This window comes from Taudactylus pleione, unplaced genomic scaffold, assembly GCF_031769625.1.
Source record: "Taudactylus pleione unplaced genomic scaffold, aTauple2 ptg000061l, whole genome shotgun sequence".
Lineage (NCBI taxonomy): Eukaryota > Metazoa > Chordata > Amphibia > Anura > Myobatrachidae > Taudactylus > Taudactylus pleione.
In genome coordinates this window covers 8847238-8919326 of record NW_028284463.1, presented here as the reverse complement: position 1 = coordinate 8919326, position 72089 = coordinate 8847238, and the positions used below count along the sequence as shown (strand labels likewise).

Sequence of the window (72089 nt, the reverse complement as noted above, 5' to 3'; positions counted from 1 at the left end):
CGAGATAGGGAGTTGTATCATATATCACTCCTCCCAGAGAATAATAGAAGGCTTATTGCATCTAATGAACAACTACACTGATGTTAAATTAAATGCTCCCAGCATTTTCTGCTACAGAAGGTTGTTATCTTTAAACCCTTCCTGTTTATGAATGATACATGTAAATAATTAATAGCACTAATAGCAAACAGAGCTCACATGTGAAGCTGCTGTCACTTGCTTTAATATTGAAGAAGAAATATAAATCAGCATTATAATTTTAAAAAGAAATCTCCCTTTTACAGCATAATGCACAAGCATGCAGCCTGGACTGAATAACAACGACCGAGTCTTAAATTAACTATATCTCTGGCTGACAGCCGCCTCTAATTGACACTTTTATATCTCTTAAACTACACAGTGAATGTTTCTAATTCTAAAAGAGATAAATCTTTAGAAAACACACACAGTGACTCAAATATAACAAATTCATAAATATAGACAGCACACAGCATTGGTTTTAATAACTTTTTATTCACTACAAAATGTATTTTCTTTAACACCCTATATCTTTATGATTTTAATATATTTCACTTGTTAACCTTATTTAAGGATTTACAATTTGTATGCAAATAAATAAATAATAATAAAAAAATTATTTCCATATAATAATAGAGTGGGATCTTGGCACTCTGAATATATCGAGACTACAGGATTTCGGTCCTTTTAAGGAATACCTAATAAAAATGTGTATTTTTAATTAATATATGTTATAAGAGGATGTGAGTGCACCAATTAAAACTGATTATCTTTCTTCTTGAAATTTTTTTTAAAATGTACAGTATGTAATATGCATAGAATATCAGAGGCATCTATGGATAGTATAAAAACAGGATGTGATGTCAACAAAACAAAAATCCAAGATGACAATAAAAAAAACAAGTAAATGATTATAATAGTTACATATACACTTTTGGAAATAGAGTACCACTTACAAATACACATGTTCCCCAAGTTTAGCATTGCTGGGGACCTTTGCCTTCCCTGAAGTTGAGAGACAGCTGCTGCTGAATCACCCCCGCAGTATCAGTTGATGTAAGATGGCACAGAGAAGGAGGCAATTTGTCTAAGAGAATACTACAGTAGATTATTCATTTGAAAAGGAAACATAGTGAGATGGGGCAATAGTGCTTGGTTGCACATAATGGAATATGATGCATATCAACATACTGTATATTGCAGTTAGTAAATAACCCTTACTGTACAAAAAACTCAAGAATATTTTTTTATAGCCTTAATATTTTTGCTTAATAATTCAAAGATATACTCTTTAAAAGTCCAAATTCTGAATTATCCCCCAAAAAATAAATCATGACACTTTGCTGACATAAAGTACATACACATTGTTAAAACTGTTCTATACAAAAGTATATCAAGACATTTTGGTGTCAACTAATTTTCTACCCACTGTACTTAGTACATGGTACTGTGCTGATACTGACAGTCAGCTACAAATGCCTTAAGTAATATTCCTCATGTCTTCAAGTCTATCTGTGAAATAAATATATAAAAGTTCTGTTGTGTAACATCACTGTGTAATAGATTACATACCATAGAACATGTCTTGTCCCAGTCCCTGTTTCATGTTAGAACCAGATTATATTTATATAAGATGTTATACTCTACCTATACAGTATGTTAATAAAAGACCTCCAGGGAAAATTAAAATATTATGTCATTACATTGCTGAAGAAAACTGCTCTGGGATAATGATTCACTCATTTGCCTTTAAAAAGTTTACTTTTTAATCAAATTAATTTTATGCTTTCAAAGTTCTAAGATTTATAATAATAAATATATTTAAAATTTGTGCACAAGAATTTGTATTCTAATTTTACTATTCCATTTTACATTTAATAAACAGAAAATAAATAAATATACAAATATGGATCATGTCTGTTTTGCTAAAATCCTACTACCAGTATGCAGTTATGAGTTCATGACACTCTACCATTTAAGTGCTCCTGACACTCTACCTTTTAAGTGCTCCTGACACTCTGCTATCCATGTGCTATGTCTAATCCGTGTCTCTCAGCTGTCAATGCCTAATCATGATTTCATGCGGTTACACATCTGTCTGTGATCTGTCTGTTTTTAGTGGGATGGTTGTACTGAGGTTGCTAGGCAACTGCTTTCCACTCTGACTCAGCATTAATTAAGCAGCATCTGCCCTGACTGACAGCTCTCAGAGCTGCTAGTTCACAGTAGAGATGGCCATTGACCATCCATGTTTCCAAAACATTGATGGTTGCTGGCCAATGTCAACTGCTTTTTCATCGATGGCAGAGAACCAATGGTTCTGTACCATCAATGGATGAGCAGGAGTCAATGTTTTTAGTGTCTTTAGTGACAGGACGAAGCTTAGCTCTGTGATTGCTAATCCCTGTCCACATTTTTCATTGTCCCGTAGCCTGGCATGCCCACAGCAGAGGTGACCATCGAGGGAGTGCAAACCTTTGATGGTTCACTATAAATGGTTTGTGTGCCATCAATGGTAATCACTGATGGACTCATTGATTGTACCAATCAATGGTCACCCCACCGATGGCCATCCCTAGTTCACAGCTTCTTTAATAAACTCTGTGTTCTTGCAGTTGTTCACATGATCTAATTCATTGAGCTGATTTGGTGTTACCCACATAAAGGCACTCAGTATATTCACTGACCTGTCTATGTTAGCTTTTACCTGGACTAGCTCCTGTCCTCTCTGTTCCTGAGGATTGTGATATTTTATGCATTTGATCCCAGCCAACTCTAAATTCTTAAATGCTTCTGTTCAGTGTCCATCACCTGCCTTCTGAACTGAAATGCCATGTATTCTGTTTATACAATTTGTCCTGCTTGAGTCACCATAGCTGTGATTCTCCCAATTCTCCCATACATCTCCTCACTTCTAGGCGATAACAACTATGCACTACTGAGATCAAGTTCAGGTGGTAACTACCATAAGTCCTAGTGTACAGTGTAATTTCGGGAAAGTCCTGTTATTGGTAAAACATCTCACACCATAGTTCTACATAGGGGTTATCAACCATAGAGAGTGAGGTACATAACACCTGCCACATTGCTACCAGAGAGCAATGATGATTTCCAGAGAGTCTGCTCTCCATGTACAATCATGAGTTCCAACCACCCTGCTACTTGAGTAAAATCCTAAGATTTTGACACTCTGCTGCCAGATTGCAAATATGAGTCCTTTCCACTCTGCTATCCTAGTGCATACCTGAGTTTCTGACTCTCTACTTTCCATATAATTCTGGCATTCTGCTACCAGCCACTATTTCAGTGGAATCCTGAATCCGATTATAATCTGATATCCCTGTGCTCCTTTAAATACCTGAAATATTACTATCCATGTGCAATTATGAGTTCCTTAAACTTTGCTTCCCAAGTACAAACTCGATTTCCTGCCACTCTCCTACCCCAAGTTCATTTCTAAGTTACATGACCCTTTGCTACCCAAGTGCAATCCTTTCACTGTAGTTTATGTGTTCCTCAAACTATGGTACTTGTTTTCCATCTGAAGTACCTAAATTTGGCTATATATGCACAATTATAGGTTCTTGCCACTCAGCTACCTGCATACAAACCTGAGCAATCAGAAGACACGTTACTACCAGAGTGCAAATATTAGTTTTTAACATTTTTCAATTACAATCTTCAGATCCTGTCACTATTCGAGTGCAAGCCTGAATTTCATGTTACTTGGCCACCCATGTGCAATCCTGAGTTTTTGACTCTTTATTCTATGTGCCCCTTGCACTCTACTATGCATGTACAGTCCTGAGTTCATAACACCATGCTACCTGAATGTAATCCTCAGTTTTTGCCACTTTGCTACCAAAGTACAATCCTAAATTTGAAAGACTCTAGTATCTATGTGGTTCTTGTACTCTGCTACCAAAATGTAAACCTGGGTTCCATAGAATTCTAATACCTGAATTCAATCCTGTATTCCTATAATACTGCTACCTGAGTACAAATATGAGTTTCTTATAGTCTAGCCCCAAGTACAATTCTCACTTCTTGTCACTCTTCTTTCAGAATACAAACCTGAGCTCCTCCCACTATTTAAATTAAATTCAAATTTAAATGAAAGTCTTATACCTATGTGCTATCTTGTGAATATCCATGTGCATTTATGAGTTCCCTAAATTCTGCTGCCCAAATGGAATCCTGAGTCATTTATTCATATGTATAACTATTAGGGTTAAATGTAATGTGACCCTTTTTACACATTCATGTGTTGTTCAAGTTTTGTGTGTGTCCTTGTACAGTAGTTAGAGCAACATATTTTGCTTTGAGATGTTGCTGAACAAATCTGTGCAGGGCATGTAGTGACATGTGCAAATACATTTTTATTGAGGGTAAATAGGTCAATAAGGTTGTTCTCAAGACACCAGCTGGTGACCTGGTCAGTTCACATAGCTAACCATATCAATAGGGGAATTCAATTAGCCCCATTAAGTTAACAGGCGCTAATTGATCACCAGCCCCTATTCAATTAGTCCCACTTATCAGGGATTTCTGTTAGAGTCTCCTGAGACCTGTACAGAATCTCAGATAAATGTAGGTTACCGAGTGATATCACGTAGAGAAAGCATAGGTCTGGGAAGTATTCATGGACTCTATGAGTTAATAACCATTAACTGCACTTAATGTCCATTTTTAACACTTGTTATTAAGGTGCTTGGCTGAAAAAGGGAGCATATTGGAATAATCTTAGGTGGAAAAGCCAGAGACTTCCTCTCCTTTTCACCCATGAAAAGTTTTCAATCCTTACTGAATTCCCCCTGTCACAGAACAAAGTCTTAGCTGCCCATACAGGGTTAAATATTAATTTGCTGCCATGTCTAAAACCTCAAACAGACTATCCCAGTGAATACCGCTCACCTACCTGTTCACCTGGTCAGCCTGACCAATTACCTGTTACCACTCCCAATATATTTCCAGGCCTAGGCAAGACTCATTGCCTAAACAACTGTGGGCCTGATTCAGAGCCGGATGCTCTGAATGAGCACCCACTCTGAATCAGGGTGTTTTTAATAGTGCAGCCTTTTGGCCGCTCGCATAGCTGTGAGTAACCACCCACAGCTTATGCGAGCGTCCATGATGATGGTCGCGATGGTCAAGACCATCGCAAACATCGGGCTTGCGATGAGACCCCTGCAATAGGGTCTCATGGCCACAAGCCCTGGAGTGCTTTTGGCTCTATCAGAGCCAAATGCACTCCCACTGACATCACTAGAGATGTCAGTGGGGCCGGCCCCAGATGGTAGGCGTTCCCATGGGAATGCCTCCATCTGGGCAGCCATGCCCCGGCACGCCCACCAAAGGGGGCGTGCTGTCACTCACCATCGATAGCATGCCCCCTTTGGTGCGAGACACATAACGACAGCTTGGCCATCGTTATTCGGGTCTTGCACATGCGCACGACGGAGCCGCCTCCATCATGCGCATGCGCACTTTGGCAACATCAGCTGGTGAGCGCTCAGCGCTCACCAGCGGGTCTGAATTAGGCCCTGTGTTCCTTCCTAAGGATCATTTTAGACTCAGTGTCTCCTTTGTTTCCAGAGATTTTTCCTTTGGATAATTTCCTTGCTGAGACTCAACCATTACACACTTCTATCATTGCTGTTTGCTTCTCATTGCTGCGGCTTACATGTCGCATACAAATAACCACCAGGACTGTTTACCATTTTGCAAACACAGGATGTGGTAAGTACTTAGGGAGTGGATGATGATATCCCTTTTCTTCCATATATCAACTTACCACAAGTTCTCAATGTGATTAAGGTCTGGGGAGTTTCCAGGCCATGGACTCAAAATTTTGATATTTTGTTCCCCGAGCCACTTAATTATCAGTTTTGCCTTTTGGCAAGGTGCTCCTTCATGCTGGAAAAGGCATTGTTCATCACCAAACTGCTCTTGGATGGTTGGAAGAATTTGGTCTTGGAGGATGTTTTGGTACCATTCTTTATTTATGGCTGTGCTCTTAGGCAAAATTGTGAGTGAGCCCACTACCTTGGCTGAGAAGCAACCCCACACATGAATGGTCTCATATAAATGAAAGAAGAATATCAAATGGTGGAATAATAAGAATGAAGACATGCAGTGAGAGTCTTGTGGAGGGAGGCAAGGCCATAGCAGATCATCTTCTAAATTATTATGTGTACTCAGTATTTATTACAGAAGGAGAGGGAAAGGGGCCACAGTTAAGTTGCAAGGATATGCATGAGGTAGATACAAGTATTCTGTACTTACAGAGGAAAATGTCCTAACAGGACTGAAAAATCTGAAAGTGGACAAATCTATGGGGCCAAATGGGATACATCCAAGGATACTAAAAGAGCTTAAAGGGGTGCTGGTAACACCATTAACCAAATTATTCAACCAGTCTCTAGCTACCAGAGTAATTCCAGAGGACTGGAAAAGAGCAAATGTAATCCAACTGCACAAAAGTGGAAGCAAGTAAAAGGCAAGTAACTACTGACCAGCGAGCCTTACATAATTAGTAGGGAAAGTAATTAAATCACTATTAAAAGAAAGACTTATGGAACATCTCAAATCCAATAATTTACAGGATCCTAAATAGCATGGGTTTAATTGGGGGAGATCATGCCAAACAAATCTTATTGATTTTCTTGATTGGGTGACTACAGTAATAGATCCAGGGGCAGCCATAGATGTAGCTTATCTAGACTTTAGTAAGGTTATTGACACAGTCCCACAGCAGACTGAGAAATATACTTGAAAACTTGGGACTTGATTCTAAGATGATTAAATGGATTAGAGCTTGGTTGCAGCATAGGAAACAGAGAGTTGTAGTAAATGGTGCAGTCTTAGGAGGGATTTGTGGCAAGTGGTGTACCCCAAGGTTCTGTTCTTGGACCAGTGCTTTTTAATATCTTTGTTGGTGACTTTGCAAATGGTATTAAAGAGAAAGTATGCCTTTTTGCAGATGACACAAAAAGATGCAACAGGGTAGACACACCTGGGTGGGTAAGACAAATGATGGAGGATCTAGGTAGACTAGAGGAATGGTCAAGAACATGGCAACTACAGTTTAATGCTAAAAAATGCTAAATTATGCACTTGGGTCTCAAGAAACCAAAAGCTAAATATAGTATTGAGGGTACTCTACTGGAAACTACAGAGGAGGAAAGGGATCTAGCAGTCACTACCTTATTTCAGGTGACTTAAAGGTAGGTAAGCATTGCAACAAAGCAATGAGAAAGGCAAGTCAGATGCTTGGTTGCATAGGGAGAGGAATCAGTAGCAGGTAGAAAGTATGGCCTCATCTAGAATACTGTGCTCAGTTCTGGAAGCCACATCTACAGAAAAGATATCAATATATTAGAGACTGTACAAAGAAGGACAACTAAAATGGTGCATGGCCTAGACCACAAAACTTACCAGGAAAGACTAAGAGATTTCAATATTTATAGTTTGGAGCAGAGAAGGGAAAGGGGGGACATGATAGAAACTTTCAAATATATCATGGGCTTTAACAAGGTGCAGGAGGGAGACATTCTTCAAAAGAAGAGAAGTACTAAAACATGAGGACATGCACTGACGCTGGAGGGAGGTAGATTCAAAGGAAATTTGATGAAAAATTACTTCACAGAAAGGGTATTCGATAAGTCTAATATCCTCCCATCAGAGGTGAAAGAGGCTAAGACAGTAGAACATTTTAAACATGTTTGGGATCGGCATAAGAATATCCTTACAAAAAATTGAGCATCACACAGGGTTGAGGTTCCAAAATGGTAAAAAAGGGCAGACTAGATAGGCCAAGTGGTTCTTATCTGCCGTCAAATTCTATGTTTCTATGTAACATAAGCAGCACCAACTGGTGATATATAAGGGTAACGGTGCAGGTACACACAAGATATATGTAGGATACACAGGATACAGTATATGCAGGATAACTTAGCAGGGTCTCTGGAGCTTAGTGAAACACCTCTGTTTCCCACTGTGGAGCTCATATACAGTAACAAAATGGTGCCGGATATGCAAAGAAGACCAAATGGTGGCCATCTTGGTAAAGGAGAATGCTTCATACATGGAGCATTCATGAAGCTATAGATATGTCTTCACACATTTTTGCTGAAGTCGCGCCAAACAGCTCTTTTTGGCACGCCAGGTCCTGTGAGACTCTGGTAGCTCCAGCAATATTTTTTTTTTCTACCCAAAATTGCATCTTAATTGCAATTCAATGTGACGAGGATGCACCAGGAGACTGTGCTGATTAATTCGATATGAGACACTTGTATATCTGTGTGTGAGCCCCTGAATCAGCATAAGAAGTGCCACGAATCAGCCGCCATGGCTTTTTCCACACCAAGACCCATTGTGCTTCATATACTGTCGCACACAGATATACAAGTGTTACATATCAAATTAATCAGCAGTCTCCTGGTGTGTCCTATAATATATGCTAGGCGTGAAAATGCAAAGCACATTGGGAAACATTGTGAGTGTATAATCACTATGGCAAAGTGGTAAGGTCTGCTGTAATCCTTCATAGTTAGATTACATGTTACATAGATTCAGGTTACACTGCATGTTTAAATGTGTACAAATTATTCAATGAAAGGGAGTAAGTGAGCAAGTCTTGTAAATAGCTATAAATGTAGCTGCTATGTAAAATTACAAAGACAGAAAGGTGACACCAAACATAGGGGCTAATTCAGCATTGTATGCTAGCGCAATGGTGAACACAGATTGACAGGCAGAGGAGTTTAAGGGGGGGTGCAGGGATGGTCGGTGTTCCCGGAAATGGGGGGGGGGATGTTGGCTCTGTTTTCTGGGAGTAGTAAGGCCAGGTGCTGCATCCAAGTATGCCGTTTCCTGGCCTCACAAATCAGCCAGCCTACATAAGCAGGATTACACAGCTGTTCGCCATCGCGACTCATGGTCAAGATGGTGATATCGCAAATACAGCATGGGGTGTCAGACACCTCCTGATGCATTTGCCTATTTTCAAAGATGGAATTGCAAAGCTGCTTGTGTGTAGATTTGCAATTCTGTGCTGGATCACCCCCATAATGCATTAAAGGGTATTGCATAATACAATGTATTTTCTTAAAGCAAATACATACAGTATGTGCATACCAGAAAGAGATAATGCAGGTACTCAAATGAATGATCTGGACTTTTCTGATGTTCCTATCTAGATGATATGTACCTCCAGGGAAATAGAAGTATATAGTGTCGTATATGAAATATATAAAGGTTGTTGTTCAAATCTTTAGAACTGTGCACTTTAGAAACATTTAAAAAAAGTCTCATCAGATAATCTGTCTGCAGCTCCAAAAGCCTTCCATCCATAAGTATCGCAAGTGACAGTGGTATCAAATCTTCCATGGTATATTGTGCACCGTAATGTAAGATGATCATCACAGTATAATACTGTGAAAAAATTTATTTAACTATCAACAGCAAGGTAATAAATTTCCCCATACATAAAGCTAAAACATATACAGCTAACCTCAGATTCTTAGGTTACATGACAGGGGAATATTTGTGGCCCAGATATGAATACAATAGGTATCAGTTTAGATTCAGAGTATCCCTGTACTGTATGTCTAAACTTTCTTCAGGGTGGAGAAAAATGTTGGTGTGGGAGCCCTTATTTATGAGGAGAGGGCTAATACAAGTGCCAGTTTGAATACATCCATTTCCGCCTAAGTCCTGACAAAACACGGAAGTGGATTCATTTCTGTCAGATATTTTGGAATGATTGGGCATCATTTTCACCCAATTTTAATGCTATGAGCAGTGTTCTGAGTGAGAATTTTAGACACAGATTATTACATGTAGTCCAACAGTTATTTATCAACAGGGATCAACAATGATGTCCATAATATGATATATAGAACAAGTAAATTATCTAGCACCAGTTTTTGAAGTTCTATTAGTAAACTGAAGGCCATCATATTGTAAGAGTCTGTAACATCATCTTAATGTGGAGTATATATTGCTATTGTGGGCGCCATTTGGTTGAAGTACAAAGATGACACCATCTTTGCTAAGGCCATATAAGGTGTTAGTAACATATGACCAGAGCCGTAACTAGGGTAGAGCGACCAGTGCCATGACACAGGGCATTGCAGGGCAGGGGGCGCTGTTTCGGCCTGTCAGTTTTCCTGTTTATCATCATTCTCACTTGCAACTTCCTCTTCTTTTAATCCCAGCATCTCCTGGCCTCCCCTATCTCTTCCCTGGCCCCTTTTCAGGTGCACTATTTTATGTCCCTATTTAAAAATTGGGAGTGTGTGGGGGGGCGCCCATGGTCTCTTTGGCACAGGGCACCAAAAAGTCTTGTTACAGCTCTACAAATGGCTTCAACATATAAAAAGCACATATAAAATATTTAATACTTTGAAAAAACATAAGACAAACAGGTATTATGGACCAAAGCGCCCTATTAAAACATATATAAAAGTCACAATAATTCTTATAATAGAGATGGAACCAGTTAATTATCCAATTTGATCTAAAAGTATATTTACAAAAGTGGATTCCATTTAAGAACTTATATATTTTCCCAACATCAGGGTAACATCTTTCATTCAACTTCAAAACAGCTTTATATGTAAGAGGCCAAAATAAATAATGAATAGAGGCAATAATATTCTTACCCTCTAGATATAAAACTATATCTAGAAGGTGATAACAGATTTAAATATATTTGTTTGATCATGCTACACTATAAACTTCTCATTCCCTGTAGGTACATTTCATCCAGATAAGACCATGGGGGAGATATATCAAACGTTAGAGAGATATGAACTGGAGGTGTTGCCCATAGCAACCAATTAGCTTATTATTGCCATTTTATAGACTATGTTAGATAAATGATAGCTTGAAGCGGATTGGGTGCTAGAGGCAAGTTCTCCACTTTTATATCTTTCTAATGCTGGGCATACACTCTACAATTATCTATCAGATATCTGTCCAATCTGGCTGGTTGGAATAAAAATCTGGTAATGTATGGGAGCCAATGACAATCGACCATTACACTGGCTGCCGTGGCTGGAGCAACAGGACGCCGAACTGAAAGCAAAAGGCTGCCAAAATGAATGTAAGTTGGAGGGTGCTGGGGAGTGGGTTGGTTGTCAAGGTTACTCAGGTGGCTGGTATGTAAGGGGGATGGAGGGGAGACAGAAGGCTGGAATGATGTGGGGCTGGAAGGGACACAGGGGGCTGTAATGACAGGTGGCTGGAGGGGACACAGGGGTCTGAAGGCTGGAATGTCAGGGGTCTGGATAGGACAGAGGGCTAGAAGGGATATAGAGGGCTGAAGGCTGGAATAACAGGGTCGGGAGCCTAGAATGGACACAGGGGGCTAAAGGTTGGAATGACAGGGCTGGAGGATAGAACAACAGGAGGATGGAATGGACAGAGGGGGCTGGAATGACAGGGGCTGGAATGGATAGAGGGGGCTGGAATGACAGGTGCTGGAATAAACAGAGGGCTGGAATGATGGGCTGGAGGGGACAGAGTGGAATGAAGGCTGGAATTCAGGTGGCTGGAGGGACACAGGGGCTGAAGGCTGGAATGATGGGGGGCTGATTGGTATAGGGGTCTGTAAGGGACATAAAGGGCTGAAAGCTGGAATAACAGCTAGAGCATGGAGTGGACACAGGGGGCTAGATGCTGGAATGATGGGGCTGAATGCTGGAATGACAGGGGGCTGGAGGCTGGAATGATGGGGTCTGGAGGGTACACAGAGGGCTGGAGTCTGGAATTACAGGGGGCTAGAGGGGACACAGAGGGCTGGAAGCAGGAATGATGGGCTGGAGTGGACACAGGAGGCTGGAATGACATGGGGCTGGAGGCTGCAATGATTGGGCTTGAAGGGACTCAGAGGGCTTAAGCTGGAATAAGAGGGGGCTGGAGCCTGGAGGGGACACATGGGTCTGGAAGCTGGGATGATGGGGATGGAGAATAGAATGACAGGGGACAGAAGGCTGGAATTGGAGGGGGCAGGGGGGCTGAAATGACAGAGGGGCTGGAGGAGAGACAGAGGGCTGGTGGCTGGAATGACAAGGGGCTGGAGGGGACACAGTGCTGAGGCAAACACTGAAGGACTGGATGCTGTAATGACAGGGGACTGGAGGGGACACAGGAGGCTGGAATGACAGGGCTGGAGGCTGGAATGACAGGGGCTGGAGGGGACAGAGGGGGCTCAAGGGTACACAGAGGGCTAGAGGATGGAATGACAGGGGGCTGGAGGGGACACAGGGCTGGAAGCTGAAATGACAGGGGCTGGATGGGACACAAGGTGCTGTAGGCTAGAATGACAGGGGGCTGGAGACTGGGATGACTGAGGACTGGAGGGGATACAGAAGGCTGGAGACTGGAATGACAGGATGGAGGGAACACAGGAGGCTGATGATGACGATGACGACATTGGTTATATTCCTACATAAACAGGAATCTTCTAGACCAAGTGATCTTAAACATGAATATTTACTACTGATTGAGGACATTGTCTGCCCACTGAGGATCAATTTCTTCAGAGGTTTCCCATTGCCGACAAACCACCATATGGGTAAGGTGAATTTTTATTTACACACAAATACAGTATAGATTTTTTTGTTCTTTTAAGTGGGGCGCCAAAAGGAATTTTGGGCTCTACTTGGTCTAGAACCTGCAATGATATGACACACAAGGTCCCCCTCCTACAGATGGTTATAACCAGAATATGAGGAATCTGAGGACCCAGGCGTCACGTACCTCACTCCCAGAGACCCCCATTGGTATATATGATGTTGGACGGATTGCCAACATGGTAGTAAGCACATCCTTGCCACCGCTGCACATGAAGAAAGGGGAGGATGTGTTGGTTGGAGCACCTTCCCCTCAAAGCTAATGAGAGGAGCTCCTCGGATTACCATCATGATCATCAGTCGCGATAGTTTCTGCCCCTTTCATGACACATGGCAACGCCCCTCGTGACACATGGCCATGCCTATTTTTACCTGCAAGCTGAAGGCGTGCGCACATAGCGTGTCTCCATACCCCCACTTCAAAATTCCCACTTTGACCACTGTATATAATATATATATATATATATATAATGCAAATAATAGGCATCACTCCAAGTCTTGTAAAGAAGATAAACATGTCTTTAATTCATATTGATGTTTCGGGGACTGCTACCCCGTCATCAGGACAGACATCAATGTACCAATGTACACTGTGCTACCAAACAGACTTAAATACTCACACATTGCTGTTCACTTGTCCTGCGTCAGATGCCAGTTCTCAGCTGCACATAATTAAGATAACAGCTCTGAGACTAAGCAAGATATACGACGTCAGGATGGGGGCTGCGTCTAACACAGGACTCAGAACCATATAGGAGTTGCTAAGCAACAAACAATAAGGTGAAAATCACCAAACAAATGATTATACCATGGAGAGATATAAACATTATATACGTAAACAATAATAAATATGACACATACTAAACATACATCAATAAATATATCAATGCTAACAATATACTATATAAACCACTGAGATCAAAAATACAAATACTATGCATGTATATTTTTGTTGTACACCTCAAATAATATATCAAATATAAATATAATGCCTTTCAAGGAAAAAAACAAAAATGTCATCAATAGTATGATATATAACAGATACCATATATCAATACCTATTGCAATATCTAAAAACGTGCTCATAAATACAGAATAATTAAATTAAGGAATAGAAAGATTGACAAAATAGAAACATACTTATAATAAACTGAGACCTATATAGTACAATAGTAAATATCGTCTATCAGAGTAAGCAGGAGGCACACTACACTCAATGAAGCAGAGGATCCAGTCAACTATATTACTGGCCATAAGCAAGCAGCAACCTCATTATGCAACAAGTATCAACAAAGTAACAGCATCCACTTACTGTTGCAGTTTAAATGTCTTGCTAATAACATACTAAAATTCTTATGAAGCAGCTTAACACCAATGCCTCATTCAAACCTTTGGGATTTACCGTATCTAATATAAACATCCACTTGGCCTCTAATTGTAACAGCTGCTTAGACCTATCTCCTCTTCTGATTTTAAATGGCACTTGGTCAATCATTTTATATCTGAGCATGGCCATATTATGCTTAGCCTGTGCAAAATGCCTAGCTACGGCCTGATCACTTGTGCATTACACAAGTGCTGCTCTAATGGCCACTCTATGTTGTGCCATGTGCTCTTTAAATTGCCTTTCTGTCTTGCCCTCATAGTGGAGACCCACAGGGGCAAGACAGAATATACCCTACAAACTTAATAGTGCATGTTAGTGGTCTATTGATGGAATACATTTTGCAGCTATATGGATGTGTAAATTTATCTCCTGGGATTAATAGTTGCATGTAACACATACCAAGCAGCAATGGTTGCCAGCTTTCTTGGTCAAGAAATTGGGCTGACTGTTAAAGTTCATCCCGGTTATATCTGTTTTAACCACTATGTCTTTAATACTGTGACTTCTTTTATAGCTAGCCATTAACTTGCTATTTGTCAGAGACTGTAATTCTGGATCTGCTGTGACCATCGGCCATAGATTTTTAGCACTTTTATTGGTAAAACTACTAGAAGTACAGAAGGTATTAACCCAAGGGATGGTTTTTCCTTTATTGCTGGCTCTTTTCTGTAAGCAAATTGTGCCTGCTGTGTGTTAATGCTTTGGCCTTAGCTTTCAATAGAACTTTCATGGGGTAACCCCTGTCTGCAATTTATGTATCATGATGTCAAGCTGAACTAACCGGTCATCCATGTCACTACAAATACGACAAACTCTCAACATTTGTGAGTACAGTAAACTGCTTATGGTAGCTTTCGGATGAAAGATATTATGTCTTAAGATATTATTCCTATCTGTGGCTTTGACATAAAGTTTGGTATAGATGTTACCTTGACCTATACCTATAGTGATGTCTAGAAAGTGAATTTCTCTAGTGCTCATCTGGCTAGTTAATTTCGCTGGACAAGAAGATTGATTATGAAGATTAATGATATCTGTCAATTCTTCTGCTGTCCCTTTCCACATAAGCATAATATCATTGATGTATCGATAATATCTCAAAATGCTCATATGTATATTACTCTCTGAAAAGAATAAATTCATTTCAACCATATGCATGAATGCATTAGCATACGAGGGTGCCACCCTACTGCCCATGGCACAACCTGCTAACTGAATAAAGAATCGACCATCATGCAAAAAATATTTGTGTGTCAAAGTAAATTTTAACAAACACATAAAGAACTCAATATCAGGACCCACATAATGCTCATTGTTATCTAATCAGACGCTTCATCGCAGATAAACCATCAGCATGCGGTATGCAAGTGTATAGACTAGTGACATCTATACTCGCCAATACCAGGTTATCTTCTATTTTGCCCACCTCTTATAACATTCTCAACAAGGTATTAGTATCCTTAAGATATGTGCTAGCGTTCTGTATGACTGGCTGCAAGAATGCGTCTAAATAAGCCGATATAGGCTCACACAGAGAACCCCTGGCAGAGATGATGTGGATCTTAGGTGTTATATAGAACAATGGTACCACCGGATGCTTAATAAGCAAACTATCTTTTGTATTACTGGTGATCACCCCACACTCCACTGCATCCTTTAATCAATGTCCCATATGTATGTCCATCTGACAGCAACCTCATACACTCATCTTTATACTGATCCAGATCCATTAGAGGAGCCCTTGTCGGCTCCTCTAATAATGATATCTTGCCTTAAGCTCAAATTTTTCAATGCCAAGAATTCCTCCTTGCTGAGATTATGATAGACATGAGATGTATTACCCTGTGTTGAACTTTCTAGCATACGTGAGGTTTTTATAGAGCTATTAATATATATATAATATATATATATATATATAGCACTGCAATGTAACCATCTAATATAATGAAAATAAACATATAAATAAACAATATCGCATCAGTCTTATCTCTTGTTCTTAACAGCTCTCTTCTTGCTAAATGATTACCATGTAACACACTACAGTTACAATGATTTCCCTCATTGACAGCTGGCTGCGGGCTGGGGAGACGAAGTGCAGGACTTGCTAGTAGGTTGCCTGGCAACCAGCAAGCTCTGGAGAGACATCATCAGATGGGGACACCAGCACCGCAAGCATGGCTCTGCCTCATCCCCCGACTGACCCGGCCTGCTCCAGCGTTGAGGAAGGACGCTACTTAAGGTAAGAAATTACCCACTTCTTTTTCCTTATATTAGATTGTCACATTGCAGTGCTAGTCTTGACAAAAGGCTCCTGTATGATCCTGAAACATCGGCTATGTTAAACATGCAATAAAGAACACTTTGATTGATATAAGCCCAGGAGTGCCGCTGACTCTTCTTGCAAGCACTATTGTTATCAATGCAGAGGGCACCCTGGCCTAAATCATCTTTAAAATTTGAGTGCCAGTTCAACAATGGATTATATATATACAGTATATATATATATATATATATATATATAATTATATATATATATATATATATATATTTATATATATATATATATATATATATATATATATATATTATGGACACAGTCGTGCCCTTATATTAGGGCTGAATCGAAAAAAAAAATTGGAAATCTCCATAGAGAATTCCAGAGGGGTGGGCATGGTGTTTAAGGGGCTATATCTCAAAAGCTATAAGAGGTACCAAGCTGAAAATTGGCATGGGCGGGTAGAACTGTTGCTCGGTGCTGCCTGCCAAAATTCAGGACAAAAAATACATAAAAAATGAGTATTTGGGAGTAATCTAAATTTCCAACTGTCAATTTAATCTGACATTCTCAATTAGGACCACTTTTCTGCTGTTCTCTATGGGGGATTTTTGGGAAGGCATAACTCAGGGTACAGGGCAAATTTAGACTTGGGATTTGTTTTATTATGTAACTATTGTATCAGGGTAGGTCCTTTTGGGGTTCAGGTAATTGAGAAAGTTGCAGTTTATAAACTATTTCCTCACATATGCACCATTATAGAGATAGGAATATTCAATTCCTTGTGCAGCCACAGTAGGAACCTAAAGCAGGTGTACTCACTGTGGCTTCACCTGGGTGCACAAAGTTGGCTGTCCTCTGCAGGTGGTAGTGGGGGCCAGGACTGGGGGGAAGGAAGTCAGCATTTGCTGTGGTCGGGACCTGGGGGGGGGTTGTAACAGGTGTTAGCGGTTGCTGAGACCCAGGGGAGAAAGCAGGCAGCAGTGGTGGTGGTGAAGCCATTAGCGAGCAGCTGGCAGTAGGACCCAGGGGAGGTAGCCGGCATCAACGGAAGATGCCAGATGTGGGCTCGTGAAGCCTGCATCTGTTTGTAAAAAAATTTAGAAAAATGGGGGGGTTTTCCCCCTATTGTTCCTCATCACACTGAATTGTACCTGCAACAATATATGAAGACTATATGGTGATAGAAATTCAGAGATATTAGTTGTATGCATTTGCAAACCCATGGGAAGCTGCTAGGCCCTGTTTCTGGAAATACAGGGGAAAAAATGAGCAGTGTCTCCCCATATTTTCCAGAACAAGCACCTGACTTTTTCTAGTTGGGGGCTGATGCCACAGCCAGGGGATCCCTTCACCAGGCTCCCAGCTGAAGCAACAACCCAGACCACTAATCAGCCCAGGCCAGGGATCCCTGGGGAGCTGGGGATTCTTCCAATAACTGCTATCCCTTGGGCGGTGGTTGCCAGGTTGATAGTGTAATGTGGTTTAAAAACTAGAAGTTAAATATTGTCTATTGCTGTGGAACTACAATTCCCAGCAAGCCTCACCTGCCCTGCATGCTGGTACTTGGAATTTCACAAGTACCAGCATTGTGGGGCATTACGAGCCCGCTGGTACCTGTAGTTCAACAGCAAAATAAATATTTAAATAAACACAGGACACACACACCATACAAAGTAAAAGTTTATTAAACATACATGTACACATACTCACCTATGTATCTTTGTAGCCATTGGTCCCCTTCTCCAGTAGATTGTCCATAGGGTGCCTGTGACAAAATATCCATACTCACCATCTCCTATGCATGGATCGGTCCTCTTCAGTCCAAAGTAGGCAATCCCCCGCTTGGCAAAACAAAAAAGTAATACGCGGACCCATGTACAATATATTAGACCTTGTAGGACAGTACTACACGAATGAGAGCTTAGTAGCAGGATTTCACTATGGAAACCCCACTGCTGAGCAGTCCTTGGCTGAGAAAGGCGAGCCTTCCACCTCTCAGCCAATGAACGATTCTCACCAGTGGAGAGAACCACGAGTGCCCATTTCAAAAATGGTGCCTCAGTGCCATTGAAGAGCTGCTGAAGATAGAAGTTGCTGGGGAAGTCTTGGATGGGCGGCACCCTCCAGGTTAAGTTGCCATGGAAGTCCTAGGGCAGGTGGCAGCCATTTTTTTTAAAATATTTAATTTACTGGGGTACTATAGGTACTAGTGGGCCATTAATGCCCCGCTTGCTGGTACTTGTGGTTTTCAAAGTACCAGAATGCAGGAGAGGCTTGCTGGGACTTGTAGTTCTACTGCAAAGGACAATATTATACTTCTATATTTTTCCACCAGATTACACTATCAACCCAGAACCCACCACCCCAGGGGTGCCGGGGATAGCCCCGGGCTATCAGCCTAGGCTTGGGGTGCCTGGAGAGGGGGACCCCTTATTTGGGTGGTCCCCAGCTCGACAGGGATCCCTGGCCTGGGCTGACTAGTGGTCAGGGTTAATGCTTTGGCTGGGGGGGCCTGGTGAAAGGGCTCCCCTGGCTGAGGCATCAGCCCCTTGCTAGAAAAAGTCCGGTGCTGGTTCTGGAAAATACAGGGGAACCCTACTAATTTTTTTCCCTGTATTTCCAGAACCAGCTCAGAGCCCAGTGTTGGTTGCACTGAATACGGTGGACCCCTACATCATTTGCCCCCCATATTTTGGCAATCATGACTGGTGGTGAAAAGCCCAAGGCTGGTTGTGTTTGGGGGGGATGTCCCTTTTTTATTTTTATTTTATGCAAATTAAAATGTTAACACAGATGCATAGATGGAGCTCACTGACTCATCCATGCATTTGTGTCTATTTTCTCAGATGCATGCCCAGCACCAGTGAGCACCTCTGTCACCCGCTGATGCCCCTGTGCACTGCTGCCACTGGTATGCATGCCGCTGCCCCACACTTCTGCAGCCCACTTCCGCAACACCAAAACACCACCTGTGTGCCAGCCTTCCTCCACCTGAACTAATGTACCATTTTGTTGTCCTTCTCCCATGCAGATGGCCCAGATTGTCCTCCAAACCCTTATAGTTAATACATGTTAAAAAAGCAATGAAATTCCATAGACAAAAAAACCTTACGGTTTCACATGTCCCATTAAGGCTTCTTAGACTTGATCTGAAATTTCACAAAACCTATTGAATTTCTGCACATCTTTACTATTAATTTGTTTGTCATGTTATCTGTACTAAGCACTAAAAGACTATACTTGTAGGCTATTTGTAGCTATTTATGTAGTTATTTAGAATGGAATATGAAGATGGAAAGATAGAGAATACTGGATCTAGTGCAAATCAGACTGGATGTAGATGTCTATGGAACACAATGGATGTGCTGAATGTGAGCCTTAATGCATTGACTTCCACTGGTTGGGGATCTCTCTTTATTGACTACACTACATGTGGAAAATAAAGCTCTGGGCTAGAAATGGATTTTGGCATATTGATCTTAACTGGATGTTTACCTTGACATATCGGATGCAGAAATACATCTATGAAGAGGACCACCCATATTATAAACCAGTGTATTGTAGTTTATGTGGTTCACAGGGTTATAAAATGGTAGGATTGCTACTAGCCTGCCCCCTTGACCAAGCACCTCTGCTCTCTAACCTTCAGTGTTTTATTACTTATTATTTATTACCAGTTTCTTATATAGCGCAACATATTCTGTTATGCCTCACAATTGAAAACATTAATAGAACAAAACTTGGTACTAACAGACAGATATAGAGGTAGGAAAGCCATGCTTGCAAGCTTACAGTCTATAGGGAAATAGGCATTGATACACAAGGATAGGTGCTATATATTGCATATTGGTCCAGCCAGATTGCAGAGTTTCTTGGTGGGCTGTCCAGTCACATAGGAATGTTGGCCTGGGGTTGGGAGGATGTGAAAGAAAGACAATGTGTGAAGTTATTTGTTTGAGAGGGATGTAATTAGATTGGGAAACTATGAAGGATATGTGGGTGGTTCTGGAATCTGAAAAGCTTGTCTGAAAAGTTGAGTTTACAGGGAAAGCTTGAAAGTTTGGAGACTAGAGTAAAGTCTTATTGTGCATGGAAGGCATTAGACAGTGGGTGCAGCTCCAAAAAAATTCCGTAATGTGAGTGACAGCAAGTAATGCATAGGGATGAGAGACGCAGATCTTGTACTGAGCAAAGAGGTTGAGTTGGGTGATATTTTAAATTGAGTGAAGAGATGTACTATGTTGGTGTGGTTTGGTTAATAGCCTTATGTGTAAGTAAAATTATTTTGTATTGAATATGGTAGAAAACCGGTAACCAATGGAGGGACTGACAGAGCGGAGCAGCAGATAATGAACGCTTAATGAGGAAGAGCTTGCAGCAGCATTCATAATAGATTACAGTGGCAAGAGCCTGTTTTTGGAAAAACCAGTAGAGAGACTATTGCAATAGTCAATGCGGGAAATAATGAGTGCATGGATTAGAATTTTTGCAGTGTCTTGTGTAAGATATGGTCAAATTTTGAATGTGTTGCTTAGATGTACAGTATGTAACATGATTTTGATACAGATTGAATGTGGGGAACAAAGGACAGTTCAGAGTCAAGGATGACACCTAGGGAGCGATCTTGTGGGGTAGGTTGGATTGTCGCATTATTGACAGTGATAGAGAGATCAAGTTGGTAACAACAAATAAAGGGAAGCACTGAAGTTTTTTACTGGCTGGAGGACAATAAGATTTTACACCACTTTGATTATCTCTAAAAGCAGTGGTATTTATCTGTTTGGGATATACCCACTCTGTGTGCACACAGATTTACTTGTTTTTTTAATTATTCATACACCATTGTCTATGAATTTCTTATATATTTTTTTGTGCTTTCTGGTATATGTACTGTATTTTTAGTTGTATTAAAATTGTATTCAATTGATTTGCTCCAGTGCTTCCCTTTGTTTGTTGTTGCTTCCATTTTCTGAGGGTCACAGCTCCCTCTTGGTTTCAGGTGAGCTGCAGGAGAAATTTCATTATAAATGTAATAGTTAATTTTGGGTTGGACATATTCATTCTTTAGCGCCCAGTATTTTGTACATATTTTTTCCAGATCAGGTTGGTAACTGCTATTGGCCGGTGGAAATATAATTAATTCTGTTTTGGAAATATTAAGTTTGAGGTGGCGAGATGACATTCAAGATGAAATGGCAGAAAGACATCCAGTGACATGTACCAACACAAATGGTGACAAATCAGGGGAGGATAGTTAGATTTGAGAATCATTTGCATACAGATGGTACTGAAATCCAAAAGAGCCAATTAGTTTGCCAAGAGAGGTGGTATAGATTGAGAAGAGCAGAGGACCTAAGACAGAGCCTTGTGGTACTCCAACTGAGGTAGTGAAGAGGAGGCAGAGTTTGAAAAATGAACAGTGAAAGAGCAATTATATAGGTAGGATGTGAACCAAGAAAGGTCTGTGTCCTTAATACCTAGGGATTGTAATGTTTCAAGAGTGGTCAACAGTGTCATAAGCAGCAGAGTGTTCTAGAAGAGTTAGAAGTGAGTAATGGCCTTTAGCCTTGGCCGTGACCAGATCATTCACTACCTTAGTCAGTGCTGTCACTGTGGAGTGTTGGGAATGAAAGCCGGACTGAAGTGGGTCCAATAAGTTGTGTGTGAGAAGAAAGTGTGTAAGGCGGGTGTAGACAAGTTTTTTCATAATAGGAGTAAGCACTGCATGCTTGAACAGTGATGGAAATATACCAATAGAGGAAGAGAGGTTGCAGATTTTAGTTAGGGTTGGCATGAACACAGGAGACAGAGCTTTACTGAATTGTGAGGGTATAAGATGAAGAAGAGAGGTAGTAGAGTTGGAGGATGAGAAGAGTGTACATACTTCATCTTCGATTGTGAGGTCAAATGAAGAGAATGTGCCAGAGGGTTCAGGTAGAGAATTGAGCAGGTCACTGGATAAGTAACAGTATACCTTTTCATTTTGGATCTTATCAATCAGTCCTTGAAATAGGAAGCAAGATCTTGTGCATAGATAGTAGCAGGTGATTTGGGTGAGGTTGGAATAAGTAGCAATTTAAATGTATTAAAAAGTTGCTTGGGGTTAGAGGCTTGAGCAGAGATTAGAGATTGGAAATATGTTTGTTTGGCAGTGTCCAGAGCATTACGATAAGAGTGGTAGATATTCTTAAATGTGAGGAAGTCACTTGGAGTACAAGATTTATGCCACTGATGTTCTACTTTACGTGAGAGTTTTTGTAGATGCCTTGTTAATTTAGAATGCCACAGTTCATGTCTAAGTCTACATGGAGTGTGATTGGTAGCTGGAGCTACGTCATCGAGGACTTTTCTAGATTCTAGTTCAGGTGTGATGCAGCAATCTCATCATGGATGATTTCAATATTCCTATTGACAGTCCACAATCTTCTCATACCTCCAAACTACTCTCAGAAGAGGTGAATGTAGAAATTGGTGAGAGCAGTTGTCGTAGAGAGGTGGATAGTTGTTGAAAATTAATAGCATTAATATTTCTGCAGGTTTGAGGAGGCTTGGTTGATTTAAATGACATTGAGGTTGACATAATGGAGGAGAGTGTGCAGATGAACAGGTTGTGATCTGAGAGAGGGAAAAGAGCATCAGTGAAATCAGAAACTGAGCATAGTCTAGTGAATACAAGATCAAGGCAGTGGCCATCCTGATGAGTAGAGGAGTCAGTACATTGTGAGAAGCCAACAGTAGAAGTTAAAGAGAGTAGTTTGGATGCATGAGGAGATTGTGGACTGTCAATTTGGATTTGAAATCACCCATGATGATGGTGCATCCCATGTTGTCTGCTCTTCCATCCCCTGGGATTTTTAGAGGATATTTATTCTGCACATGTGCAAGATAGATCTCCTCTTCTCCTTTGGGCCCCTCAAAACTGTGAAGTAGCTGTGTATGACTGCCTACAGCACTGCAGAGTTTTCACTCCAGAAAGCCATATGAATGGGATGGGGCAGAGTGGGTGTGGCTGAGGTAACTAGGCAGACCCTGGGTCCTTTTTCTAGTACTGTACATATAAACCAATGTATTTACAATGTGGAATTGAAAGTGCAACTTCACCCAAAGATGAAAAATTATTTTAAGTATTAGATATTAAATTGTATTTTGATACACTCTTCACCACATTGCTGTAATATTTCCTAGACCCACTTATCTTGGCCTATGCTAGAAACAAGCTTATCAGGATGCAGCCTGGGATAGGCTGCTACTCAACTCTGTGCTGGTGTCCTTGGGCTTAGGTGTCCAGATGCTGGGAGTGGAGGTGTGGAGGTGAGTGGTGACTGAGTATTCTCCCTGGGGTCTGCTAGGGCTTCCGCACGTCCGTCCTGGTTTCCGGGGTGCTGGGCATGCGCGCAGACATGTTTTCTCATATCATGTGAATTATGTCTCCCAATAGTAGTCCTGTGGTCACTCAGCTGATCCTCTGATCTAATGATCAGCTACCCTGGGGTATTTAAGTCTGACTCCAGGAAAAGGAAACTGCTGTTCAACTTCGCTGTTCCAGTGACTTGTGATTCTCACCAGTGTTTCTCTGTGTTTTTCCTTCAGTGTTGCTTCAGCCCACTTTCAGTTCTCAAGAATTCCTGCATTAGCTTCCATGCTAATTCTCAGTCTGAGACTTTAGTTCTCTCTCAAAAGTCCAGTGTTTTATATTGTTTTTTCTGTGTGTCTTGTAGTGTGCTGCTAACCCTCCTGCAGCTTCCCTGTGTTACTGAGGTGTCAGGTTTCCTGCTAATTTCTAGTTAGCTGTCAGCTGGATCTATAGCAATGCCCAGTACATGCCTGTGTCCACTTCTCTCTGTGTCTCACTGTGCTAATCAGCTCCTGAATCTGTTGCAGTTCCCAGTACATTTCCCTGTGTTTCCAAGCAAGCCTGCGACTAGGATTTCTACATTCTCAAGTCCATCTCCAGGGTTTAAGTATTTAGTTCATCTCCAATATTCAAGTTTTCAGTTAATCTCCAGTGGTCAAGTATTAGTTTATATACAAATTCATTTAATATAGTTTTGGTCTTTCTGCCACTCCCAGGTACCTGTCCAGAGAGCTGCAACCTGCCCACTTGGTGCAAGGAAACCCAAATCCTGACTGGAGGGTTCACTGGAGAAGACCACCAAGTGGGTTAGACTCTGCACCTCTGGCCAGGTCTAGCCAAACCTGGGTTTGGCCACAATAGGGAGACCTAGCTGCCACTCACCTAGTTGTTCCCTAGTCATCCTAACCCCCTGGCTAACTGTTCTCCACAGAGGAACACTTGCACCGGATCATGGCAGTTTGAACAGCCCAATATGCAGGCTGCCGGGTTCCAGGGTGAAGAGAGCTTTCAAGATCTTCTCCTTCGTGTTACTGCACAAGGGACCGCTCTGCAACTTGTGAGACAGCAGCTGCAAGAACTTTCTAGTCAATTGAATGTTATTCATTCTGTTATCGCTGCTTTGTCTTTAGACATATCACAAGTTCCGCCAGTGAATTCTCCTGTATCCTCTTCTCCAGAGTTTCAATCTAAAGTTCCAGTCACTCCTACTGATGAAAAATTTTCTGTGTATACTAGTGAACCTCTCAAGTGTTGTCTGGTCTCCCAATTATCTGATATTCATGACCTAGAACCTTTCAAGAGTTTCTACTGGCTTCTAGAACAACTACAAAATCTCTGTCCCAAAATTTTTCAAGTTACTCCCAAGCTTTCTAGTGCTACCCGTGACTTGACTAACATCTCTTCCAAGCAAAATAAAGTAAGGCATCAAAGTTTCCTGTGCCCTAAACTTACTGAGGTTGAACGACAGTGGCGCCAGGAATTACATCTGTTTTTTTTATTGTGGCTATGATGATCGCTTTCTTAAAGACTGTACTCTGCACCCACTGAAAAGTGGTGGCAAGTATGTGACTCCCAACATCTGTGCTTTTAGTTCTTCCCATCAGCCATCAGTGATGTCAGTTTCTGCAGTTACAGATAAGGAGGTGAAGTCCACTAAGCAAAAGAAAGTTCAAGTTTTCGATTGGGGCCCTGTTACAAGATGCTTCAACCCTTGTCTAAGAAATGTTGGGAGGAGATTTCAACCTCCTAAAGTCAGGGACACTACTCATTCCATTTCTACTGGTCCCAGCCCGGTTTCTGCCTGTTCCGGCTCCAGCCCAGATTCTGCCTGTTCCGGTCCCAGCCCGGATTCTGCCTGTTCTGGTCCCAGCCTGGATTTTGCCTGTTCTGGACCCAGCCCAGATTATGCCTGTTCCGGTCCCAGCCCGGATTCTGCCTGTTCCGGTCCCAGCCCGGATTCTGCCTGTTCCGGTCCCAGCCCGGATTCTGCCTGTTCCAGTCCCAGCCTGGATTCTGAATGTTCTGGTCCCAGCATGGATTCTGAATGTTCCGGTCCCAGCATGGATTCTGCTTGTCCCAGCAGGGAACCCCAGGAGGGGTGTCTGCTTCACCGATCCCAGGTGGGATGTCCAGGGCCTTAGCCGCAGGAGGGGTCTCAATTCTCACACCCCAGCAGGGGGTCTCAAGTCTCATACCCCAGGAGGGGTCTCAAGTTTTGCACCCCAGGAGGGGGTCTCACATTTCAAGTATTAGTTTATATACAAATTCATTTAATATAGTTCTGGTCTTTCTGCCACTCCCAGGTACCTGTCCAGAGGGCTGCAACCTGCCCACTTGGTGCAGTGAAACCCAAATCCTGACTGGAATGGTCACTGGTGAAGACCACCAAGTGGGTTAGACTGTGCATCTGGGCAGATCTAGCCAAACCTGGGTTTGGCCACAATAGGGAGACCTAGCTGCCACTCACCTAGTTGTTCCCTAGTCACCCTAACCCCCTGGCTCACTGTCTTCCACAGAGGAACACTTGCACCAGATCGTGACAAAGCTAAATGGTTATTTTGGCTGTTACTCTAACAAAAAACAAGTTGAGCTCTATAAGGAGGCATCATTGGTGTTGGGGGTTATTACAATGGGGGTTATTACAACTAGCAGACCAATGGTGGATCCCACAAATAAAACATCCAAGGTGAGAATACTTGCATTTTTTATATTAACTCATTTAACTCTACAGCGCTGCTTTACATAAAACAGTTATTTGAAAAAAAAAGAATCTTGAAGACTTCTTCTATTAGGGTCAAATAAGTATTGAAAAGTATCATTTTAAATTATTGTGGGGGAGATCAAAAACCATATTAGGCAGTATTATGAAGTGACATGTTCTGTTACAGTGTTACAGTTTTGTAAGACCAAGATAAATTACTCCAGTATCTGTGGTGGTCTGGTCACCTTCAATTAGTTCTGAATCTGACCTCGTAGGTATTGTACCAATCTGTGTCTTTAGGACCACACATTTTGTGATTGGGGTGAATGTATATATATATGTATCACCAGCATGCATAACAAGAGACTACCCAGGGCAATATATTTGTTACTGAACTACTTTATTGAAAGTCATATAGTTCACAATATTCACTGTGGAGGTGACATTGATCAGAAGCATTTAATGGTAGGTATATGCATATAATAGTACACAAATGGGTGGGAATGTTTGTAACAAGTAATTGGACACCAACTAGGAGTAGATGTTTTGCTTTAAGCTGAGAGCTGCGCAGGTGGGTGATCTCTTCCTCACCTTGATGATTAAAATTATATTTTCAGCTGGTACATAATTTTCTCCATCAATGAAGATCAGTATAAAGGTGTTTTTTCAGGAGGTCCATGTCTACATTACAGAAATACACTTTGTAGATTTCCAAATACCTGTGAGCCTCTGAATCCATGCATTTGCCCAAGCAAGACCATGATAGAACCATATGGGACTGAATTATGGCTACAGCTCAGAGAGCATTCTTTCCTGCCTAATGGCCAGTTCTTTTTTGTATGAACCAGCCATCAACCAGGACATTTACCAGAACATGGTTTGATCTATATACATGTATGCAGAAAAGAAGCTAAGTATATACCAATGAGGAGTTAACAGTTATGCCACTAATCTCTGAAGAGCTCTAATGATTTCCTTATTGCGTACACTATATACAAAAGGATTTATCATGGGGATCACTGTTGTATATAGCACACTCATGATCTGCTCTAGATTATTGTATTTTTCTGATGGTGGCATCAAGTATACAGAGAAGCCGTTAACATAGAAGATGATCATGACAGTGAGGTGGGATGAGCAGGTGGAGAAGGCTTTTCTTCTTCCATCCCTTGATTTTATATTCACTATAACACTGATAATCTTTTTGTATGACATCACATTGATGAGGAATGGACAAAGGCCAAATAACACCATGTTACCATAAAGGACAATATAGAACATGCTGGAGCCAGAACAGGAGATATTAATCAGAGCTTTAGCATCACAGAAGAACTGATGAATGGTGTCAGAATGACAGAAGGACATTTTAAGAACTGAAAGTACCCACAACATTGAGTTTAAACATGTGCATAGCCAGATCATCATCACAAGCAGGATACAGATCTCCTTGCTCATTGTCTGGTGATAGTGTAAAGGATGACAGATTGCAATGTATCGGTCATACCCCATCACAAATAAAAGAGAAACCTCTGTGGTGGCAGCTATAATAAAAATATATATATCTGAGTTAAACATTCTGTTAAAGATACTGTGTTATTCCGAGATAGCAAGATGTACAGCAGTTTGGGGACAGTTACTGTTGTGTAACACATATCTACAAATGACAAGTTAAATAGAAACAGATACATGGGGGTGTGTAAATGTGAATCCAAACATATCACTGTAATTATAGCTGTATTCACCATGACTCCAAACAGATATATTAGGAAAAAAACACTGAAAATTAAGGGTTCATCACCGGCTTTCATTAAAACAAATGGCCTAATGTGGAATATTATAACAGATGTGTGGTTCTCCATGAGATTCTGTCACCAGTCTGCAAGACAATAATTATAATATATACATATAAATAAGTTATAACTTATAATAGTGCCCACTCAACAAATGTAAAGATACAGTTTATATTTACAGGATGTTTTTACTAGAGATATGCACACACCCACATATTTTGGTTTTGGTAAAACAACCCTCAAGTGTTTTGGTTTGGATTTGATTTTGGATTTCTTTAAAGTTTATACAAATCTATAAAAACAGCTAAAATCACTTAATTTGGATCTGTTTACATGAAATCCAAAACCAAGATTTTTTTTTTAAATCCGAGTTCCGAACTTAAAGTATGCTTAAGCAGGGTCTCGGTTCTACTTGAAACCCGAAAAGTGATCTGAGCTGAGACTTGGTTTGACTAGGATCCCCTCAGTTCAGGTGTGTTCATTTATCAGGAAACTAAACTGCACATCTGATTAAATACTTGTGGCATGCACTCTCTAGATTTATGGGTTAGGTTTTGTCAGCTGCTGGACCTACATATGGTACCCCATCCCTATTACTGGAAATCAAAATTAAAAATTGGGAGGTCCACGGTATTTGTAGGGTTCATCTCCCTGAGGAAGGCCAAGTGGCCAATACGCGTCAGAGCTAATCCACCTACACACACAGGATCCAGTATTCCCACATACTATCAAGTCTCCTTGCTCCAGCGAGTAGAGCGACCGGCTCCGGAGCATGAACACCGAGGTCCATGTGATCTCGCGAGAGCATAGCACTTCGGAAGGAACGTGATGAACCGGTGACCACAGCAGCCAAGGAGAGCCTGCAGGCAGATGGATGCCCACAAGGATGCTGAAGAAAGAAGATAGCTTCATCACTTACCAGGAGGCGAGCACTACAGTGGGTAAATTGTGCACCTGGCGGACACGGGATGCCGCTCCACCAGTCACATACCCTCCCCCTGGACCTCACCCGCACTTGATTCAATTAGTAGATGGCATGGACACATTACAGTTAATCCTGTAAAGACTGCACCAAATTAAGGAACTGACAGAAATCCTCTTTCACCCGGTCAGGGTAACAATCATTCCATAGACTTACAAATCCCATTCACGGTATTGACAAAGACTTATTACAAAAACTAATTCTATATAACCTGGTCTATGATCAGAATGGGAGCAGTATGACTCCTAAGACAATTTATTCATTGAGCAATAAAAAAAAAAAAATAGGTAATTAATACACAACTTTGTGGAGTTTTTCATATCCTATTCACAAAGATAAACTAACATACACACTCCACCTACAAATAGTGCGGACCTCCCAATTTGTAATTTTAAATTTAAACTGCACATCTCTAGTTTTTACATGTATTCATGTCCCATGCATTATTTTAATTTGCCACAGAGCTGTATAAAAATAGGTAAACTTTTCCTTTGACAATGTAATGTGCCTAGCTGACTCATAATGAATTAGACAATTAGGGAAATCTTATAGAATGCAAAATGTGTCTTTCTAACTGAATTTCTTTTACAAGAGGTGCATATTTTATGGTCTGCTAGTAAAATATGCACATATAAGTAAATTCATTGAAGCAATAAGAGCATACTCTATAATACACATGTATCAGGGGGTAGCGGAAAGACCTGATACAGTTTGATATCCATGATACATTACGGAAATTTTGCCATTTTGTTACCTGGGTGCAAACATGAAATCCTGACACAATGCTACCCTAGTGCAATCCTCATTTCTTTTCAGTCTGCTACATGAATACAATTCTGACCTCAGGCTACTACTCAATTGCAATCCTGAGTTCCATGACACTCTACTACTTGAGTTAAAATATTAAAACTCTGCTGCCTTTCAAAATACTTTTATGTTTTTTTTTTATTATCCCAAACAGATGTGCTGTATTATAGATTGTTATAGCAATTGACTTGACAGGAATTTTTTACAACTACTTTAGAGCACAAATATGAATTATATTAACAATAAGAGCTACAATTGTGATATATTTCTGTGCAAACTTTAAAATGTTGTCATTTCTAGTTTATTTTGTAAATGTTAAATCTGCAAAATGTATATATTGGAATTAATATATTGGTCAGTGCTATTAATATGTAATTAAAATTCTGACTATGTTCAAACATATTTGACTCAAAAATATGCTGCTACACAGGAATAAAAAAAAATACTTACTATCAGCGCTTGTACACACGGCTGTTGAAAAACAACACTGGTAAAAACATGGAATAAATCCATGTAGTTTGTCTGTACTTTTAAGGGAGTCTGTGAAGTATAATGTGTCTCAGGGTTTCCCTACAGCACAATGTACTATGTTCTTCATGAGATGTCCTTCAGAGCCCCATTGTCCTTTACTGAGCATTAACACTGCAGACATTGTTGAAGTTTATATTAAACAAAGCAAATGTAACATTTGCTAGAAAATGTGTGTGAGTCTGCAGGACTATTTAATTTGTCTATGTATTTGAATGTCAGCATCAAAGTACATTTATTAGGCTTCAGAATGCACATTAGAGACTTAAAAACAGGTGAATGTGTACAAGTCATTCTTTGCTTTTTCTTATCTTACAAAGACTAATGTTACAGTACTGGTATAATTTAGCTTTAGATGATATCTCCCTCATTGATATACAATTACATTGACCAGGAATGAATCTTAGATATACTACACAGTAGCAGACAAAATTATGCACTATAATCATATTATAGTACTATTCATTATACATATTTCTAACATAAAAGTTAGTTTTTTTTAGTTTCCTTACAAAATGTTTCCCTACAAATCCTTGTTAAAACACATTAGATGTTTACATTTTATGACAAATATTATCTAGTACCTTCCTGTATTGTCTGATAATGTACAGTGTGTGATCTATTACATAATGACAAGCCCAATAGTGCTCTCTCATTATATTTGGTTCACCTACTTCGTGAGTAAGATAGTTGTGTTTTAAAACTGATAAAAATATGAGGATGCAATTACATTCACAGGATGGAAGATAAATATAGTGATCATAAAGACCAGCAGTAAATGTAGTCTATGTTACTGACTCTACAATTCATAAGGATTAGATAATATTTCAATATTCTTCTGCCCTCTCTCATTTAGTCAAACATCTGGGAAAATGTATGTAATATGCATAGAATATCAGAGGCATCTATGGATAGTATAAAAATAGGATGTGATGTCAACAAAACAAAAATGCAAGAAAACAATAAAACAAACAATAAATGATTAAAGTAGTTATGTATCCACTTTTGGAAATACAGTACCATTTATAAATAAACATGTTCCCCAAGTTTAGCATTGCTGGGGACCTTCGCCTTTCCTGAAGGTGAGAGACAGCTACTGCTGAATCACCCCCGCAGTATCAGTTGACATTAGATGACACAGAGAAGGAGGCAATTTGTCTAAGAGAATTCTAGATTATTCATTTGAAAAGGAAGCATGGTGAGATGGGGTAATAGAGTTTAGTTGCACATAATGGAATGTGATGTATATCAACATACTGTATATTGCAGTTAGTAAGTAACCCTTACTGTATAAAAAATGTAAGCATACATTTTATAGCCTTAATATTATTGCTTATTTAGTCAAAGAAAAAAACTGTTTAAAAGTCCAAATTCTGAATTATCCCACAAAAAATAAATCATGACACTTTGCTGATACACATTGTTAAAACTGTTCTATAGAAAATATGTCAAGACATTTTGGTGTCAACTCATTTTCTACCCACTGTACATAGTACATGGTACTGTGCTGATACTGACAGTCAGCTACAAACACCTTAAGTAATATTCCTCATGTCTTCAAGTCTATCTGTGAAATAAATATATAAAAGTTCTGTTGTGTAACATCACTGTGTAATAGATTACCTACCATAGAACATGTCTTGTCTCAGCCCCTGTTTCATGTTAGAAACAGATTATATATATACAGTAAAAGATCTTATACTCTACCTATACAGTATGTTAATGAAAGACCTCCAGGGAAAATTAAAATATTATGTCATTACATTACTGAAGCAAACTGCTCTGGGATAATGATTCACTCATCTGCCTTTAAAAAGTTTACTTTTTCATCAAATTAATTTTATGTTTTGAAAGTTCTAAGATTTATAATGATAATAATATTTAAAATTCTTGCACAAGAATTTGTATACTAATTTTACTATTTCATTTTACATTTAATAAACAGAAAAAAAATAAAAATACAAATATGGTTCATGTCTGTTTTGCTAAAATCCTATTACCAGTCTGCAGTTATGAGTTCCTGACACTCTGCTATCTATGTGCTATGGCCCTGATTCAGAGCCGGATGCTCTGACCAGAGCGCTCGCTCAGAATCAGGGCCCACCTCCATAAATATGGAGCATCCTCCTGGACGCTCGTATAGCTGTGGGTCACTACCCACAGCCTATATGAGCATGCAGGATGATGGTCACGATGGTCTTGACCATTGCGACCATCGCCAGTGCAAGCAGAAGCCTGTGGTTGAGTTTCTCAACCGCAAGGCCAGGAGTGATTTTGGCTCTATCAGAGCCAAAATCACTCCCACTGACATCACTAGTGATGTCAGTGGGGCCGGCTTCTGACATCTGGCAGGCACGCCCCCGGCACGCCCACCAAAGGGGGCGTGCTGTCAATCAACATCGACAGCATGCCCCCTTTGATCAGACACAATGAGCGAAGTGGACAGCCGCTCGCGAGTGGGTCTGAATCAGGCCCTATGTCTAATCCATGTCTCTCAGCTATCAAGGCCTAATCATGATTTCATGCGGTTACACATCTGTATGTGATCTGTCTGTTTTTAGTGTAATGGTGTGTACTGAGGTTACTAGGCAACTGCTTTCCACTCTGACTCAGCATTAATTAAGCAGCACCTGCCCCAACTGACAGCTCTCAGGGCTGCTAGTTCACAATAGGGATGACCATTGACCATCGATGTTTCCAAACATTGATAGTTGCTTGCCAATCTCAACTGCTTTTGTCATCGATGGCAGAGAACCAATGGTTCTCTGGCATCAATGGATGAGCAGGAGTCAATGTTTTTTTTCTTTAGTGACAGGACAGAGCTTAGCCATGTGATGGCTAAACCCTGTCCCCATTTTTCATTGCCCAATGGCCTGGCATGCCCATAGTAGAGGTGACCATCGAGGGAGTGCAAACCATCGATGGTTCACCATTGATGGCTTGTGTGCCATCGATGGTAATCACTGATGGGTTCATTGATTGTGACCATCAAAAGTCACCCCACCGATGTCCATCCCTAGTTCACAGCTGCTTTGATCAACTCTGTGTTCATGCAGTTGTTCACATGATCTCATTCCATGAGCTTATTGGGTGTTACCCACATAAATTAACTCTGTATATTCACTGACCTATCTATGTTAGCTTTTACCTGGACTAGCTCCTGTCCTCTCTGTTCTTGAGGATTGTGTTATTTTATGCGTTGGATCCCAGCCAACAATAAAATTCTTAAATGCTACTGTTTAGTGTCCATCTCCTGCCCTCTGAATTGACATGCTGTGTATTCTGCAGGTGCTTGTAAAGGGTGGGGTTTACTCTGAACCACAGAAGAAAAGGGTTTTCCTTCCAGCACACTGCAACAATATCAGCAAAAAATACTTGAACCCTGCATGATAATAGAAATAGAACTAACACCCAGAACTAGCTACACCAGTGTGGTGCGCCTGGCCCCCGTCTGGAATGGATCCCGGTGCACTCCTGACGCTATTGATACAGTGTGAGTACCGGCTTCACATTACAGGTGACTACAGTTCTCTGGTCATTTGGAATCCTTTTGGCATTTTTGATTTACATGTTCTAGCTGGAAGCATACTGTCATAGTGGACATACACAGAGCTTGCTTGTGGACATTTCCAGCTATTGGACCCTGGAGTGGTCCTATGTTACAACAATTCCACTTTTTACCTACTCATCCACATTACAATATCGTGCCAGTGTAGATACTTATTGTATGTGTTTTATGTATTTGACTGGTCTATTTTTGCAATAAATAATTTGCATTAAATAGTGTGGTCACTTGATTAAACCAGTTCTCCACTCCACTTTTTTTCATATAATTACATATTAATGTACTGCACAATAATAGCACATATATAAATGTATAAGCCGAGAGCTGACTTACCTAGGAGGTACCCCAGAAACCTCCAAATGGCACTATATGGACCAGCACATCCTCCCAATTCTGTTTCCTTTCATGCCTCTCAGAACTGCTAATAAAAAATATAGTGGTCACTCACATCAGCTTAATGATATTGCACAGGTGCTTGTAAAGGGCAGGGTTTTCTCTGAACCACAGAAGAAAAGGGTATTCCCTCCAGCACACTGCAACAATATCAGCAAAAAATTCTTGAACCCTACATGATAATAGTATTTTTTGCTGATATTGTTGCAGTGTGCCGGAGGGAATACCCTTTTCTTCTGTGATGGCATGTATTCTGTTTGTACAATTTGTCCTGCTTGAGACACCATAGCTGCGATTCTCCCAAACAGATCCTCACTTCTAGGCGATAACAACTATGCACTACTAAGATCAAGTTCAGGTGATAACTAAGTCCTAGTGAACACTGTGGTTTTGGGAAAGTCCTCTGTTATTGGTAAAACATCTCACACCATAGTTCTACATAGGGGTTATCAGCCATAGAGAGTGAGGTACATAACACCTGCCACTTTGCTACCAGACTGCAATGATGAGTTCCAGAGAGTCTGCTCTCCATGTACAATCATGAGTTCCTACCACCCTGTTACTTGAGTGCAATCCTAAGGTTTTGACACTCTTCTTCCAGATTGCAAATATGAGTCCTTGCCACTCTGCTATCCTAGTGCATACCTGAGTTCCTGATTATCTACTTTTCATATAATTCTGGCGTTCTGCTACCAGCCACTATTTCAGTGTAATCCTGAATCCCATTATACTCTGATACCCTTGTGCTCCTTTAAATACCTGAAATATTACTATCCATGTGCAGTTATGAGTTCCTCAAACATTGCTACCCAAGTACAAACCTTTGTTCCTGCCACTCTCCTACCATGACACTTTGCTACCCAAGTGCAATCCTTTCACACAGTAGTTTCAATGTGACCCTCAAACTATGGTTCTTGTTTGCTATCTGGAGTACATAAATTTGGCTATCCATGCACAATTCTACATTCTTTCCACTCTGCTACCTTCAAACAAACCTGAACAATATTCAATCAGAAGACACTTTACTACCAGAGTGCAAATATTAGTTTCTCACATTCTTCAATTACAATCCTCAGATCCTGTCACTATTCAAGTACAAGCCTGAATTTAATGTTACTTGACTACCCATGTGCAATCCTGAGTTTGTGACTCTATATTCTATGTGCCCTTTGCACTCTACTATCCATGTGCAGTCCTGAGTTCCTAACACCATGCTACCTGAATGTAATCCTCAGTTTTTACCACTTTGCTACCCAAGTGCAATTCTAACTTTGAAAGACTCTAGTTTCCATGTGGTTCTTGTGCTCTGCTACCCAAATGCAAACCTGGGCTCCATAGATCTCTAATACCTGAATTCGATCCTGTATTCCTATAATACTGCTACCTGAGGGCAAATATGAGTTTCTTACAATCTACTCCCAAGTACAATTCTCAATTCTTGTCACTCTTCTTTCAGAATACAAGCCTAATCTCCTCCTACTATTTAAATTAAATCCTAGGTTTAAATGATTCTCTTATACCTATGTGCTATCTTGTGAATATCCATGTGCATTTATGAGTTCCCTAAATTCTGCTGCCAAACTGCTATCCTGAGTCTGTTATTGATATGTATAACTATTAAGGTTAATGTAATGTGACCCTTTTTACACATTCATCTGTTGTTCAGGTTTTGTGTGTTTCCTTGTACAGTAGTTAGTGCAACATATTTTGCTTTGAGATGTTGCCGAACAAATCTGTGCAGGGCATGTAGTGACAAGTGCAGATACATTTTTATTGAGGGTAAATAGTAAGGTTGTTCTCAAGACACCAGCTGGTGACCTGGTCAGTTCACATAGCTAAACATATCAAGAGGGGAATTCAATTAGCCCCATTAAGTTAACAGGTGCTAATTGATTGCTGGCCCCTATTCAAAAGCCCAACTTTTCTCCTGAGACCCAGGACCCATATTTGTTTCCAGAGCTTTCTCCTTTGGATACTTTCCTTGCTGAGACTCAACCATTACATACTTGTACCATCACTGTTTGCTTCTCAGTGCTGTGGCTTACATGTCACATACAGATTACCACTGGGACTGTTTACCATTTTGCAAACACAGGTATGGACTTAGGGAGTGGATGATGATATCCCTTTTCTTCCATATATCAACATACTACACTACTGCCACACCTGCTGGGGGCTGTTAGTCTAAAAAATAAAATACTAAAGGACATTTTTTGGCTTATTTCAAACCTGGCTTTGCAAGGCGGATTTTATGTATATTTTGCTACTTTTTTTTAAGCTCACAAAGGATTACAGAAATTTCAGATACATGTGAGTTACCAAGTGATATCACGTAGAGAACGCATAGGTACATGAAGGTTTCATAGACTCTATGAGTTAATGCCCATTAACTGCACTTAATGCCCATTTTTAACACTTGTTATAAAGGGGCTCGGGTGAAAAAGGGAGCCAAATTGAAAAACCTTACTTGAAAAAGCCAAAGACTTCCTCCCCTTTTCACCTATGAAAAGTTTTCACTTCTTACTGAATTTCCCTTTTCACGGAACGTAGTCTTAGCTGCCCATACAGGGTTAAACATTCATTTGTTGCCATATCTAAAACCTCCAACAGACTATCCAAGTGATAACCGCTCACCTGGCTGCTCACCTGCTCAGCCTGACCAATTACCTGTTACCACTCCCTATATATTTCCAGACCTAGGAAAGACTCATTGCCTAAACAACCCTGCTCCTTCCTGAGGATCATTCTAGGCTCAGAGGGCCTGATTCAGACCCACTCGCAAGCACATTGCGCTTGCAAGTGGGTCGATGGTGGACCAGTGCGCATGCACGGCGTGCGAGAGCCACGTAGCAAGTGAGACCTTCATTCGCTCTGGAGCTCGCAGCAAAATGGGGCGGCTGTTGATGTTGATCTACAGCTCACCCATTTAGTAGGTGGGTAAAGGGGGTGGCTGAACAAACGGAGGCATACCCGAAGGAACACCTGCCATTTGTGGGCATCCCTACTGATATCACTCGTGATGTCAGTAGTGGACTTTTGGCTTTATTAGAGCCGGAAGTCCACTCGGCATTGAGAGTGCTGAGACCCTACCTTAGGGTCTCCTCACAATGCCGATGGTCGCAATAATCGTGACCATCTCCTGCCCGCTCGCACTAGCTGTGGGTGAGCACCCACAGCTTAGCGAGCAGACAGGAAAAAATAAAAAAATAAAATACTCCCCATCCTGATTCAGAGCGTGCGCTAGCAAATAGTGAGCAGCTCTGAATCAGGCCCAGTGTCTCCTGTGTTTCCAGAGCTTTCTCCTTTGGATACTTTCCTTGCTGAGACTCAACCATTACATACTTGTACCATCACTGTTTGCTTCTCAGTGCTGTGGTTTACATGTCACATACAGATTACCACTGGGACTGTTTACCATTTTGCAAACACAGGTATGGACTTAGGGCCTGATTCAGAGCCGCTCGTAAGCGGCCGCTCATTCGTTCAGAAAAAGGGGGTGGCTATTCAAATGAACCGTTCGCTCCTTGCGGTCTGTTGCCGCCTCCATGTCTGAACGAGCGAACAAAACATGCGCTCGTTTATTTGTTAAAAACGCCCCCTGGCCGCATGCATCATACGTCATGTCCGCTATTTATTAGATTAATCGAGTACATCGAACAGCGTATGAACTGCTCGCTATTCTTGTGGTTGGTTTTTGCTACCACTATATTGCGAGCAGTTCTGACTATAAAACAACCAAGTGACGTGGTCAATGACGCTGCTGTATTAATTATGCACACCCATAAAACGCCTGCTTTGACCTTTAAGCATGCCTGCGTTCTGATCTCCACTCCCCGTTTTCAAGCACTGTTACCACCCACATACGCCGCCTCCTGTCACTCAAAATAGCAGGCCTTCGCTATATAGCGAGCAAACGATTTTCGGCCGCACTGACTGGTTCGCGCATGCGTATTATAAACCGTACGCATGTGCAGATGTGTGAACATCGCTCGGACCGAGTGTACTGCCGCTTACGAGCGGCTCTGAATGAGGTCCTTAGGGAGTGGATGATGATATCCTTTTTCTTCCATATATCAACTTACTACACTACTGCCACACCTGCTGGGGGCTGTTAGTCTAAACAATAATATACTAAAGGACATTTTTTGGCTTATTTCAAACCTGGCTTATGCAAGGTGGATTTTATGCATATTTTGCTACTTTTTTATAAGCTCACAAAGGATTACAACCACATTCCAAGACTTTTATAATTTGCAAACACCTTTTATTAATGAGGTCTTAATGTGTTTGATTCTGGTGGTCTATTCATATGTTTTTTATTCTTTATGTTTATGTAATGTGATTTTAATGAATAAATATTTTGATAACTAGGGGTATTTAGCTGGTAGATGGGTGTCAGTGGTGCAGTGTCTAAGGTGATCAATCAGGGTCTACACATCTTTTCAGGTATAAATAAAAGAAAAGTGTTTTACTCATCAGCATACTGTAGAAAGAAGATAACAAATGCCTAGCCCCTTTCACTTCGCTCCTGACTACCTTTGGGTTTAAGTCTGCAAATAAATGTCCAAAGTCTCTCTCTGCTCCCTGCAGAGTAACACTAGGATATTTATCCTGGCCTGGCTTGGCCTCTGGCCTCTCAATTGTCAGCTATCCTGACACAGGCTCCAGCCTGTTATTTAGCTGGCTGGCTGCCACAGCCTCACAGTTGTAGTCTCAACTCAGTCTTTTAGAGGTTTCAGGTTCTACTTACCTCCTGTGGGTCGGAACCCCAGCTTCCTAGCCACCAGTGGCTTCCCAGAACACATTGGTCTCCAATTGCAGTCCCACCTGGACTGTCTGACTGCGCCAGCCCTCCCTGGGCTCTGACCAAAGGGCAGTCCAAAGTTGTGGCAAAACTCAGTTTATCTTCCCTGTGTGGGTGGATACCTCCAGACACACACAGAATACATAATAAGATTTGACCAACTGTACCCACGTTCCTTTAATTTATTGACAACTGTATCCAAGACATCTGGTAGATCAGTGGCATCGCTGGTTATGCACGCCACCCTGAGATATCTGTGAATACAGTAATCCAGTCTTTAATGGCTTTGGATGATGGCTATTAGCTTCTAACAGGGTATTTCTTTCTATTGGATTATAAAATACAGAGGTGGATAATTGCCCTTCACAAAGTTGAACTCTAACAACCTAAAAAGGGATAGAATCCCAACTGGTTTGATATTTACATTTGATTGGAGACAGAAGTTGATTAATCTGTTCCATCATAATGCCAAACTGTTCTTCGCCACCATTCCACAACATAAAGCAATCGTTGATATAGCGGATATACCAACAATATGTTTACTAAAATCAGTATTAGTAAAGAAAAATTCTTGTTCTTGTTTGAACATGCAAAGAGATAGGGGGGCAAACCAAGGATCTCCAAAAGCACGGGTTGGTCGCTCTTGCGGCATTCATCAAGTGCCGAATTAGGGATTTTTTAAACTATGATATGGGTATATCCATAAAATTAAGAAGCCAAATTTCAGGTATGTTTGGTAATGGGAGACCAGTGACAGTTATAGATAACCTCCGTGCTATTTTCCAAAAGTCAGTCAACTCCTAACATTGCCACCAGATGTGGAGCGGGGAGTCCTGAGTTCTATTACGTCGCCGACATAGGTCTGATAAATTTGGAAACATCTGATGGATGTACACTGGGCATCGACACCACCTAGAGAGGATCTTATATTGAGTCTCTAAAACTTGCAAAGAAAAAGAGCTAGCAAATGTCAAAGTAAATATCCGTCACCAGTGCTCATCAGTCAACTCCCCTGTCCGTTCTACCTGCCAGCCATGTACATAAGAAGGCAAGCCTACAGTTGGGGTAGCAAGACACATCTGATATAGTAAAGAGGAGCTGTTAGTCCTGTGTTTTATTACATCGCCAACATAGGTCTGATAAATTTGGAAACATCTGACACTGGGCATCGATATCACCTATAGAGGATCTTATATTGAGTCTCTAAATCTTGCAAAAAGGAAGAGCTAGCAAATGTAAAACTAAATATCCATGACCAGTGCTTATTAGTCAACTCCCCTGTCCATTCTACCTGCCAGGCATGTACATAAGAAGGCAAGCCTACAGTTGGGGTTGCAAAAGAAATCTGATATAGTAAAGAGATAAGATGTCTAGGTGGGGCCTCAGCCATGCAGAGAGGTTCAAATTTGGTAAGAGTCCATCTGGGGCTATCAGTATTGAATTAGAGAATATAATGCCAAAGCTGGAGATAAGCCCAGAATTAATGAATGTATGAAAACTTTTGCACAATACTGTATATGTAGTATTTAAAAAAGAATGCGCTCAAAAGGACCTTTAAAATAAAACTTACCTAAATGGAAAATAAATTTTAGCCCAGGACATTATGTCATAGTTAATGAGAGGTTCAGGAACTGAGCTCCTGCTGAAAAAGAGCACTGTATACCTGATACCAGTATACAGTGAGATACAGTATATATTACCAGCATTCATAACAAGACAATTCCCAGGGCAACAAATTTGTTACTTAACTACTTTATTGAAAGGCATAAAATTCACAATATTCATTGTGGAGGCGACATTGATCAGAAATATTTTACTGTATGCAGATGCAAATAACTACATAACTGGGTGGGCAGTTCGTAATAAGCAGTGGGGCACCAACTAAGAGTAATGTTTTGGCTCAAGCTGGGCAGGTTTGTGGTGTCTTCTTTAACTTGATGATTAAAATGATATTTGGCTGGCACTTAATATTCTCCGTCAATGAGGATCAGTGTAAAGGTCTTTCTTCAGTAGGTCAATGCCTACTTTACAGTAAAACACTCTGTATATTTACAAATACATGTGAGCCTCTGAATCCAGGCATATGACCATGCAAGACAATGATAAGACCATAACAGACTGTATTATGGCTACAGCTCAGATAGCATTCTTTACTGCTCAATGGGCAGTTCTTTTTTGTGAGACCATAAATTGGTTTGATCTATGTACATGGATAAATTAAAGTGGTTAAGTATGAATCAATGAGGAGTTAGCGTCTATGCCACTATTCTCTGAAGAGCTCTAATGATTTAATTCTTTGCATAGACTATATACAAAAGGATTTACAATAGGGATTACTGTTGTATACAGCACACTCATGATTTGCTCTAGATTATTGTATTTTTCTGATGGTGGCATAAAGTATACAGATATACCATGAGCATAGTACATGATCATGACGATGAGGTGGGATGAGCAGGTGGAGAAATTTTTTCTCCTTCCAACCCTTGATTTTCTATTCAAATAACAGTGATTATTTTTTTTGTATGACATCACATTGATGGGGAATGGACAAAGGCCAAATAACACTATGTTAACATACATGACAATATAAATCATATTGTGCCAGAACAGGATATATTAATCAGAGCTTTAGTATCACAGAAGAAGTGATGAATGGTGACAGAATGACAGAAGGACATTTTAAGAACTGAAACTACCCACAACATTGAGTTTAAACATGCACATAGCCAGGTCATCGTTGCAAGCAGGATACAGATCTTCTTGCTCAGTATCTGGTGGTAGTGTAATGGATGACAGATCGCAATGTATCAGTCATACGCCATCACAAATAAAAGTGTAACTTCTGTGGTAGAGCCTATAATGAAAAAAAATATCTCAGTTGAACATTGTGTGAAAGATACTGTGCTATTCTGAGATTGCAAAATGTCTAGCAGTTTGGGGACAGTTATTGTTGTGTAACACATATCTACAAAGGACAAGTTACAGAGTAACAGATACATGGGGGTGTGTAAACACAAATCCAAACATATTACTGTAATTATAGCTGTATTCTCCAGGACTCCAAACAGATATATTAGGAAAAAAACACAAAAAATTAGGGGTTCATCACCAGCTTTCATTAAAAATGGCAAAATGTGGAAATTTATAATAGAAGTGTGGTTCATTAGCAGGGCATGCTGGTTCTAGTAGTGCTATTTGGAGTTCCCAGGGGTGACTCCCAGGGAAGCTGGCTCTGAATTTGGATGCATTTATGTATGTGCCTTTATCATGAGGCCTTTCATTTGCCAATATATATATATGTGGGTGTAGGACACCGCAGCTACTCTGGCTGGGCCTCCTCAGGGCATCACCACTTAATACACATAGTTCATTTTCACATCTCCTTTTATGTTTGTGTTTTATTCATGTAATTTTTTCACATATATTTTAACCTCTTTTTCAACACTTATTAACTACTAGCACACATCTATACTTTACACTGCACTGTCACTCTTTTTCCATTTTCATGTGATGCCCTGGGGGGGTCCTGGGCTGGACATTTTTTGGGGTGCTCTGCACCCCAGACATGAACACCTTAGTGTTAGGGACTGCTAGTGACAGAGAAGCCGTGATGTGGCCTAGCAGATTCCCATGTATTTGCAAATGCATGCAACCAATATCTCTGAAGTTCTATTACAATATAATGTTCATATATTGTTGCAAGTATAATTCAGTGTGCTGAGGAACAATAGGGGGGTAAACCCCCCTCCCTTTTTTACCTAGAACATGTCATGTCCCAGCCCTTGTTTTATGTTAGAAACAGATTAGATAAATATAAGATTTTATACTCTACTTATACAGTATGTTAACAAAAGACCTCTGGGGAAAATAAAATATTTCATTATACTGCTAAAGCAAACTGCTCTGGGATATTGATTTCCTCATCTGCCTTTAAAAAGTTTACTTTATCATCTAATTAATGTTATACTTTTAGAGTTCTGAAATTTATAATAATAAATATATGTGAGAAAGTGTGTCGGTCTGTCCGTATTTTTGTCCTTTATGCACAGCCAGAGTTTTGGACCTAGCTTCATCAAATTTGGCATTGTGGTGTAGCTAAACCAGGATTAGGTTTTTGCCTAGGATTGAACTTCGTCAGGGCCACACACTATCACACAATTGCTAAATGTGGGGACACCCTTAAATTATATTGGCTTCGGGGCTGGCTTCAGTGGAAAATGGCAGTCTGCCAAAAACCTGTGAAGAAGCTACAAAAGTATCATTTTAACCTCAGTCTAAGCCAACTTGATGACTCATGCAAGTTCATTATAAATCCAAAGCCTCTGAGGGTGATTCAATTGGGCGCAAGGTATATTGAGGTAAAAAACCTCTCACCCAATTTTGGATTAATAAGTGCATGCGCGCTCCAGATACCCATGGTATCCAATTTATAAAAAGTGGTTGCAAGGTTTTTAGAGCTGAAAACCCCACGATGCATAAAAAATAAATAAAAAGATCCTCACTTGCCCAGGGGTTTCAGATGGCCTCTGCATCTCCTGAAGGGCTCCCCTCCATCTTGTCACTGGGGAGGGGGCCTGCAGGGAGTCACAGGGGCTGCTGGGAGGCACCTGGGACTGCTGGGTGGTGCAAGGCCTGCTGGGAGATGTAGTTCTCCCAGAACCAGCAATAGGGGGGAATACACTCACATGGGGTGAGGGGGGTCACAAACACCAGGGGTCATTCATGCACACACACACTAATATACACTTACAAACACTCACAGACACTCACTGACACTCATATACTCTGATGCATAAGACCCAGTTCCTGAATTAGCAGCCGCTTGTTGGCTGGTGGCTCGGGCTAATGACAGAAGCTATGAGGGGTCTTCTGTCATTAGCTGGGTAGTGATGTATGTGGTAACACATGCATCACTAAATGTCCATTCTGGTCCAGGGTCTCATTTTGTTATTTTACCAAGACCCCTGGATGCTACAGATAACATCGTCAGGATTTAGGTGAGTATAGAATTTTTTATTCACAGGTACAGCTATGGATTTCTACTTGGAGAAGGGGACAGAACATCTGGCAGCAGGTAAGTATGTGTGAGCAAGTTAGGTGTGCAATAAAGTTTTACTAACTATGGTGTGTGTGTCCTGTGGTTTTTTAACTATTTTTTTACAGAGGGGTACAGGTGCTGGCCACCTGCTGGCACTTGTAGTTCCACAAGTACCAAAAGACAGGCACACTGGCACCTGTAGTTCCACTTTAAAAAACAATAGTAACATTATAATATCCCCATTATTACTCCTGCACACACTGCACAGTGGTGCAGGTAAGAGCCCTGGGCTTTAGCTTAAGCCTTGAGTGCTCAGGAGAGGGGGACTCCTTTATTGGGGGGTCCCCACCTCCCCAGAGATCTCCAGCTTGGGTTGGCGGGCTTTGGGTGATAATGCTTTGCCCAGGGTGACCCAGTGAAAGGGTCCTTTGGCTATGACATTACACCCTGGCTGGATTTGAGCCAGGTGCTGGTTTTAAAAAAAGGGGGAACCCTATGCAATTCCCCCCTATTTTTAAAACCAGGACTGGCTCAGCAGCCCAGTGCTGGTTGCTAAAATATGATGGAACCCTACATGTCTTTTCCCATATTTTGTTTATGCTACTTGAATGTTATCAGTTTTTGTCACATTGCAACCCAAGTGCAATCCTGAGTTTGAAAGACTCCAGTATCCATTGCTTCTTGTGCTCTGCTACCCAAGTGCAAACCTGGGTTCCATAGAACTCTGATACCTGTAATCAATCATGTTTATAACCAAACTCCCACCCAAGTGCAAATATGAGTTTCCTACACTCTACACCCAAGTACAATCCTCAATTCTTCTCTCTCTTCTTTGAGAACACAAGTCTGCACTGACCAGTGGTGCAGGGAAGTGCCCTGGCTTTAGCTTAAGCCTTGGGTGCTTAGGAGAGGGGCACCCCTTTATTGGGGGATCCCCACCTCCACTGAAATCCTCGGATTGGGCTGACCAACTTGGGGTGATAATGCTTTGGCCAGAGTGACCCGGTGAATGGATCCCCTGGCTGTGGTATTACACATTATTTAATTATATGACGCTTTACTTCTAAAGTGTAGGAATGGCAACATACCATTCAACAGTACTGTACTTCACATGTACTTCAAGTTGTCTTCAACAGTTTTTTTACTCATTACCAGAGTTGTAAAGAGATACACACAAACTTTTTTTTGTCATAAACTAAACATTTTTTCTTTCCTCATGTAAGGGGATGTTCCTACCTTGCCCTCTACCTCTGCCATTCCTGGTGCAGGCACTTCATTTTGGAGTAGATGACACATATGTTGATGGTGAACTGTAGGCAATACTTTTAGATAAAGTCCACACAAGATGTAGGCGTGCCAGCAAACCATGGTGCAACTGTGAGATGGAAGCAATACAGACCCAGTTAAGCCCTGTAGTTCCCAAAGGAGGGTAATTATGCTGTGTTCATCTCCTGCTATCTGCATGGCAATATGGTTGCTGATGCTTCAAAATTTGGCTGCTGTTTGTTTCTGCAGCAGGTTGCTACAATACTGTAGCACTGTAAATATGAACATACCTGAATGGATTTTATTTGCATCATAACCATTATAATTAGTATCAGCACTTAAACCCACCCAATGTTAGGTGGAAAAGATCAGTTCCCTTATGCATGCCTCAAACATACATGGAAGACTAACTACAAATCTACAACACTCCCGCAAGATGGATCTATTCCATGTGTTAGCATGTTAGCCGCCCAGTTGCCACTCAGAAATGCTCATTTGATGGACAGAGTGAACCGGCCACACACAGAGCAAACTGCCAACTCTTGTACTTTCTGTGAAGGAACGTGTGCTTGGAGCAGCACATGCACAGTCTGCTGATAAACATTAGAAACGTCTACATTTGAACTTGCATTCAACTCGCAATAAAGCCTACTGTATCAATAAATGTCATTATACTGTATGTAAAACTGTATACCTGAAAAATGCTGTTCTTGTGCAGCAGAGCGTTTTCACTCTTTCAAAAGAGGGCACTGGTGCCTCGAAAAAAACAAACAAACAAAAAAACACACTATTATACAATATCAAAGAAAATGTGCTGGTCCATCTACTGATAAGCAAAACAAATAATAGATGTAATTAATTTAAAAAACAAAAACACAAAAATTGCAAATATCAAATTGCAAAAATATATATCATGCACATAGGTAAAGGAACCTCAGTGAGTCCCATAGAAGAGACTGGAGGTTTCCACAGGTCAAATTATTCCAATATGTGCTTTAGTCCATTTCCAGATCCAAATATCATATCTCTGGATTCAATTATAGTAAGATTAGTGCTGTAGATGTTAAACTGAAGCAATGCTAATCGATATAAAGAAGGGAATTCAACATATGTCTCTACAGTCATACATAAGTGTGATCATCTCTTTAATAAGCAACAGTTAAAGAAGTAATATATATGTCACAGGCAGTAACAATAACTCCATATGCTTGTTAATAGGCAGCCTTACCTGTGAAGTTTTCCATCTCCGACTGAACTTAGTAGACTGTCTTCGTGGGTATTTTCAATAGTAATGTTTATAATCCATGCTCAATTGGAGTGCATTCAGAAGCTAGGCCAGCATGATTCCTCTTCAGCCACCTGACACATTCCTCCACTATCGATGACATTACACACATGTGGACATCTGAACATCACACCCATATACTATATTTGAACATCTCATGCTAAAACCATGGACATTAATATGGACTTCGTACACCCTTTTTTGCTATAATGGCTTTCACTCTTCTGATAAGGATTTCGGCCAGATTTTCAAACATGGTTGCCTGGAATCACATTATTCAGTCACAACAGAATTAGTGAGGTTGGACACTAATGTTAAGATGCATACACAATGGGCGATGTGTCCAGTGAAGGACATCAGCGGAGGGCCTGGCAGGGGTGCCAGCATCGGTAAGTGCATACACACTTGCCAATGCCAGCAACGACGAATGACACCAGGTCCATGTTGCATTCGGCAGCATGACATTGCTAACGATATCCCCAGATTGAGCTGCATATTCAGACTACTAGGGATATCGTTAACGACTCGTGGGAGTGAGCATCCTCCATCATTTACTGCTTACACACTGAATGATATGAATGATATATCGTTCAACGATATCATTATTTTTCATATCGTTCACAATTATCATCCAGTGTGTATGCGACTTTAGGGTGATGAGGCCGAGCTCAATGTCTACAATCTAATTCATAACAAAGGTGTTCTATGGAGTTTAGATCAGGGCTCTGTGCAGACCAGTAAAGTTCTTCCACACCAAAAGATAATAAAGAATGTAAAAAGGTTTAGTCGATGAAGCCATTTTATGTCTTTTAGGTGGATGTGGTTTTCGTACAGGAGACCCATTTTAATTAGGTGCTCTTCTGAAATTTTTTAATTCTTCATATCTCCATATGTGCTCAAGTGATAATCCACAGGGGAAGACAAAAGGAGTTGCAATTATTTTTTTCTAAGAGACTCCTGGTTTCTGAGATCACTTCCCATATCTTAGAGGTGGGGCGGGGCCTTATTGTAAAAGGAAACTGTTTAACCAAGACTTTACATTTGTTAACCTATATGCTTCAAACCAGAGTCAGCTGGCATTCTTCAGGATGACTTAATTGAATCGTTTCAAAAGGGAATATTGGTGTTAGGTGGAGACATTAATTGGATACTGGAACCAACTGTTGACTCCTCTATCATTGCTCCTAGGGTCTCTTTCAATTGCCACCATCAGGTAAGACAGCTGCTCCATCTCCACCAGATGGTCAACACATGGCACATACAACACCCTACTGACAGTGACTATACCTTAAACTGGACACCACACCAAACATACACACACACATAGATTATCTCTTTCACAGACACAGACATTTGCATCTTTTACATAGCTCTGATATTGTGCCAATTACCTGGTCAGATTTTTCTCCGATCTCTTGTACTATATATGTCCCTCACTCCTTACCCAGACAATGGACATGGCACTTGAATGAGTCTCTACTTCAAGACCCTATTTGAAAGGCTCTACTAGAAGCTGCATCAACTGATTATATTGTACTTAACGATTCCCCTGACATCTCTAAAGTTACATTGTGGGAAGCATATAAATGTTTCACTAGAAGTAAGTGCATTCAAATGGAGACCCTTGTTAAACAGCAAAGGTGGTTTGAATGTGGGCTCTTTTAGATATCTCTAGCAAAACAAGAAGACCTGACAGTGCTGAGACAGGCACTTAACAATTTAGACATGAAATGAATATATTTCATGTTTATTCCATTAATTTAGACAGGTCCAAATTGGCCCTCCGTAAATGCAAGCATACATTCTTCCACTGGGGAAAAAAACCAGGCAAACTATTAGCTCATGTGCTCTTCAAAATGCAGACATTGACTTTTATTACCAAACTTAAACATAATACAGGCTTACTTGACCATCTTTCAGCGGATATAGCCAATATTTTTTGTACATATTATACCCAACTATATAACTTGAATCCTGACTTGTCTGATCCCGATTTGCAGGGGCTTACTAGACGAATAGATGACTACTTACAGTCTGTTGATTATCCTAGTCTAAAAGAGTAGATAGTGCTCTCCCTAGAGAGTCCATTCGCCATTTAAAATAGCGGGGGCATTACATAAGGGGCACCACTACTATGTGCTCAATGTAAGGTGCACTGCCACTGTGGGCATTGCATAAGGGGCACTACCACTACTGTGGGTCACCTCATAAGAGGCACCACTGCAGTAGGCATTATTTGTAAGGGGAACTACTGCTGTGGGCATTGTATAAGGGGCACAAATGTGGGCAGTGTGTAAAAGGGGCACTGCTGTTTGCCATACATGAATAAGGGACACTACTTTGTGGTGTAATGTGAACCAAGATTGTGCTACTGTGTGGTGTAATTTGAATTGGAAATACTATTGTGTGACCACTCCCCTTTCTTTTGAGACCACGTCCCTTTTTCCAGGTGCACGCTGTCCCTATATTGAAAAAGCACAGGGGGGGCAGTGACTTCCTCCACTTCTCTAGGACTACTTTAAGCACTGGGGAGAATTATCAAATATTTAACATAGTAAAAGTGGATACATTACCCTTAGCAACCAATAAGCTTCTGTCATTTCATAGACTATCCTAGATAAATGTCAGTTAGAAGCTGGTTGGTTACTTTGTTCATCTACTCCACTTTATATCTCTCATAGATTGTATACATACATACGGTACATCTAACCCAAGTAATTTCTCAGAAATGTGGCTGTATTTTCATAGGAAGCTGACACTTTTAGTATATATATATATATATATATATATATATGTAATTAAAGTCTATCATTTATAATATTATTATAACTATTAATTTATTTATCATGTTATTTGCACTAAGCACTATGAGCCTATACTTGTAGGCTAATTGTAGCTGTTTATGTAATTATTTAGCATGGGATATGAAGATGGAAAGATAGAGAATACTGGATCTAGTGCAAATCACACTGGATATGGACATCTATGGAACACAATGCACTGTGCAGAATGTGAACCTTAATGCATTGACTTTCCACTGGATGGGGATCTCTCTTAATTGACCACCCTGGATATGGGATTTAATGCATTTGGCAAGTCTTGAGATGGACATCAATGACTTCCTCTGGACTAGAAATGGATTTCAGCATATTGATCTGGATTGGATGTTTACCTTGAGATATCAGATGCAGAGCTACATCCATGCCAAAGCAGAGGACTAATAATATTACTAAATAGTGTATTGTAGTTTTTGTGGTTCACAGGGGTTTTAAATGGTAGGGTTGCTACCAGCCTTCCCCTTCAACCCAGCTCTCTCTAAGCACCTCTGCTTCCTAACCTTCAATGTTTTCCTGTGCCTTGATCACATGTTTAATGACATCTCATTTCCAGGTGCTAACATGCACTTACCTCCCCCTTTCAAGAAACCCTCTCTTGACCCCCTCCTCTTTCTCTCTCTCTCTTTCTCTCTTACTATAGCTCCATTTCTTCACTCTCCTTTGCTTTCAAAATTCTTGAAAGACTAGTCTTGAAATATCTGACCCACTTTATCTCCTCCCACTCTCTCATTGATCCTCAGTAAAGTCACAAATGACCTAATCCTAATAAACAGACCACTTTTCCTTTGTCATACTGCAGTCCTTGTATGAAGTGGTTTATTATGGATGCTTTGAAGATACTTTCCTGGCACAGTCACATGAGTGACTGCAGCCAGCTGGACTTTCACTGGCATGATTGCATCCTATGTTGTCTGCTGCTCCATCCCCTGGTGTTTTTAAAGAGTTATTCTGCACATGATCTCTTCTCCTTCGGGCCCCTCAGCAGTGAAGTAGCTGTGTATGACTGCCTACAACACCACAGAGTTTGCACTCCACAAAGCCATGTGAATGGGATGGGATGGGGTAGAGTGGGGGTGGCTGAGGTGACTCAGCAGATGCCAGGACCATTTACTAGTATTGTACATATAAACCAAGTATTTAAAATGTAGAATTGAAAGGGCAACTCCACCCAAAGATAAAATATTATTTTAAGTTTTAAATATTAAATTGTATTTGGATACACTCTTCACCAGATCCACCAGATCCACCTAGCTGTAATAGTTCCTAGACCAACTTATCTCGGTCCTATAATAGAAACAAGCCAATTGGTTATTTTTGCCATTACTATAACATTAAACAAGCTGATCTATAAAAGGAGACATCATTGGTGTGAGGGGTTATTACAACTAGCAGATCTATGGATGGTTCCTGCAAATAAAAAATCCAAGGTAGAATTAATTTAAAAGAAAAATGTATATGAACTAATTTGTCCCTACAGCTCTTCTTTACATATTTCAGTATTTGTTACTAAACTACTTTATTGATGGACATACAGTTCACAATATTCAATGTGGAGGCGACATTGATCAGAAGCATTTTGCTGTTGGTTATATGCAGATAATAGTAAATAAATAGTAATAGTACATAACAAGTGATGGGGCACCCACTAGAAGTAGATTTTTTGCTTTAAGCTGAGAGCTGGGAAGGTGGGTGATCTCTTCCTTAACTAATTATTACAATTATATTTTCAGCTGGTACATAATATTCTCAATCAATGAAGATCAGTCAAAAGGTGTTTTTTTTAGGTGGTCCATGTTTACATACCAGTAACACACTTTGTAGATTTCCAAATACCTGTGAGCCTCTGAATCCAGGCATATGCCCATACAAGACCATGATAGGACAATATGGGACTGAGTTATGACTACAGCTCTGATAGCATTCTTTCCTACCCAATGGCCACTTCTTTTTGTATGAACCAGCCATCAACCAGGACATTTACCAGAACATTTTATTATTATTATTATTATTATTATTATTATTATTATTATTATTATTATTATTATTATTATTATTATTATTATCCTTTATTTATATGATGCCACAAGGGTTCTGCAGCACCTTACATAGTACAGAAACAAATGAGCACACAAGACAACAGTTATTAACAGTACAGACAATGCAGGACAAGTACACAATTTATAAACAATGCTGCATAACACCTAAATAAGCAGCATGGTGTCATTAACCAAGTTTTAGGTGCCATTGTAAATGAAAGTAAAAGTAAGGCAAGAAGAAGCACGTGAGGGAAGAGGGCCCAGCTCACGAGAGCTTAATTGTAAAGGGGAGGGTCAGACAAACAGGGGTGACACAGATGGGCTAGATAGTGAGGAAGGAGCATAGAGTAGTGGAAAGCATTGAGGCAGAAATGGGTCTTGAGAGCCCATTTGAAGATTAAGAGCCAGGAAGCCAAGTGATGGAGGAATTTGAATGAAGGCCAGGAAGACAAAAAAACAAAAACAAAGGCCAGCTACTCGAAAAAGTTGGAAGAGGCAAATGCCATGAGTGTCGAATAGAAAGAATGAGATGGAGGGTTCAGTAGGTAAGACTTGGTAGGAGTGACCCAATGATAGCAGGACCCCAAGACCACCACCATGGAAACCTCCAGGCAAGGGTGTGTGAGAGAATGTGAGGCCCCCAAAGGAGATAGCTGCAGGAGCAGTGGTCTCAGATGGGTAAATCTAGGGCTTGGTGATGGCAATGAGAATCAAGACATTGCAGATGAAGTGCTCATGAACGGGGACCAGTTTATTATAGACACAACTGGCTTTCCAGAGGGAACAGGAGAGAGGGACAGAGTTAAGAGGCGAGAGGAGAATGAGATTATTAGGGTTGATGTAGTGTGGAGGTGATATTGATCTAGAGCAGGGGGATAAGGAGTGTGGGGGTATGTGGCTTGCTTCTGAATGAGGAAGGGTGACAGCAGGTGGTGGGTAAGGTGGAGGTTTAGTGTGGTGTGGAGGGGAAGAGGACAGGTAACTTGGAGAAAAGAGAGGGTGCAGGGTTTAGTGGTGGTGTAACAGGACCATGGTGGAATAGAAGTGAATAATACTGGAGTTGTGGGAGATGCAGTGGAGAGACTTATATGTGATGAAGAGAGACAGAGGAGGGGAAGGAGGGGGAGAATGTAGAGGGGACTACGGATGGAGAAAAGAGGTGAAAACTTGTGGTAGAGGAGAAAATAATGTAGCAGCTGAATGAGGGAGGAGTAGAAGAAAAGAGACATAGTGTAGATGAGGCAGTTGGAGGGGGGAAATGGAAAAGTCAGTAGAAGTAATGAGTGTGTAATGAGGGAGCAGTACAGTTCAAATGTCAAAATCAGAGAAAAGGAAGAACAGTGCTGGAAGATATAAAGGCACAACTACAAAAGTATATTATAAACAAAAAAGGATTTTAGAGCTGTTAAAGTTGCAAGACTTTAGAATTAGTATAAAGTATGATTATAAAAAATGATATAGGTGTGAAACAATGGTAGATACTACAGTGGTATAAAGATAAATTGACAGTGGTACTGGAATGATTTAAACAGTATAGAGAAGAAACACAAACATACAAGAATTAAATGTTCAGCAAGCAGGTAGTTGCTTGCAATGCTGAATCAGGGTGTTGGCAAAAGGTGTGTCCAGGTTATATTGAAAGCTGGTGGCTGGAGCTGAGAAGATCCTTTGCAAATTTTTCCAAGTTATAGAGAGTTCTTTTAAAATGTTGTCCTCCTGTCTTGCTCCTGTCTAACTCCTGACTAACTCTTTAAGTTATGCTTTACATGTAGTCCCACTTAGAAAGAAACCCCACTTTGAAAAAAAAACCTATGCAGCCTTGTACAAGCCTGCAGCCTTGTAACCTACTGAGTATATAGTTAAGCATAACATGTGTAGTCACTGATTGCACCCACCCCCAATAACCTCAGCCACACCAGATACAAGTCATAAAATTCTAATGCAAACAAACAGAGCCAAAACAGCATCCCATGAATCTAGGAGATAATATTTAATTATATTGTCAGATCTAAAGTAACTCTGAAGTTTACAGATATTAATTAAAGACAATATACCTAGAAAATCAGTGTATTCCAGACAGCAATGGTATTTCTATAATAGATGCCTGGTGCAAATAGATGTTGCAAACATGGTTTGATCTATGGAAATGGATACAGGAAAGAGGCTAAGTATGAACAAATGAGGAGTTACCAGCTATGCCACTAATCTTTGAAGAGCTCTAATGATTTCATTATTGCGTAAACTATATACAAAAGGATTTATCATGGGGATCACTGTTGTATACAGCACACTCATGATCTGCTCTAGATTATTGTATTTTTTCTGATGGTGGCATCAAGTATACAGATATGCCATTAGCATAGTAGATGATCATGACAGTGAGGTGGGATGAGCAGGTGGAGAAGGCTTTTCTTCTTCCATCCCTTGATTTTATATTCAGTATAACCTTGATAATCTTTTTGTATTTCATCACATTGATGAGGAATGGACAAAGGCCAAATAACACCATGTTACCATATAGGACGATATAGAACATGCTGGAGAAAGAACAAGAAATATTAATCAGAGCTTTAGCATCACAGAAGAACTGATGAATGGTGACAGAATGACAGAAGGACATTTTAAGAACTGAGACTATCCACAACATTGCGTTTAAACATGCACAGAGCCAGATCATCGTCACAAGTATTATGCATATCTCCTTGCTCAGTATCTGGTGAAAGTGTAAAGGATGACAGATTGCAATGTATCGGTCATACCCCATAACAAATAAAAGAGTAACCTCTGTGGTGGTAGCTATAACAAAAAAAATATATCTGAGTTAAACATTGCATTAAAGATACTATGTTATTCCGAGATAGCAAGATGTCCAGCAACTTGGGGACAGTTACTGTTGTGTAACACATATCTACAATGGACAAGTTAAATAGAAACAGATACATGGGGGTGTGTAAATGTGAATCCAAACATATTACTGTAATTATAGCTGTATTCACCAGGACTCCAAACAGATATATTAGGAAAAAAACAGTGAAAATTAGGGGTTCATCACTGGCTTTCATTAAAACAAATGGAAAAATATGGAATTTTATAACAGACGTGTGGTTCTCCATGAAATTCTGTCACCAGTCTGCAAGACAATAATTATAATATATTCATATATAATAAGGTATAACTTATAATAGTGCCCACTCACCAAATGTAAAGATATGGTATATATTTACAGGATGTTTTCTTAGAGATGTGCTCAGACGCCCATGTTTTGGTTTTGGTAAAACCACCCTCAAGTGTTTTGGTGCGGATTCAAATTAGTTTTTATGATTTCTTTAAAATTTATAAAAATTGATAAAAACATAAAATCATGTAATTTAGAACAGTTTACATGAAATCAAAAACCAAGATTTGTTTTTTAAATCCAAGTTCCGAACTTACAGCAGACCTAAGCAGGGTCTCGTTTCTACTTGAAACCCTAAAAGTGATCCAAGCTGGGACTCGGCTTGACTTGGATCCCCTCAGTTCAGTTGTGTTAATTTATCAGGAAAACTAAACTTCACATCTATAGTTTTTACATATACTTATGTCACATGCATTATTTTAATTTGCTACAGAGTTGTATAAAACTAGATAAACTTGACATTTGACATTGTAATGTTCCTTGCTGACTCATAATGAATGAATTAGACAAATTAGGGAAATCTTATAGAATGCTAAATATGTCTTTCAAACTAAATTTCTTTTAGAAAAAGTGCATATTTTTTGGTCTGCTAGTAAAATATGAATATATAAGTAAATTCATTGAAGCAATAAGAGCCAATTCTATAATACACATGTGTGAGGGGGTAGAAGAAAGACCTGATACAGTTTGACATCCATGATATATTACTGAAATTTTGACATTCTGTTACCTGGGTGCAAACATGAAATCCTGAGACAGTGCTACCCAAGTGCAATCCTCATTTCTTTTCACTCTGCTACATGAATACAATTCTGACGTCCTGCTGCTCCTCGATTGCAATAATGAGTTCCATGACACTCTACTACTTGCGTTAAAATATTAAACTCTGCAGCCTTTCAAAATACTTTTGTCTTTTTTTTATTAACCCAAACAGATGTGCTGTATTACAGATTGTTAGTGCAATTGGCTTAATGATTTATTGTGTTTATAACTACTTTAGAGCACAAATTTCAAATATATTAACAATGAGAGATACAATTGTGATATTATTCTGTGCTTACTTTAAAATATTATAGTTTCTAATTTATTCTGTAAATGTTAAATCTGCAAATGTATATATTTGAATGAATATATTGGTTAGTGGTATTAATATGTAAATTAAATTCTGACTATGTTCAAACATATTGACTCAAAAATAGACTGGTACATGGGAATAAAACACATAATATCAGTGCTTGTACACACGGCTGTTGAAAAACAACACTGGTAAAAACATGGAATAAATCCATGTACTTTGTCCGTACTTTTAAGGGAGTCTGTGAAGTATAATGTGTCTCAGGGTTTCCCTACAGCACAGTGTACTATGTTCTTCATGAGATGTCCTACAGAACTCCATTGTCCTTTACTGAGCATTGACACTGCAGACATTGTTGAAGTTTATATTAAACAAAGCAAAGGTAACATTTGCTAGAAAATGTGTGTCAGTCTGCAGGACTATTTACTTTGTCTATTTATTTGAATGTCAGCATCAAAGTACATTTATTAGGCTTCAGAGTGCACATTAGTGACTTAAAAAACATGTGAGAGTGTACAAGTCATTCTTTGATTTTTATTATCTCACACTGAATAATGTTACAGTGCTGGTATAATTTAGCTATAGATGATATCTACCTCAATTGGTATACAATTACATTGACCAGGAATAAATCATAGATATACTACACAGTAGCAGACAAAATTATGCTTGCACTATAATCATATTATTGTACTAATCATTATACATATTTCTAACATAAAAGTGAGCCTTATTAGTTTCCTTACAAAAGGTTTCCCTACAAATCTTGCCAAGCCCAGTAGTGCTCTCTCATTATATTTGGTTCACCTACTGTATTACGTGAGTAAGATAGTTGTGTTTTAAAACTGATAAAAACATGAGGATACAATTAAATTTACAGAATGGAAAATAAATATAGTGATCATAAAGACCAGCAGTAAATGTAGTCTATGTTACTGACTCTACAATTCATAAGGATTAGCTAATGTGTTCATTATTCTTCTGCCCTCTCTAATTGAGTCTAACATCTGGGAAAATGTATGTAATATGCATAGAATATCAGAGGCATCTATGGATAGTATAAAAATAGGATGTGATGTCAACAAAACAAAAATGCAAGAAAACAATAAAACAAACATGTAAATGATTAAAGTAGTTACATATACACTTTTGGAAATACAGTAACATTTACAAATAAACATGTTCCCCAAGTTTAACATTGCTGGGGAACTTCACCTTTCCTGAAGGTGAGAGACAGCTGATGCTGAATCACCCCCGTAGTATCAGTTGACATTAGATGACACAGCGAAGGAGGCCATTTGTCTAAGAGAATACTAGATTATTCATTTGAAAGGAATCATAGTGAGATGGGGTAATAGGGCTTGGTTGCACATAGTGGAATGTGATGCATATCAACATACTGTATATTACAGTTAGTAAATAACCCTTACTACATAAAAATGTAAGCATATTTTTATAGCCTTAATATTTTTGCTTATTAATTCAAAGATATACTCTTTAAAAATCCAAATTCTGAATTATCCCCCCAAAAATAAATCATGACACTTTGCTGACATAAAGTACATACACATTGTTAAAACTGTTCTATACAAAGTATATCAAGACATTTTGTTGTCGAATAATTTTCTACCCACTGTCCATAGTACATGGTACTGTGCTGATACTGGCTGTCAGCTACAAACGCCTAAGTAATATTCCTCATATCTTCAAATTCATCTGTGAAATAAATATATAAAAGTTTTGTTGTGTAAAATCACTTTGTAATAGATTACATACCGTAGAACATGTCTTGTACCAGCCCTTGTTTTATGTTAGAAACAGATTATATATACAGTCAGGTGCATAAATATTGGGACATTGACAGAATTGTCATATTTTGGCCTCTTTTCACCACCACAATGGCTTTGCAATGAAACAAACAAGATGTGCTTTAACTGCAGACTTTCAGATTTAATTTGAGGGTAATTACATAAAATCAGGTGAACGGTGTAGGAATTACAACGGTTTCTAAATGTGCCTCCCACTTTTTAAGCGGCCAAAAGTAATGGGACAAACTAAACAATCCTAAATTTAACTTTCACTTTTTAATACTTTGCTGCAAATCCTTTGCAGGCAATTACAGCCTGAAGTCTGGAATGCATAGACATCACTAGACGCTGGGTTTCATCCCTGGTGATGCTCTGCCAGGCCTCTACTGCAAATGTCTTCAGTTCCTGGTCACCATTGGTCACCCCACCGATGGCCATCCCTAGTTCACAGCTTCTGTAATAAACTCTGTGTTCTTGCAGTTGTTCACATGATCTCATTCCATGAGCTGACTGGGTGTTACCCACAAAAATGCACTCAGTATATTCACTGACTTGTCTATGTTAGATTTTACTAGCTCCTGTCCTTTCTGTTCCTGAGGATTGTGATATTATATGCGTTTGATCCCAGCCAACTCTAAATTCTTAACTGCTTCTGTTCAATTTCCATCACCTGCCCTCTGAACTGACATGCTGTGTATTCTGCAAATAAAAAATATAGTGGTCACTCACATCAGCTGAATGATATTGCACAGGTAGCTTGTAAAGGGCAGGGTTTACTCTGAACCACAGAAGAAAAGGGTTTTCCCTTCAGCACACTGCAACAATATCAGCAAAAAATACTTGAACCCTACATTATAATAGAAATTGAGAGGTATTAGTTGCATACATTTGCAAATATATGATTAAGCTCCAGGCCAGCATCAAGGCTCCTCTATACCATCATCCCTAACATTCAGGGGTTCAAGTCTGAGGTGTAGGGCACCCCAAAAGAGTCCAGACAAGGACCATTCTCAGGGCATCACACAAAAAAGGGAAAGAAGGTGATAGTGAAGTGTAAAGTATAGATGTGTCAAGATAATCAATAAAGTGTTAATATAATAAGAAAGAATTAAAATTACATAAATAATAAACAAACAAATAAAAATATGATGAAAAAGTATCTATGTGAATTAAGTGGTGATGCCCCGAAAAAACGGCCCTGCCAGAGCAACTCCATGGGCCCCACACCCAAACACTCACCCCAAAATGATAGATGATACCTAATAGTAGCACCCATTCTGGGTCATATAATTGCATATTAATGTACTGCATAATAACAGCACATATATAAATGTAAAAGCCGAGAGCTGACTCACCTAGGATGTACCCCAGAAACCTCCAAATGACACTATATGGACCAGCACATCCTCCCAATGCTGGCTCCCTTCATGCCTCTCAGACCTGCAAATAAAAAATATAGTGGTCACTCACATCAGCTAAATGATATTGCAGAGGTGCTTGAAAAGGGCGGGGCTTACTCTGAACCACAGAAGAAAATGGTATTCCCTCCAGCACACTGCAACAATATCAGCAAAAAATATTTGAACCCTACATGATAATAGTATTTTTTGCTGATATTGTTGCAGTGTACTGGAGGGAATACCCTTTTCTTCTGTGATGGCATGTATTCTGTTTGTACAATTTGTCCTGCTTGAGACACCATAGCTGCGATTCTCCCAAACAGATCCTCACTTCTAGGCGATAACAACTATGCACTACTGAGATCAAGTTCAGGTGGTAACTAAGTCCTAGTGAACACTGTGGTTTTGGGAACGTCCTCTGTTATTGGTAAAACATCTCACACCATAGTTCTACATAGGGGTTATCAGCCGTAGAGACTGAGGTACATAACACCTGTCACATTGCTACCAGAGTGCAATGATGAGTTTCAGAGAGTCTTCTCTCCATGTACAATCATGAGTTCCTACCACCCTGTTACTTGAGTGAAATCCTAAGGTTTTGACACTCTGCTACAAGATTGCAAATATGAGTCCTTTCCACTCTGCTAACCTAGTGCATACCTGAGTTCCTGATTCTCTACTTTCCATATAATTCTGGCATTCTGCTACCAGCCACTATTTCAGTGTAATCCTGAATCCCATTATACTCTGATACCCTTGTGCTCCTTTAAATACCTGAAATATTGCTATCCATGTGCAATTATGAGTTCCTCAAACTTTGCTAGCCAAGTACAAACCTGAGTTCCTGCCACTCTCCTACCTTGACCCTTTGCTACCCACGTGCAATCCTTTCACTGTAGTTTCAATGTGACCCTCAAATTATGGTTCTTCTTTGCCATCTGGAGTACCTAAATGTGGCTATCCATGCACAATTCTAGGTTCTTTCCACTCTGCTACCTACAAACAAACCTGAGCAATCTACAATCAGAAGGCACTTTACTACCAGAGTGCAAATGTTAGTTTCTCACATTCTTCAATTACAATCCTCAGATACTGTTTTTATTTATGTTACCTGGCTACCTATGTGCAATCCTGAGTTTGTGACTCTATATTCTATGTGCCCTTTGCACTGTACTATCCATGTGCAGTCCTAAGTTCATAACACCATGCTACCTGAATGTAATCTTCAGTTTTTGCCACTTTGCTAACCAAGTGCAATCCTAAATTTGAAAGACTGTAGTATCTATGTGGTTCTTGTGCTCTGCTACCCAAATGCAAACCTGGGTTCCATAGATCTCTAATACCTGAATTCAATTCTGTATTCCTATAATACTGCTACTGTACCTGAGTGCAAATATGAGTTTCTTACACTTTACTCCCAAGTACAATTCTCACTTCTTGTCACTCTTCTTTCAGAATACAAGCCTAATCTCCTCCTAATATTTAAACTAAATCCTAATTTAAATGATTCTCTTATACCTATGTGCTAACTTGTAAATATCCATGTGCATTTATTAGTTCCCTAAATTCTGCTGCCCAACTGCAATCCTCAGTCTGTTATTTATATGTATAATGTGACACAGTCAGGATAGGGGTCCCTCTCCTGGGTAGATGGACTCCCTCTTTACACAGACAGCAGCCGGAAAAACAGGACACAATTTTCGGGTTCTCGTGCAAGCTGGTCTGAGCCAGCCTTTATTGTACAGGACACATAAATAAAAAAAAAACACAAGCAAAATCCTACCCCATCTGGGCTCTAACTAGACAGAAGTTCCCTCACTAACAGAATACTAAAATAAGTTGATGTCCACAGTACCTTCTGGTTTGTAGGAAACAGTGTCTCAGAGCAAGCTAACCTGCGGGCCTGCTCTGCCAGATATGAGACACTCAGCCACAACTAAACCTAGCTTATCATAGCCATATCCAGGTGCAAGCCCTAAAGACCTGCTACCAGGCTGAAAGGCCCAACACCCGGAGTGGCCTGTGGGTGGAGCCCTCCCTATCCTCACATCCACACCCCCAGGGCCCATTCCGACTATTCACTAAAGCCGATACTCAAACCTGTTTGTAAAACAGACTTCTCCTGGGGGCTAAAACACATATGACAGGAATCTGGGACACACATAGAAGCCATTGAAAACTGTTCCAGTGCTTCTGTCACATATCCCCCCCTTTGCTTTGACCTGTGGGGTGGAACAACTGCAGCCCCCAAGCAATGAACGCATGACAAAGCATCTGCATTGGCCAGCTGGCTTCCTGGCCTGTGTTCTACTGCTAGAACTACCTAGTTATTCTTGCATTGTTGCCTTTGTTCTCCGACATCCACTTCAAAGGGGCATGGTTAAAATAAATTTGAACTTCCTTCCCACCAAGTAGTACCTGAGAGTTTCTAACACCCACTTTATTGCCAATGCTTCTTTCTCAACCACAGTATAGTTTCTCTCGAGTACATTTAATTTTCAGCTTAAGAAAAAAATCGGGTGTTCTTCACCCTCTTTGCTTTGGGACAGGATCGCTCCTATGCCTACATCTGATGCATCAGTTTGCACAACAAACTCTCTGTCAAAATCAGGGGTCATCAGAACTGGTTGGGTGCATAATGCTATTTTTAACTCCTGGAAAGTCTTCTCTGCTTCAGGACTCCATTCCACCAAGACTTTATATTTGCCTTTGGTACGGTCAGTCAGTGGGACTGCAATGGTGGCAAAATTGGGTATAAACCTCCTATAATACCCAGTAATCCCTAAGAAGGCTCTCAACTGCTTCTTATTCAGGGGTCGTGGCCAGTTTTGTATTGCCTCAATCTTATCGAGCTGTGGCTTTATCAAACCTCTGCCAATGGTGTATCCAAGATACTTTACTTCTTCCATCCCTAGACAACACTTTTTTGGGTTGGCTGTCAAACCTGCCTTATAGATGGAGTCCAACACTATTTGTACTATAAGAAAATAAGACTGCCAATCAGGACTATGAATGACAACATAATCCAGATAAGCAGCACCAAACTGTCTATGGGGCCTTAAAATCCTATCCATCATTCTTTGAAATGTAGCAGGTGCCCCATGTAGCCCAAAGGGCATCATCTTGTATTGAAACAACCCCTCTGGTGCAGAAAAAGCTGTCTTTTCTTTGGCATTCTCAGTTAGCGGCACTTGCCAATACCCTTTGGTTAAGTTAAGAGTGGTTAAATATCTTGCTGTCCCTAGCCTTTCAATTAGTTCACCCTAGGCATAGAGTAGGCATCAAATTTTGACACACTTTTCAATTTCCAGAAGTCATTGCAGAATCGCACACTCCCGTCGTGCTTTGGAATAAGCACAATGGGACTTGACCACTAACTATGCAATTCTTCAATTACACCCAAGTGTAACAAATTTTTTTAATTTCCTTCGACACTGATTCTCTTTGGGCTTCTGGTAACCTATAGGGCTTTAGGTTAACCTTAACCCCTGGGTCAGTGATTATGTCATGTTTAATGACCATGGTTTTCCCTGGTATGTCAGAAAACAGCACCCTATTTCTGATCAGAAATTCCTTAACTTCCTGCTGTTGACTGGCTGACAGGGTTTTTGCCACAGCCACTGCGGAAACCACGGGCCCTGGGTTTACTGGAGGGACTCGGATGGCTGACAGTGCTGCTCCATCCTTCCAGCATTTTATAAGATTTACATAGTATATCTGTTCTGGCTTTCTTTTCCCTGGCTGGAAAACTTTAGAATTGACCTGCCACACTTTTTCTAAGATTTCAAAGGGTCCTTGCCATTTAGCCAAAAGTTTACTTTCTACTGTGGGAACCAACAACAACACTCTGTACCCAGGAGCAAAGTTGCGTAAGCAAGCATTGCGGTTGTATACCCTCTGCTGTGCCTGTTGGGCCTGTTCCAAGTGCTCTCTTACTATCGGCACCAAGCAGCAATTCTTTCTTGCATTTGGGAAACATGCTCAATAACTGTTTTATACAGACTGGACTGCCCCTCTCATGTCTCTTTGGCAATGTCAAGTAATCCCTTTGGATGTCTCCTGTACAATAAATCAAAAGGGGAAAACCCTGTGGGGGATTGGGGAACCTCTCTTATGGCCAACATCAAATAAGGTAACAAGTAATCCCAATCTCTACCATCTTTCGCCACTACTTTACTTAGCATGTGTTTTAAAGTTTTATTAAACCTCTCCACTAACCCATCGGACTGGGGATGGTAAACAGAGGTTCGTAACTGATCAATTTTAAATAGGCGGCATAACTCTCATGATTTTTTACATAAATGGGGTACCTTGATCAGTCAGGATCTCCTTAGGTATTCCCAACCTGCTAAAGACATGGACTAATTCTCTAGCAATGGTCTTGGTTGACATATTATGTAATGGTATTGCTTCCAGGTACCTGGTAGTGTAATCCATTATCACCAGAATATATTGATGGCACCAGGCAAATTTCATTAATGGCCCAACCAAATCCATAGCTATTCTTTCAAACGGAACCTCAATATTGGTAATGGAACCAGGGGACTATTGAAATGTGGTCTTGGAGCATGATACTGACATTCAGGGCAGGATGTACAATAGTCGATACCTCTTTATGGACCCCGGGCCAGAAAAACATCTGCATAATTCACTCAGTGGTTTTCTCAACCCCTAGGTGGCCTGCCATTATATGACCATTGGCCAGATCTAACACTGTTCTTCTGTATGCTTTGGGATCTATTAATTGTTCCACAATATCTTCCCCTTCTTAGTCACCTCATACAACAAATCCTGCCATGTGAGGATATGACAAAGGACTATCGGGGTCTATGGGTTTACCATCGATCACCTTGACATTCTCCCTGGCTTTTACCAGAGTAAGGTCATTTAACTGCTCCATGGTAAAGATCTCTCTTCTGACCTCTAAATCAGGCAGACAATCAACTGGCTCAATAACACTTCCCACCTCAGTGGGAGGCACATCACTTGGCAAGCCATCATCACGCTCTGCATTCTCTAGTTCGCCAATCATACTAGAAAAAGGGAACATCTCTGACTCTGAAGAAACTTCCTATGCCACTACATCAGTAACCTTCTCAAATGGGTCAGGGTGATTTACCTTGGTGCAAAATCGGCTTTCCCGCAACTTCCAGAAGTGAGCAAAGTCTCTCCCCAATATTGCATCATACATTAAGCTGTAATATGGGCAAAGCCACCACATTGGAAACACTGAATCACATTATAATCTAGTCTTTATGGGGAAGGAACCTTCCTGGCCTGGCTGGCCTGTCTTCAGGTTCAATACCCTCAGTCTTAAGAACATTCCATCGCCCAGCACCCTTCTCCCCTAGAACAGTCTTACCCGTGTTGATGGGAGTTTGCCGTTGTGCCATTGGGGCTCAGTGGGGCAGACTCAACAGATCCTCAGCCAACACATACCCCTCCACCAGTTCAACTAACTGGTATGTGGACTTAGGGTCTGCATGGCTCACCCACTTACACAGAGAGGCAGGTAGCGATTGCAGATACCAGTCCATCACAACTCTTTCGACGATCTGTGGTCCTGTCAGCATCTCAGGCTGTAGCCATTTTGTGGTTAGATGGATGAGGTCATGAATCTGTGAGCGTGGAGGCTTTTCCATTTGGAACTCCCAGGGGTGCAGTCATTGGGCATGAGCAAACGAGGTGACCCCCAAGCAAGTTAGGATCTCCCGTTTTAGCTTTTCATAGTCCTTTGCATCAGCCAGGCACAAATCATAGCAGGCCTTTTGTGGTTCTCCAGACAGGAAGGGTGCCACAAGACTTGCCCACTGTTCCTTAGGCAAACTCTCCCTTTCTGCAGTTCTCTCAAATGTCGTGAGATATGCCTCCACATCATTACTTGGAGTAATTTTCTGTAAAAAATGACTGGTGCATATGGAGCGTGTGTGGATTGGAGGGTCAGTGGAACCATCTCCAGACCGGGCTACCAAGTATTGTACTACCTCCTGTATGGCCTGGCTGTTTTCCACTATGGCCTGGTGGGTTTCATCGATGGTGACTTGTTGTTGCCTCTGGGCTGCCTCCAAGGCCAATATTTGCACCTGGGTGGATTCTTGCTGAGCTCTGGTAGCTTCCTGCTGAGCCCTGGTTGCATCTTGCTGAGTGGACGTAGTTGGAAGCAAGGCTTTTACCACATCCTCCTTGTTGTCTTTAGTGGTTGGCTGAAAGCAGAACCTGGCCTCTCTGAGCATCTGCTGATGCCACTTTCATGGATTCCACAATCTCGTGCCTGTCCCTTTAAATTTTAAAGGAAAAAAAAATTCTTGCTGCAATTTTCAGTGTTTGATTGCCTGCATTCTCCACCAAATGTGACACAATCGGGATAGGGGTCCCTCTCCAGGGTAGATGCACTCCCTCTTTACACACACAGCAGCCGTTGAAACAGGATACAATTCTGGGGTTCTCGTGCAAGCTGGTCGGAGCAAGTCTTTATTGCACAGGACACATAAATAAAACACAAACAAAATCCTAACCCATCCGGGCTTCAACTAGACAGAAGTTCCCTCACTAACAGAATACTAAAACAGGTTCAAGTCCAAAGTACCTTCTGGTTTGTAGGAAACAGTGTCTCAGAGCAAGCTAACCTGCGGGCCTGCTCTCCCAGGTATGAGACACTCAGCCACAACTAAACCTAGCTTATCATAGCCATTTCAAGGTGCAAGCCCTAAAGACCTGCTACCAGGCTGAAAGGCCCAACACCCGGAGTGGCCTGTGGATGGAGCCCTCCCTATCCTCACATCCACACCCCCAAGACCCATTCTGACTTTTCACTAAAGCCAACTCTCAAACCTGTTTGTAAAACAGACTTCTCCTGGGGGCTAAAACACATAGGACAGGAATCTGGGACACATTTAGAAGCCATTCAAAACTGTTCCAGTGCTTTTGTCACAATAACTATTAGGGTTAATGTAATGTGATCATTTTTACACATTCATCTGTTGTTCAAGTTTTGTGTGTGTCCTTGTACAGTAGTTAGTGCAACATATTTTGCTTTTAGATGTTGCCGAACAAATCTGTGCAGGGAATGTAGTGACATTTGCAGATACATATTTGTTGAGGATAAAAAGGTCAATAAGGTTGTTCTCAAGACACCAGCTGGTGACCTGGTCAGTTCACATAGCTAAACATATCAAGGGGGAATTCAATTAGCCCCAGTAAGTTAAAAGGTGCTAATTGATGGCCAGCCCCTATTTGATTAGCCCCACTTATCAGGGATTTTTGTTAGGGTCTCCTGAAACCCATACGGAAATGTGAGTTACTGAGTGATATCACGTAGAGAATGAATAGGTCCGTGAAGTGCCCATTTTTAACACTTGTTATAAAAGGGCTCAGGTGAAAAAGGGAGCCAAATTGAATAACCTTACATGAAAAATACAGAGACTTCCTCCCCTTTTCACCCATGAAAAGTTTTCACTCCTTACTGAATTCCCCCTGTCACAGAACATAGTCTTAGCTGCCCATACAGGGTTAAACATTCCAGCTTCCTCAACTTCTAACACCATGAGGTCCACGCTGCATTTATTTAAAATTGTGAGCCATCTACGACTAAATTCAGCATTCTTACGGCCTATTGTTGGAACATTATGCACTCAATAACCTCTGGGAATTATTTTTTGTTGAGAGTAATCTGATAAGGTTGATCCATGAAGTAGGAAATCAATCTCTCATTTCCTCATTTTCAGAAGATGATGGTATACTTCCTCCGGGGAATTTTCTGTTCAAACAAGAACAAGAATTTTTCTTTACTGATTCTAATTTTAGTAAACATATTGTTTGGTATATCCGCCATATCGATGATTGCTTTATGTTGTGGAATGGTGGCGAAGAACAGTTTGGCATTATGATGGAACAGATTAATCAACTTCCATTTCCAATAAAATTTAAATATCAAACCAGTCTGGATTCTATCTTTTTTGGATGTTAGAGTTCAACTATGTGAAGGGCAAGTATCCACCTCTGTATTTTATAAGCCAACAGACAGAAATACCCTATTAGAAGCTAACAGCCATTATCCAAAGGCATTAAAGACTGGATTACCGTATTCACAGATGCTCAGGGTGGTGCGCATAACCAGCGATGCCACTGATCTACGAGATGCCTTGGATACAGTGGTCAATTAATTTAAGGAACACGGGTACAGTTTTTCACATCTTAATGCCACCAAAAACAAAGTCCTTGCATCCACCAGATCATCCTTACTTCAACCAAAACTATCCCATTCACATGACAACAAGTTTATATGGTCTACTAGATTTCCACAGCAAGCCCTATCCTTCCTCAAGCTAGCAAAGCGCTGTGGCCCATTGTCACCACTGATGTAAGCTTACCAAGTCTTAGATACACCAAAACTATGACTCGTTACAAATGGGGGAAAAATCTATGTGACCATCTCGTCAAAGTGGATATCACCAATTATAAACCCAAAGTGGGCCTTTTTGGACAAGTTAAAAAACCGGGGTGCTACCGCTGTCCTTCTTGCACTACCTGCAATTGCCTCATCACAGGAACATCTTTCAAGCATCCACATAAAGATGTCAGCTATGAGATATGACAGGTTTTGAATTGGCGTTGCACCATTCTGCTATATCCAAATCCATAGCTGGCAACGACATTGACCAACCCGTGGCCAGGCATTATCGACAACATAACCATCCATTGGCAACATTATGCTATCAAATAATCAACCAGATTCATCTCATGTCTAGAGGGGGTGATAGACATGCAGCCCTCTTAAAACTAGAATCACAATGGATTTACAAACTTTGAACTCTTCAACCTAATGGTCTTAATGACAAAATCAACTGGAATGCTTTATAAGCATCTACATCTAGCCTGGATGACATACTTCTATAGTATCCTTAATTGAACCGCACAGTGTTTTTGTGCATAACATCAATTTATTGAACTCCAATTGTTTTGCAACATTTAGTTCTTCTAGATACTTATTTGTTGACATTTTTCCTCATTCTCCTTTGATGTTAGCTTTGCTTATTTTGTCATGTTTTGTTTTCATTCTTTTACCAGTGCATTTTACATTGGATATTTAATTTAGCTTGTTGATTTTGTTTTTCTTGCTTTACATTTATTCATATTTACACATTGGTTTGTTTGTATTTTATTTATGTGTTCATTTTTTATTATTTTCATTTGTTTATCTCTTTGTCATTTTCAGCCATACAACATTTACACTAACACTCTTATTTTCAGTATTTTTTTCTTCTCTTTTCCCTCATTTTTATCTGTCTCATGCCCCTTCCTTTTTTTCTTATTCATTGCACTCTTACAGCTACACTATTGCTTTGCCGCTTATCTCACCATGGTGTTTTTCTCTTCCAGCATCGGAGCTTGAGACAGCATTGTGGGTTGTTGTGGCAACCGCTGATAACACAGTCGTGATGTCATTGGAGCTGCAATGCACACTTGCTGGATGCCACTCCTTGTTCTCCGATGCAGGCGATTTCATCCTTATCTCAGTGGTATAAGGTAAGCTCCCCAATGTGTTTCTTGTTCTTTGATAGGGTGTTTCTTTGCTTTTTACACTTACATCTCCTCAGCCCTGATGAACATGACAAAGGGGCGTGTGAGCCCCGAAACATTGGCCTATTTTAGACAAATGGTCTTAGTATTACATTTTGCATTTTCACAAATCTCGGAGTGCCGCTGGTTATTATATATTTTTATATATATATATATATATATATAAAAGAGAAAAAGGTATCTGCGCTGGTAATTATATATACATATGACACATTAATGGTAGAAAAAATGTAAATTGAATTTATTCAAATGTGAACTGCAGTTCAATAAAACATACACACATGTAACAAGTAATTGTTAAAATCGCTACCATGGATAATACAAACAAACAAATGATTTAGGTGGCTAATTCAGAAAAATTGTATCCAATAGTTCCCAACAGCTAACTTAGTATCCAGTGAAGCAAATGTCTAAAAAATACGATTGACAATAATGTTGGTACAAAAGGGCTATCTGATAGTAGGTATATGGATATATGGCTGATCAGTGTCACAGGTCACTCTCTCATCCTAATATGTAAAGTCCATGGACTAAAACTCCTTACCCCGTAGAAGCTCACAGGAGAAAAATGTACCGGCAGTGGTGTTCAACTGAGTCGTGCCACTCAGGTGACTCCTGTCCACACTTTGGGTGGATAAATGGAGATCCGTTGGTGAAAGGTGCAACGTGATGCACAGATGGTGTTGATGTAAAGCTGGATAGTGCCAATAGAACAGCTCCTGTACACACCGTAAATGGAAGGGCACCAGCCCGTAAGGAGAGGACACCGCGGCACAAGAGTTCCAAGAAGAGACGGAGACCAGCAGTGATCAGTTGGCACATGTCTGTCCTGACAAGCGCAGGAGCCCGGCGGCTAAAAGGGATGGAGTCAAATAGCCGCTGGGTGCTGTATAAACGGCTGCCAGGAGCTATGCACACGGGGAACCCAGGTAGCTTACACACTGGACCAAAGTGTAAGGCAGGAGTGTGTGATTTGGTCGGCAGTTCACTGGTTCCTTGACGCATTTCTCCCCTATACAGGGGTTTTCTCAAAAGGCAAATGGCATATATATATATATATATATATACATACACATATATATGCACATTACAGCACACTGGCACTCCTTCACTCAATGTCAATGGTCATATAGCCCCAAATTGCTCCATTGCTCTCCAAGGAGGACAGCACCCCCAACTCGGTATGCAGACAATATTCAGGCGGCACTCGGAGACTGATGAAAATAGTACCCTCAATGGAAATAACAACTATGTTCTCCTGATGAAGGGGTGCAAACACCCCAAAATGTTGACTCACAAATAAATTCCTTCTGTTGAGGGTATTATTTTCATCAGTTTTTGAGTGCCGCCTGATTATTGTCTGCATAATATATATATATATATATATATATATACAGTATATATTTATATATACAGCCATACTCACAGTTATACACTTAGTAATATGGGTGGAGCAGAGCTTGAGTAGAACATCTAGAGGTAGCCATGGATGACGATGGCAGATATGTATTATAAGCACTAAGTGTATTATAACATGAAGTGTAGTTTTTGAAACAATTAAAAAAAACAGTTATCTGCATTAACTGGACTGAATATCTTCTATTCCTTTTCATTCCTGTAGGTATGAATTCTATTCCCAAGCTGCACTTTCTTACTACTGCTTTGCAATTCAGTCTCACTCAGATCAGCTGTGTTTTTTAAAAGTATGTTATCCACTTCCATCTAGCAAGCTACAATTTGTTACCTACAAATTGTTAAATTGTTACCTACATTTCTGCCTCTTGGAATGTATCTTTGTTTGCAAAGACTTTGGGTCTGATTTAAAGCCGCTCGCTATTTGCTGTCGTTCGTTTTCTAAAAAGGGGTGGCTATTCAAATGAACCTTTCGCACTTTGTGGTCTGTTCACGCCTCTAAGTCTGAAGGAGCGAGCAAAACTTGAGGTTGTAATTTTGAAAAATACGCCCCCTGGCCGCTCGCACCATACGTCATGTCAGCTATTTAATAGATTAATCGAGTACATCGTACAGCGTTTGAACTGCTAGCTATTCTTGAGGTTGTTTTTTTCAACCGCTATTTTGCGAGCAGTTCTGATTAAAAAAAAAACAAGTGACGTGGTCAATGACACTGCTGTATTAATTATGCACTCCCTTAAAATGCCCGTTTTGACCTTTAATCACGCCTGCGTTCTGAATTTCACTCCCCATTTTCAAACACCTTCCCCTGTTACCACCCACATACGCCTCCTTCTGTCACTCAAAGTAGCAGGCATTTGCTAAACAGCGAACAAACAATTTTTGGCTGCACTGACAGGTTCGCACATGCATATTCCAATCCGTACGCATGCGCAGCTGTGCGAACATCGGACAGAACGAACGAGCGGCCGCTTACGAGCGCCTCTGAATGAGGGCCTTTGATATAATGACTTGATTGTAATTGGTATTACCTGGGTGGGGGATGTTGTTCAGTGAAACCTACAGCCATGGCCAAAAGTTTTGAGAATGACACAAGTATTGGTTTTCACAAAGTTTGCTGCTTCAGTGTTTTTAGACCTTTTTGTCAGATGTTACTATGGCATACTAAAGTAAAATTACAAGCATTTCATAAGTGTCAAAGACTTTTATTGACAATTACATTAAGTTTATGCAAAGAGTCAATATTTGCAGTGTTGACCCTTCTTTTTCAAGACCTCTGCAATACACCCTGGCATGCTGACAATCAACTTCTGGGCCACATACCGACTGATGGCCGCCCATTCTTACCTAATCAATGCTTGGAGTTTTTCAGAATTTGTGAGTTTTTATGTTTGTCCATCCGCCTCTTGAGGATTGACCACAAATTCTCAATGGGATTAAGGTCTGCTGAGTTTCATGGCCATGAACTCAAAATGTAGATGTTTTGTTCCACAAACCACTTTTGCCTTATGGCAAGGGGCTCCTTCATGCTGCAAAAGCCATTGTTTATCACCAAGCTGTTCTTGGATGGTTGGGAGAAGTGCTCTTGGAGGATGTTTTGGTACCATTCTTTATTCATGGCTGTGTTCTTAGGCAAAATTGTGAGTGAGCCCACTACCTTGGCTGAGAAGCAACCCCACACATGAATGGTCTCATATAAATGAAAGAAGAAAATCAAATGGTGGAATAATAAGAATTAAGACAGACAGTGAGAGTCTTGTGGAGGGAGACAAGTCCATAGCAGTTCATCTAAATGGTTACTTTGCTCGGTATTTACTACAGAAGGAGAGGGAAAGGGGCCACAGTTAAGTTGCAAAGATATACATGAGGTAGATACAAGTATACTTACAGAGGAAAAGGTCCTAACAGTACTGAAAAATTGAAAGT

At 40.4% G+C, this 72089-nt stretch overlaps 2 pseudogenes; both read right to left on the bottom strand.

Moving 5' to 3' along the window:
* Positions 1-27318: 27318 nt before the first annotated feature.
* Positions 27319-28238, bottom strand: LOC148534998 (olfactory receptor 1-like; annotated as a pseudogene).
* Positions 28239-53906: 25668 nt separating this feature from the next.
* Positions 53907-54826, bottom strand: LOC148534997 (olfactory receptor 1M1-like; annotated as a pseudogene).
* Between the last annotated feature and the right edge of the window lie 17263 nt (positions 54827-72089).